Here is a 64487-nt window from a genome sequence, read left to right as displayed (position 1 = left end):
TTCTTTATATAACTGTGTATATTCCTTTTTCTCTCTCTTTCAAGCCTACGTACATTTTTACACACATTGTAAAGCATTTAAAGTCTTGTTCCATCTGAATCTGTCTTACTGGAAATCTATTGTTTTAAACTGCAGCATTACTAGGGCTAAAATAGCAGCTTTGGCTGCTGGCTCCGCCCACCTCAGTTTCCCAACATGGCGGTGGTATGTTTACCGCCAGCTCTGGGAGCCATCAACTCTTAGAAACAGTGGTTCTATGCTTCTATCAAAGCAGCATGTAACCCAGAAACCTCTTTTTTGTACTAGCAAAGGCTAAATCCACCACGCAGCATAATGTAGATGCCTTATTCTCGCCAAACTGCAGGCCAAGCCAGGAACCCACCATAGTAGCCCAAACCCACAGGCTGCCAATAACTTGAGAGAGACAACCAGGAAGCTGTTTTTAGCTCTATTTTAGAATCTTTTTTCTTAGGTTTTAGGTGGAAACTCTTGCCAACCCGTTGGGCGCCATTCATTTACTGTCAAGCAGTGGAAGAATACTATTCTGGGGACTGTATTTGTAGCTCTGTGGCTACAAAGATGAAATATAACTAACTCAAATCATTCACTTAACTGTCATTTATTAAAACTTGAATTCTCTCACTACTAAATGTACCAATAAGGAGTGCTACAATATTAGGACATAAGCAATTTGTAAATTGTTTGAACAGATTTTAACCAGGCTTACTACTTTGGCATTCTCTATTATCTACTTAGCAATCAAAGTGTCTCCTCCACTTAACATATAAAGTTGAAAATACTTTCACAATATTTCCAGTTAAGCTTCTTTTCATATTACTGCTGCTTTTTCTCTACTCAAGCGTAGTATGACAAAATTCTATTTCCTATTTTATCAATAAATCTGCTGTGTTCTTCCATTTGGTTCATTAACAACTTACTATGATTCAATTTCAGAGATATGAAATTAAATACTACTCTACAAATTACAATAACCAACTTCTCCAAATGAACCATAAGGTAAAACCAAAGTTAAACTACTTTTTCTTCATTTGTCTACAACAAACCAAAGCTTGATAGTTCATTTTAGTAAGCAGAGTGGGCAGAATTCAGGAGTTTATTGGTAAGAAGTCTGACCTAAAACAGAGAGGACATTATAGGAAAAAAAGAAAAGATGAAATCACCTATGTTATCTAATTCATAATTTAAAGTTGGAGAATATAATTGAAAGGCAACCTGGTTTTCTTTTTAACAAAATACCCAAAGTAGAAGAACAATGTTGTTCTGCATTCAGTATTTATTAACTAATTATGAAGAAAAGTAGGTTGTAAAAACCTACATATAAAGTGGGCATGGTGTTGAACATCTGTGATCCTAACACCCAGGAGGCAGAGGCAGGAGGATCTCCACATGTTCAAGGCTAGCATGGACTACATATTGACTTCCAGGCTGAGTAGGAGTACATAGTGCCTTAAAAAATCAAAATAAGAGGCTGGAGAGATGGCTCAGTGGTTAAGGGCATTGGCTGCTGTTGCATGAATCCTAAATGGTCTTACAATAAAAATCCAGAGCCAAATATCAGGGTGAAAGCTGAAAGATCAGAGAAGCAGAGCAAGCCACAGCCACCACCTCTTACCTCACCAACTCCTCAGCCCGAAAGAGAGCAAGTTCCTGTCTCCTCCCACCTTATATTCATTTCTCTGTTCAGCCATATCATTTCCTGTCTCAACCTTCCTAGTGCTGGAATTAATGGTGTGAGCCACCACTGCCTGGCTCTGTTTCTCTTTTAGACTGGATTAACTCGTGTAGCCCAGTATGGCCTTAAACTCACAGAAATCCAGACGGATCTCTGGCTCTGCCTCCTGGGTGCTAGGATTAAAGATGTGTGCCACCACTGCCTGACCTCTATGGCTCTGTGGCTAGCTCTGTCCTCTGATCTTCAGGCAAGCTTTATTTCCTAGATTACAAACAATGTATCAGCACAGGCTGCCCTTCCAGAGGTCCTGAGTTCAATTCCCAGCACCCACATGGTAGCTCATAGTCATCTATAGTGGGATCTGATGCCCTCTTCTGGCAAAAAGCCATACATTCAGACTGAGCACTCATATACATAAAATAAATAAGTAAATCTTAAAAAAAAAATCAAAACAAGCTAGGCATGGTGGTGCATGCCTTTAGTCCCAGCACTCAGGAGGCAGAGGCAGAGGCAGAGGCAGAGGCAGAGGCAGAAGGATCTCTAAGTTCAAGGCCAGCCAGGTTTATAAAGTGAGTTCCATGACATCCGGGACCACACAGAGTAATCCTGTCTCAAAAACCAAAAAACAAACAAAAAAATCAAAACAAGACTGGGGAGATGACTCAATGGTTAAGAGCACAATGCTTTTCTAGAGGACCCAGATTTGATTCCAAGTGTACACATGGCAACTCACAACTATCTGTAACTCCACTTCCAGGGGATCAGACACCATTTTCTGAATGCTGAGGACACCAGGCATGCACATGGTCACAGACATACATGCAGGCAAAACATCCATACACAGAAAATAATAGTTAAAAAAAATCAGCCAGGTTGTGATTTTTTGATCCCAAAAATCAGGAGGTAGAGGCAGGCGGATCTCTGTGAGTTTGAGGCCAGTCTGGTCTACAGAGTGAGTTCCAGCACAGTCAAGGCTACCCAGAGAAACCCTGTCTCGAAAAATCCAGCCCTCCAATTAAAATATCTTAAAAACAAATAAACAAAGCAACAACAGTATATGGAGAATGTTGAAGAAGTTATATCACCTGGGGAAAGCTATTAATTTTTGTTCTTGTTTAAAAAAGCATATTGCTTCATAGCCCAGGTTACCTCGAACTTACCATGTAGCACATGCTGGCCTTGAACTAATAGCAATATTTTTGCCTTGGTTGCCTGAAGGGTGGGCTGACAGGTTTGTTCCACTATGCCTTGCTTAAATATTTAGTTTTGATAAACATATTAACTACCAATCTGGTTATACCATTAGATTTAGATAAATGACAATCAATTTCTAACTTGACACTTTGATGATTACTTCATTTATTAGTCCAGTTTTATGTTTTCATGTTGTAGCTGTGGTAGCACTCTGATGACTTACATGACTGTGCCAGAGCCTCCTTATTTGTCTATTAGAATTGTTAAGAACTTCCTTTGCAAAAGTGCTCATTTTTAGGTATCTAAGATACCAAAACAGTTATTCTCCAAAGAATATTAATATCAGGAATTAAATTTAAAGAATTAAACATACTACAAGAGAGTTCATGTTTGAATCCTGCAAATGCTCTGTGAGTCTAAATGAGTCCATCTGACAAGCTTTAGTAGCCTTGAAACCCTTACTGTTGGCTCAGGCTCAACTTCCTAAGGACTGGATTACAGGTTAAGGCTGCTTTTTTCTCTCCCTTCCTTTGTGGATCATGCATGCCCCCTACCCCACCTTCCAGACAGTGTTTCTCTGTATAGCTCTAGCTGGTTTTGCCTCAAACTTGTGACAGTCCTCCTGCCTCAGTCTTCCAAGCACTAGGATTATAGGCATGTACTAGGTCGTAGTGTAGTTCTGGGTACTTGAGCCTGTGAAACATCATACCTGCTGAATACCAAAATACAACTCGGAGGTTTTTTCAAGTAAGCCAGTAAACAGATCCCTTGGGCCACACTCTGGAAAATTCTAACTGGGCTCTGGCACAGACCTTTGTGGGTTTTGTTTGTTTGTTTGTTGATTTTTGAGACAGAGTTTCTCTGTGTAGCCCTGGCTGCCTTAGAGCTCACTTTGTAGACCAGACTGGCCTCAAATTCACAGAGATCCACTTGCCTTTGCCTCCCAGGGTTGTTTTTGACTAAACTTCAATCATTTGATTTTACCAATAAAGACTTAAGAGCCAGATGCTGGGGTGAAATCTTGCTAGTTCAGAGAGGCAGAGAAAGCACCCAGCTGACCTTCCTCCTCCAACAACATCCCAGAAGCCGCTCCTCTCTCCTACCCTCTCATATAAGACTCCTCCCACTGAATGTTCCTCCTTTCTACTTCCTGTGTCTCTCCATCCATCCTCCTGACTGCCTCTTGCTTTCTATGTTTTTTTCTTAATAATCCTATATTGACTTACTGTCAACTGGTTGCTTGTTCTGTCTCTCTCTCTTTTTTTTTTTAAAGATTTATTTATTTATTATGTATACAGTGTTCTGCCTGCATGTGTCCTTGCAGGCCAGAAGAGGGAGCCAGATCTCATTACGGATGGTTGTGAGCCACCATGTGGGTGCTGGGAATTGAACTCAGGACCTCTGGAAGAACAGCCAGTGTTCTTAACCTCTGAGCCATCTTTCCAGCCCCCTTGTTCTGTCTCTTGACCTATGGTAGACTTTATTTAATCCTGTTTACAATATTCAAGCAGAAAGCTCTTGGATTAAAGGCATGTGCTAGGGCTGAGCCACACCAACTAGAAACAGGTTTTTCCAGTAAATAATGCAATCTCAGGGTTCACAGTGTGATCAAATATCCTGCAACATCCCAGTGCTGGGATTAAAGGCATGGTCACCATATCCAGCAACTTTTGGGCTTTTTGAACCTCACATGTGATTCTGATTATTAGGCCTGGTAACTGTCAAAGTTTGGTCCCTGGACCTATACTATTAACAGCACCTGGGAACTTGTTAGACATGCATGTTTCCACCCAGTCCAGTGGAGTCCAGAGGCAGGGACTAACAGTGAAATCCTCCTGGTAATCCTGGTGCTTGGCCTTTTCAGTGTTTGCTGTGGGTGTCTGTGTTCTGCTCTCTTCCTGCACTGGTGACGGAACAAGACTGGGGTACTTAGGCAGATTCTCCTCCCTTGGGCTCTTCTTACTTTTAACGTGTCTGAAGAAGAACGTCTGCAAATGATTATTGTTTGGGGAACAGATTTGAGACAGAATCTCATTAGGAAGCCCAGCTTGGACTTGAACGTGTTGTAATACTCCTGCCTCAGGCTCTCAAGTGTTGTTATTACAAGAATGAGACAGCCAAGCCTGGGCTATAGCATGAGGCTCTATGTCACCTCTAAATTTAGCTTGTTTATTACATATTTATTTATTTTTATGTGCATGTGTGGGCATGCACATTGTAGAAAGTGTGTGGAGGTCAGAGGACAACTTGTGCAAGTTGGTCTTCTCTTTCTACCATGTGTGTCTTAGAGATTGAACTCAAATCATCCAGATTGGCAGCAAGTGCCTCTGCCCACTGAGTCATCTGGTCAGCTCAAAGAAATTTTCTTTTTTGTTGTTTTTTTGGTGGTGCTGGAGAGTGGACCCAGGCTTCAAGAATGTGAGGCAAGCACTCTGCCACTGTGCTTCTTCCCGGTGCCAAATGTTAGTTAAAAAATTTTAAAAGTAGTATTGTATGTGCATATGATGTGTGAGTATATGCATACCATGGTGTGCATGAGGAGGTCAGAGAACAATTCTCCTCCATCTTTATGTGGGTCCCAGGGACTGAGCTTGGGCTGTTAGACTTGTGTGGGAAGTGCCTTTTGTAGGCAGACTTTTCTTTCCCACCTGCCAGTTCCCAAATAACCAATACAGAGACTTAATATTAATTATAAATGCTTGGCCAATAGCTCAGGCTTGTTACTAGCTAACTCTTACCACTTAAATTAACCAATTTATATGAATCTACATTCTGCCATGTGGCATTACCTCTTTTTAATCTTGCACATCCTGTTTCCTTTTCCTGTCTTGCTGGTGACTCCTCTCACTTTGCCCTTCTTCTTCCCACTGTCCTTATTCTGGTTCTCCGTCCTAACCTTATCCTGTCCAGCTATTGGCCAATCAGCTTCCTTATTAACCCAACCATAGCGACATATAGTCACACAATGTAAAGGAATATTCCACAGCCTTTTCTTTAACCCATTGAGCTGTCTCACTGGCCCTCTCACCTCTAAATGTTGTTTAAACATCAAACAAACACCACACAGGCTGCTGTGAAGAAGCAGTAGTACTATGACTTGAAAAGATACTTTGGAATTGAGAACCATTATAGTTTGAGTATACAATGTCCCCAAAGGCTCATGTGTTGGAGGTTTGGCCCTCAGCTGGTGGGACTATTGAGAAGTAATTCAGTTATTAGGATGCTAACTTGATGGGTTAATCAAAGGATGATTTTGCAGTTGGATGGGCTATTAGGAGGTAGGGCCAGTTGGAAGAAGTAGATCTTTAAGGTGTAGCTTTCGTGCTTTCTCTTCTTTTTATTTTTGAGACAGTGTCTCTCTATACAGCACAGCCTGATGATCTGGTAATAACTGCATAAACAAGAGTAGCCTCAGACTTCTGGTTTTCGGGGTCTCTGTTACAATCATAGCCAGCAGAATAACAATCCAAGGAATGCAAGAATGTAGTTCGGTTCAACAGGACTAAGTAGCTGGTGTTGGTTTAAACTTCAGGAGTCTGATCCTGAGTAGTTTATTTTAGACACATTTAAGCACAGCACGAGTTGGGAAAAACTTTGCTGGTGATAATTAACTCAATCCCATGTGTACAATAAAGTACAAAATATTGAACTTGACTACATCGAGGGTCTTTGAAAGTACATGTGGCACCTTCCGTAAGGATGGGTTCTATAGACTGGCTACATGTGGCACTTTCCATAAAGATGGGTTCTATAGACTGACTACCTGTGACATCTTCCATAAGGATGGGTTCTATAACTGACTACATGTGGCATCTTCTGTAAGGATGGGTTCTGTAGTCTGACTACCTGTGACATCTTCCATAAGGATGGATTCTATAGATTGACTAAGAAAAACAAGCTCATGATAAGGGTCTGGGAGAGGATCTGGCATGGTCTTGACCAAGCAGTGCCAAGGTACCAGACTACCTTCTGGGTAGATAACAGGTTATGTATCACTTCCTTTGTAGAAATAACCCTGTGTGTTTAACATTCCAGGTTCCCCTAGTGCTTATCTGTGAGTCCAAAGACCTCTGGACTTATGACATCTGGGATCCTTTTGCTTCTTCTGTCTCTGGAGTGCTGAGGTGATATGAGCATGCCAGCTCCCTGGCTTTCATGGTTGGATCTTGTCCTTGTCCTTGCCCTCTCTCATAATGGGCTTCCTGGCTGCCATGAAGTAAGAAGCCCTGCCCTGCAATCCCCACAGGCCCAGCAGACACAGCAACAGAGCCAGTGGTCTGTGGAAGGGAACCTCTGAAATTGTGAGCCAAAACAAACATTAAATCCTTCCAGTTTGATATCAGGTATTTTGTCATAGCAACTTAAAGTGACTAATACAGTGACAGTTAAGTAGGTAGGGATACCAAAAGCAATTGTCCTGGAGAAAATGATACTCCAGCATTGGCCTAGAGTCCTGTGTGTTCCTACTAGCAGCAACATCTGTTTTGTCTCCTTGGACATGTGTACAGAAAGAAGCCCAGGCAGCTTCAGCAGCATGAAGCATATGAGCGGGGATCAGCACTCTTCTAAGATGGGAACTCTCTTAATTACTTTTCTGTTGCTATGAAGAGACACCATGACCAAGGCAACTTACCATTGTGGCAGGAAGCAAGGCATGATGCTGCATCAGTAGCTGAGAACTTACATCTTTTTTTTTTTTTTTTTTTGAGACAGGGTCTCTCTATATAGCTGTAGCTGTCTTAGAACTCATGATGTAGACCTCGAACTCACAGAGATTTTCTGTCTCTGCTTTTCCAAGTGCTGGGGTTAAAGGTATGCACCACCACACTTGGCAAGAGCTTACATTTTATCCACAGGAAGCAAGCAGAGAAAGAGCGACTTGGTAGGCCTGGCATGGGCTTTTGAAATCTCAAAGCCCACCTCCAGTAACACACTTCCTCCAATAAAGCCACATTTCCTTATCCTTCCTAAACAGTCCACCAACTGGGAACCAAATATTCAAATAAATAAGCCTATGGGGACCATCTCATTCAAACCACCACAGGGTATTGTTGAATTTGTTTTATTTTACTCTTTGTTCTTTGTGGGGCCCAATACCCAGCTCCCAAATAATCACATAGGGAGACTTTTTCTTACTTATAAATGCCCTGCCTTAGCTTGGCTTATTTCTAGCCTCATTTTCTTAACTTAAATTATCCCATATACCTTTTATCTCTAGGCTTTTGTCTTTCTCTATTCTACATATCTTCCTTTACTTTCTAATCTATGGCTTGCTGTGTAGTTGGGTGGCTGGCCCCTACTGTTCTCCTCTCCTCCTTTCTCTTGCTTCCTGATCTTCTCCTCCAAGATTTCTCCTCCCATTTATTCTCTCTGCCTGCCAGCCTTGCCTATCCATTCTCCTGCCCAGCTATTGGCCATTCAGCTCTTTATTAGACTAACCAGGTGTTTTAGACAGGCACAGTAACACAGCTTCACAGAGTTAAACAAATGCAACAAAAAGAATGTAATACATCTTTGCATCATTAAACAAATGTTCCACAACATAAACAAATGTAACACATCTTCAACTAATATTCTACAACAGAGAATGTCTTGTTTTATGAATGCCTATGTAGGGACCCATCCCTTTTCCTTTGACTGCTTTCAAGAATGTTTCACAGCTTGTGTATTTTTCTATTTCTTATGAAAATCAGCATGTTAATTTCCTTTTCTTTTCCATGCCCTGTAGGTTGCTAACCTGTAGGAAGAATGTCATTCTCTCAGAATTCCTCCTGAGATTACAGGAAATATTATTTTTCAAATAATTCACTGAATTTATTCTGATACAGACATCCACTTTAAAGCTTTAATGAATGTGGCATGATTTAAAAGAGGCTAATTTCCAAAAGCTCTAAAAATAAAATTATGATGGATGAGGCAAATGGAGAACCATTTATATTAGAGTCACAAGCTCATTTGCCACAGGGGATCTAGAACTTGCTTGCACATCTTCATTTAGTCAACTTTGTCATTGTGATGTGTAGTGTGTGTATATATCCCTTTGTGTGTGTGTGTGTGTGTGTGTGTGTGTGTGTGTGTGTACAAGCCAGAGATCAGTGCTGGGTGTCTCCCTCATGTTGTGAAATAATCTTTTTGTGCACTGTGAAGATGTGTCACTCAGATTGGTTTAATAAAAAGCTGAATGGTCAATAGCTAGGCAGGATTTTTGGGGCACAGAGGACACTGGGAAGAAGAAGGGCAGAGTCACCAGCCAGATGCAAAGGAAGTAGGACATGCAGGAGGAGAGGTAACAGCCACAAGCCACATGGCAGGACATAGATTAATAGATATGAGTTAATTTAAGTTATAAGAACTAGTTAGAAACAAGACTAAGCTATAGGCCAAGCTTTCATAATTAATAATAAGTCTCCATGTCATGATTTGGGAGCTGGCTGGCAGCCAGAGAAAAACTCACTACACCCACTCTTGCTGAAACTGGAATTCCTCACCATTTCAGCCAGACTGGCTGGCCTGCAAGACCCAAGGCTTCTGTCTCTGCCTCTATAGTGCTTAGTTTACAGATACATACTATCATATTTTGTTTTTTATATGAGTTCTGGCGATCCAAGTACTCAGTTCTTCATGCCTATGTGGCAAGTACTTATTGACTGAGCCATTTTCCTAGCTTGTTTTTATGAGACAGGTTCTCACTTTGTAGACCAGGTTGACCTCCAAATTGTAAATATTTTCCTACCCAGCCTCCTGAATGCTGGGATTAGAGGCCTGTGCCACATCTGGCTGCCTGATAATAATCACAAAAAGAATTTAAAGTAGAACTTCAAAGTGGGAGGTGATACCAGAAAGGGAAGAAGGAAAGCGTCAAGTAGAGCATGTTAGGCAGTCAGCAACTACTCACTGCTCTCCTAAGGGACTTCAAGGGGGCTGAATGGCAAAGCATAATGTATTCATTTCAGTCCCACAAACAACAAAAATAAAGCTACTGAAATCTGATTATAATTTGAAGGAAAATATAAGCCCCTCAAACATTAATCTTAGCTGGGTGGAGTGGCATATGCCTTTAGTCCCAGAATGAATGAATCTCTGTGAGTTCCAGGCCAACCTGGTCTACATAGCAAGTTCTAGGCCAGACAAGGCTGCATATTAATTGATTAGATTAATTATTGTCTTAGTTAGGGTTTCTTTTGCTGTGAAGAGACACCAGGACCACAGCAACTCACTTACAGTTCAGAGGTTTAGTCCATTATTGTCATGGCAGGAAGCTTGGCAGTGTGCAGGCAGACATGGTGCTAGGGAAGGAGCTGAAGTTCTTACATCTTGACTCACAGGCAACAGGAAGTGGTCTGAGACACTGGGTGTGGCCTGAGCATATTTGAGACCTCAAAGCCTGCCTCCATAGTAACATACTTCCTCCAACAAGGCCATAGCTACTCCAATAAAGCCACACCTCCTAATAGTGCCACTCCCTTTGGGGGCCATTTTCTTTCAAACCACCATAATTAGTTAGAAACTATGAATTATTTCAAAAATATTCTAAATGGCAAGAGGAAGGGAACCAATCAGAGAAGAAAGGGTATGGGGAAGGCCAATGGGGTGCTGAATAAGAACAAAATTTAGCAGAGCATGTTTCCACATGCCTTTATTTCCCAGCATTCAGGAGACAGAGGCAGGAGGGTCTCTGTGAGTTTGAGGCCAGCCTGGTCTACATAGGGAGTTCCAGGGAAGCCAGAATTACATAAAGAGACTCTGTCTCAAAAAAAAAAAAAATCAAACAAAAAACAAACCCCCAAATGAACAAAATAACCTCCCCAAATTTAATGATATATATGTATGGAAATGCCATAATGAAACCCATTGCTTTTTACAATAACTAAAAAAGCAATTATGTGTATATGTTGATTATAGAAACAGTTTCATACTATCTGTCTTGGTTACTATTCTATTGCTATGAAGAGATACCTTGACCAAGGCAACTTATAAAAAAAATCATTTCACTGGGGCTTGCTTACTGTTTCAGAGGGTGAGTCCATGACCATCATTGTGGGGAGCATGGCAGCAACCAGGCGGCCAGGCATGGCACTGGAGCAGTAACTAAGAACTTACATTTTGATAATGCAGGTTGGCACACCTCCTCCAACAATGCACTTCCTAATCCGTCCCAAAACAGTTCCACCAACTAGGGGCCTAGCACTGAGTACATGAACCTATTTGGGCCATTCTCATTCATACTATCACACTATCTGAGGTCTATTGCTCAGCTCTTCACTTTCATGATAACTTTCTTCTCAAGTATCTGAAGAGATATCCTATGCTATAGAAGTACAGGAGAGTACAATTTCTAAAATCCTTAGGTGAAGCTCCACTTGGTTTCATTCCCCACAGTGTTCTTATTAGTTGTTTGGCTTTCCTTGGGGTAGGGAGTACATTGAATCAAGGATCTTGTACATGTTCCCAAGGAGTCTCTATTTTGTTTTGACTTCTTATTTTTCTAGTTCTCTCACCCTCTCTCAACAAAGTACTGACAAACAGACTTCTAGCATCATAACAAAATATCTAGGGTAGATGCAACCAGCATTTACATCTTTTGGTAAATTAATTTGTTCAGTATTAACAAGCAATTAACATTAATTATGTGGCTGCAGTCTAATCATCCCTGCAGAGACCTGACAGTTGCCAGACAATGCTTATATAAGATCTTCACATTTTTCAAGAGAGGCAAGGTCTGGCCAATTTTGATGAAATAAAATAATCCACTTTAACACTTAAGCATCAGGGCTGGAGAGATGGCTCAGTTGTTAAGAGCACTCTTGCAGAGGACCCAGATTTGATTCCCAGTGCCTACATAGTACCTCACAATTGTCTGTAACTACAGTTTCAGGGGATCCAAAGCCCTCTCTATCTAGCCTTTAAGGGTACCAGCCACACAAGTGGTATAAAGACATGTATGCAGGCAATGTAAAACACTTGCATGCATTAAAAAAAATAAAAAATTAGCTTTTTTGTTCCTAATTTATTGGTCTAGTTGTTTTACCACTTATACCTGAAGTGTTCTTTCTTTCCTTCCTTCCTTCCATTTTTCTTTTTCTTTTCTTTTCTTTGTCTTTTTTTTTAAAGCTAGAGTTACACAGTGTAGACCAGGCTGGATTTTTACTAACTCATAGAGATACTCCTGCCTCTGCCTCCCAAGTTCTAGGGTTCAAGGCATGTGCAATAACGTCCAGTTTTACTTGCAGCTTTTATGAGTCCCTGCTCAATTCTATGTGGGAAGGTGCTGAGTTATCTTGTTGACACTTACAGTGGTGTTCCCTAACAGGGATTCTTTATGCACCCTGGCAGTCCTGGAACTCGCTCTGTAGAACAGGCTGGCCTCAAACTCGAAATCTGTCTGTGTCTGCCTCCTGAGTGCTGGGATTAAAGCATGCTCAGCTTAAAGTGACATTTTTTTAGTTATCTCAAATATAATAATTCCATGGTGTGGTTTGTGGTTTGAAAGAAAATGATCCCCAAAGAGAGTGACACTGTTAGCAGGCATGGACTTGTTGGAGGAAGTGTGTCACTGTTGGGAAGGAGGACTTTGAGGTCTCCTTTGCTCAAACTTCCCTCAGTGTGACTGTCAGTGGACTTCCTACTGCTTACAAGATGTAGGACTCTCAGCTACTCAAGCACCACGTCTGTCTGTAGGCCACCATGCTCTCTGCTGTGATAATGGACTGAACCTCTGAAACTGTAAACCACTACTTCAATTAAATGTTTTCCTTATAAGAGTTGGCGTGGCCTAGCGGTAGTGGTGCATGCCTTTGATCCCAGCACTTGGGAGGCAGAGGCAGGCAGATCTCTGTGAGTTCAAGGCAAACCTGGTTTACAGAGCGAGATCCAGGACAGGCACCAAAACTACACAGAGAAACCCTGTCTCGAAAACAACCAAAAAAAAAAAAAAAAAAAAAAAAAAAGAGAGAGAGAGAAAGAGTTGGTGTGGTCATGGTGTCTTTTCACAGCAATAGAAACCCAAACTAAGATAGAAGTTGTTTTATATTGGATGTGGGTGTAGGTTCACGTGGGTCTGTGGAATCAAGAGACAGAGGCACCTCGAGGATGAATCTTTAGCCTTTCCCAGCTGTAGGGGGATTCATCTCTAGGGACTGTAGCTTAGCAAAGGGCCCTTTTATTGTTAAACAATTCACACCTTCAGCAAGTCAATTCTATATACCAAAGCTTCGTATTATAAGTTCCCCAGCGGAACAATACCAAACACAAATTCCCATTAAAAGAATACCACAGTGTTCTGTGTTGTTCTTAAACTAAGTTTGCCTTGACCCCCTAGGAAAACTCTCAGATAAGACTTCAAACAGAAGGTAAGGAGACAGGAGGTAGCAATCACAAAAGGCAGATCAAAGCTAGGTGCTAACACTCTGGAGTCAAAACAGTTGTAGCTCTGTGGGAATTCTCCCATCAAGAAGTTGGTACCACGAGTTGGGTACTGCTATGATAAGCTTGACCATGTGTTTGTTTGGAGGAATTTGGATTTTGGTACTTTGGGTTTGGAAAGCAGTGGAATGCTTGAAGCACTGCTTAATGGGTCATACAAGTAGGAGCATGGAAGACAGTGGTGCTAAGAGTGATTTGAACTATGTGGACTCACTCAAGAGGTTTCAGAGAAGAATTTTAGTATGTTGCCTAGCGATCATTTTTGTGGTATTTTGGTGAAGAACTTTCGGACTTGTCTGAAGAGTATGCCTGAGGCTAAAGCGAAGAGTTTTGGATTAATTCTATTGGCAGAGGAACTCTCAAAACAGCCTAGTATAAATTCTGTCATTTTTTTTTTTTTATTGGTAACGCTAATGAAAATTTATAATGAAGAGGAGCAATCTGAGCAGGGTAAATTACAAAATGAAATTTTTGAGAAGAGCACCAGGAAGTGGAATAGAGCTAAATTCTATAGTCAAGGAGATAAATAGATTAACAAATGGAATAAAGGGAGTGGTGACCTCAGGACAAGATCCCACCCAGCTAAGTTTCCAACTTTCGCTCAAGTTTCCTTCATGTGACAGTAAGTCGACTTCCTGTTGCCTGCAAGATGTAGGACTCTCAGCTATTCCTCCATCACCACATCTGTCTGCATGCCACCATGATCTCCACAATGATGATAATGGACTGAATGTAGGGAAAGGAGGCCAGCTAAAGAAACCTACCCTGACCATGGAACCTAGAACTAGTGAAAAAAACACAGCCTAGATCTGGGACCTGAGTCAGAGAAAGGAACACTTTATCCCCAAACCAGCATGTATGTCTTTGAACCATATTCATGCCTGGTGCCCACAGAGGCCAGGAGAGGGAGTTACAAACAGTTGTAAACCCTCATGTAGGTGCTGGGAGTTGAACTCAGGTCATCTAGAAGAGCAGCCTGTTGTGCTGGTGATAGAATCATGGGCCTCATACGTGGCAGGCAGTCTATCACTGAACTCCACCTTCACCCATCTGTCTGTTGTTTGTATGTAAGGGGTGCAAGTTGGCCTGGAATTTGTGATTCTCCTGCCTCAGCTGCCTAAGAGTTGGTATGAGAAGTGGAGAGCTTTGTTTTCCCTACATCACTGTGGGACATTCTCTTACCAGTGTTATTATAGGCTTATACAAACTGTACCTTATTGCAATTGAATTTTAATTATTTTTGCTTTTCTATTGTCTCGATTTATCCTTACAATTCATATTGGAAAATAAATTAGTATAGATTTATTAACAATTCTTCCATTGAGTAGTTAGGATTATACCTGGATCTAATGGCCCAAATGCTAATTCTGGAAGCCCCCCCATTTTTTGGAGGGGGTTCAGTCTCCTATGTAGCCCAGGTTGCCCTCCTACCTCAGCCTCTTGAGTGCTGGGAGGTATGTGCCTGTAAAGGTATGTGTCTAAAAAGGTGTGTGCCACTATTTCTGGTTGGAAAATATTATTTTTAGGCTCATTATTAGCACAGGCTAACAAAGGTATAAATGCTAATATAAATATGTCAGTTAAAGTTTCCAAAGATATGCTCATCACAGGCTTCATGTCCATTCTGTGTGGCAAAAGGTGAGTATATTAGCTTTCCTTCTCTCAGTTCAGCAGTATGTTCTTTGTCTGGTTATAAATAAGGAGGAAACAGATAATGTTTGCCCCATGTTCAAGTTACTTATGGGGTTCAGAAATTCAAAGCTAAAATGCAAAATTAAGGTACATAATAGGAGAGATGGCACAGTGGTTAAGGGCACCGGCTGCTCTTCCAGAGGCCCTGGGTTCAATCACTAGGACCCAGGTGGTGGCACATACTGTAACTCCAGTTTCAGGGGATCCAACACCCCTTCATGGCACCAGGCAACCACATGATATACAAACATATATGCAGGTGAAACATCCATACACATAATAAAATAGAATAAAACAAAGATGTATATAATACTACCAGGATGAACTCAAATGGTAAGTGGCAAAATACAGTATCAAGAAATGCCAAAGCTGGGCTGGAGAGATGGCTCAGAGGTTAAGAGCACTGACTGCTCTTCCAGAGGTCCTGAGTTCAATTCCCAGCACCCACATGGTGGCTCACAACCATTTGTAATGAGATCTGGCGCCCTCTTCTGTATACATAATAAATAAATAAATCTAAAAAAAAAAAAAAGAAATGCCAAAGCCAAGGTGATTTTTTTTGTGGTCTTGGCCAGACATTAAACTGGCTGGGCCTTTGTTTACTTGATTATTCTTTTGACTGCCCTGTTCTAAATATTTATCATTGCCTCATGGATAGGACTAAAAATCTATTTGGTAAAATACTTGGACACAAGTTGGGGGCAAGTCATTGTTTTTTATTTATTAGTTTTATTATTTTATCTGTTTTGTTTTTGAGGTAGCATTTTGCATAGGCCTGTCCCTGCCTCCCTAGGATTAGGGAGTAAGCCATGCCCCTAAAACTTCCATTTGATACAGGAAACACCACCAGTCCTTCAGAAGCTGAGTCTTTTCTACTAACTTTATGCAACTCAATAAATAATCTTACCAGCTCTTTCAGTGCCAAAGAAATGAGTTATTTCATAGCAGCACATAGCCTTGCCGCACACCCTCCTATTACAACGGCTGCAGACATCTGTTCTGCTCTTATGGTAGGGCTGTCCCAGAGCATTCTGCTCTTATAGGATGAGTCCCGAGAGGAAATGCTCTTCCTCATTCTACAATGAAAAAAAAAAAATCATCCGAGGGGGCAAAGATGCTCTTGTATTTTAAATGTCCCCACCTAAACCGTGAGAGCCTGGAGAGTGGTTTATCTGGTCATTCTGCGCACGACTTTCTGCCTCTTTTTCAGGGATTGAAATCATCTGCACAAGGTCAGGTAACCAGCTAGTGCTGGCTGAAACAAGAAGGCTCATCTAGGCTACCAGGTGCAGAGCCTCAGGAACAGCAGAAAAGCGCGGGGAACGCACGCGCCTGGTGGAAGCCTGCGGAGAGGCGCTCAGGGAAGCATCTCTCCCGCAGGTCCAGGGTACCGGAAGGGGGCGGGTTGAGGAGTCACGTAGCACGAGAGGGGAGGGGTGGGGAGTGGGAGGGGACACCGGAAGGCGAAGCTTCCTAAGGGGAGCGCGCTAGGGGGCGGAGCAGAGGACAGGAAATAGGCGGTATCTGGGCGTGGTCGCTCTGTGCGCGGCCTACATAAGTTGCGCGCGCCAGGCTGGGCGAACTTGGGCGCGAGCGGCGGAGTTGAATGGGTGCTCTCTCGGCTGTCGCCGCGGGCTAAGCTGAGGAGGGCGGAGGGAGGAGGGAGGGACGGGAGGAGGAGAGGGGAGTGTGGGGTGGCGTCGGCCTACGTCGCAGCGCGCCGGGCTCCCGCGCGCTTTCCGAGGCAGCCGGGGAGGTGAAGCAGGGCGGCGGCGGCGGGGTGGGCGGGTCTGCGCGGCCGCAGCTGGGTGGAGAGGCGCGGCGCCTAGCCCCCTGGGGTCGGGCTCTCAGCGGCCTTGCAGAGCGCTGTGCGTCCGGTGGGCTGCGTGGGCCTGTGACCCCGGCCGAGGCGCCTCTGGACTCTGAGCGCACTTGAAAGAGCAGTGGCATGCAGGGTCTGTCCGGCTTTGCTCCTTGAGGGAGGACTCCTGGATGGAGCAGTGGAAGGCTTGCGGGTATGGGAGTGGGTGGTTGTGAGTTAGTGTAAATACATCCGGAAGCCACCTCGGTGTGCAGTTTGTGAGAAGACTTGGTTAGCTAGCGTGTCCAGGGGTGATGCACTTGGTTAGGCCCGGGGCAACCAAAGAGACTTAACATTCTTGTTCAAGAAACTTGGTTTACTTAGACTCTGAGGTAGATTGAAGTTGGGGCTCTAGTAAAGAAAGGCTCAGGTAGAGAGGTGCTAATGTGGAAAGTGGTTGTACCCCCACTTGGGTGATGACCGTAGAAATTATTGAGAATGAGGAGTCAGAAGCCTTTTGCTTGCTTGGCAGTTCTCTGTGTGGGAAATAGAACTTCTGGAAACGTTCCTATAGTGTAAATTTTGCCTGCGTGTAGGCTATCTTTATTGGCCATTGCTTGCGGCCAATGACCTCAGTAGGGGAGTGGAAGTACGCTGTCTGAAGCACCATTGTGTTTTGAGTTCATTTCTGTGGAAGAACATTTTAAAGAAAGGCTTTCCAGAGAAGTTAAAGGTTGCTGTGCACCTTCAGTTTACATTTGTACTTAATCTACCCCCTGCCCCCAATCCTTCAGCGTCATCTGTTTCAGTGGTGCAACTCTCTTCATCCCTTTTCGCTTACCAGTCACCTTCAGGCCATTCCGAGGAGAGAAGAGTGGGAAATATGAAGTCAGCCAAGTCCCATGTGAACCACAATCAGCACGGGGAAAGCCAGCAGGCCCTGAGCCCCCTGCAGTCTACTCTCAGTCCTGCTGCTTCTCCTTCCCAGGCGTATGAAACCTATATTGATAATGGACTCATATGCCTTAAACACAAAATTAGAAACATCGAGAAAAAGAAGGTAACTTTTTACCCCCTTCAAGCTCTGAATGTTCATGACCTTAAGCCAGGGTTAAGGTGCTGACATATTCTTTTTCATCGGAGAACATAGGTCTTCCAAAAACTTTGACCGTGAGACTTAGTTGCCTGCAATTAAGCATCTAGGCTAAATACTCTCTTCATTTACCAACATAGCTGAGTAACAATATTCATCACAGTAAAATTGTTACACATACTGCTTTTGAAATATTTGAAAAATTTGCTATTTTAGGTCTGATTAATTTCTTGAGTTTTATTATTGTTTCTTATCCTAGATAAGGAATAGCTTGATATTTTAACTTCATTTTCCTTGTGACTGCATCAAATGATCCGGCAGTACAGCTGCTGCAGTCATTGGGAGCATTTTATCATGAGCCAGAAAATATTTTAACGTTATTTTTTCCACTGCTAGACACTGGTTTAAGGTTGGTTCATGAAAGTATTGTAGACAGCTTTGTAAAGAGACTTGGATTCTTACCAGACTAACATTACAGTAAGTGGTATGGTAAAGATCCAGATAATTTCTCATTTCCTGAGTCATTTAGCCTGAGAAACAGTCCCTCGGGATGCACTGTTGTGTCGTAATTCTCATTTGCTTTTGACAGGTAAGGCTAAAGAAGTATCTGGACCTACATTCTCTTAAAATGTGTGCTAAAGACCTACTAAAACATTAGTAAAGTTTTTTTTTTAGTGGAGGGATATGAAGAGATTTTTGAGTTTTATTGACTATATCTTCCTTGCTTCCCTTGTTTTGGAAGTCAGAAGGACCAGTGGCTGGTAGTTTCTGTTTTATCTTTTTTCATGCATCTTTTAGATGCATGCATTTGATTGCTAGTGTCACAAGATGATTGTGCCTGGGTCAGCACAGGTTCCTTAACACTGAGAACTAGCCAATGCAGGGTCTGTTAGTGGAGATTCATGAATGACTTTCCTAGTGGAGAAATTGAATATGTGTATTCCTGTATTATCTAGCTAAACCATTATACTTATTTAATTCTGAATGTCTGTTTGCTAGCACCAGTGCCTTTGTTTCCAGCTTCTAGAAAAGCATTTTAAGACTTAAAACCAATATAGGAGGAGCCTGTAAAATGCTTGTGGTTTATGACATGATTATGGGGCTAATAGATGCAATTTATTTTTTATGTATTTTCTTAAATAGTAAATTTAGTATGAAAGATAGAATAATATCTTGGTGCTTCTGTTAGAAAATTAACTGTTATGAAAATGCCACACAGGTAACAATTAGTAGTATAAGTAAGTATGAACTGGTGCAGAACTTGTCAGCCCTGATGCTACTGATCTTTTGTGGTAGATCAGTGGTTCTCAATTTTCCTAATGCTGTGACCCTTAATACAGTTCCTCATGTTGTGGTGACCCCCCAACCATAAAATTATTTTGTTGCTACTTTGTAACTGTAGTTTTGCTACTGTTATGGATTGTAATATAAACATCTGAAATGTGACCCCCCCAAAGAGGTTATGACCAACAGGTTGAGAACCACTGTGCTAGATAATTCCTTATGAGAGGCTGCCCTGAGCATTGTGGGATATTTACCAACAATCTTGGCATCTGCCTAAAAGATACCAGAAGCACTGCCTACCTCCCCCAGACTCTGCAAGTTGTGATAACCTCAGATATCTCTGGGAATAATAATAATAATAATAATAATAATAATAATAATAATAAATATAAAAAATAATAATCCTGGCTGAGCACCTCTAGGTTGGGGTATATGGTTGACTTTAGGCCCTGTTTAAGTAGACTGATCATAAATAGAAGCCATTAAGAGAAAAGAATCCAGGCTATTGAGATGGCTTAGCTAGTAAAGCTGCTTGCCGCACAAATCCGATGACCTGAGTTCAACCTCAGGTTTCTGCAGATCATCAGCTCCCAAAAGTCCTCTGACCTCCACACATATACATACACTAATTTTAAAAAGATTCAGGGCTGGAGATGGCTCAAAGGTTAATGTATGTACAGAAGCTGTGTGTGGTTGTGAATGCCTTTAATCTCTGCACTCAGGAGGCAGAGGCAGGCAGATCTCTGAGTTCCAGGACAGCCAGGGCAATGTAGAAAGACCCTGTCTCAAAAACGTAGTACCTAAAGCTCTTGTAGAGGACCTGGGTTTGATTACCAGTGCCCACATCAGGCATCTTACAAACCACCTGTAACTCCATTTGGTGGTGGTAGTGGTGGAGGAGTAATGTCCAATGATGACTCTGGCCTTACTTGCATATATCCTCACACAGATACACATAATTGAAATAAGTCAGGTGTGGTGGCCCATGCCTTTAATCCCAGCACTCATGAGGCAGAGACAGGTAGATCTCTGAGTTCTAGGCCAGCCTGGTCTACAAATTGAGTTCTGGGATAGCCAGGGCAACAGAAGAACTCTGTCTTGGAAAACCAAAAAAAAAAAACAAAAAAAAAACAACCCCCAAAAACAAGCACTAGACTATATACTAGTTCATAGTAATGAACTTATAGCATGCTGACAGCTCTGTATATCTTGCTAGTTTGGCACATATTCTTCCCGTAAAATATTTCTTCAGTGCCGATATTTTTATATTCTAATTAGGTAGCTCCAAAGTAATCCTTTAAATAACCTCTTTCACACCTTATTATACTACACACATTAAAAACTACTGACCTGCTTTTGTGCTTCATTTTGGGAAACTTCAGGTTCAACAATGCTTTTAAATACAATGAGGCGCTTACTTTTTGTTTGTTTTGCTTTTTGTGACAGAGTTTCTCTGTGTAGTCCTGGCTGTCTTGGAACTCACTTTGTAGACCAGGCTGGCCTTGAACTCACAAAGATCTGCCTCTTCCTTCTAGGTGCTGGGATTAAAGGCGTGCATCACCACTGCCCAGCTGGGAGCTTATATTCTTAACAGTGCTACTGTAGTTTTTCCCCCCAAAATGGGCCTTAACTGTTGAATAATTTTTACTAGGATACCAGATTTCTAGGAATGCTATTGTTCATATAGGAAGTTATTCCTGTGAGGCTCTTTGAGTTAATACATGGCAAAGACTCGGTCCTCTAATCTTTTTTTTTTTTTTTTTTTTTAAATAGTATATATCTAAGTTGAAAGTCTAATCCTTGTCTCAGAATTGTGAATATTTTAATGAGTGGGGAATGAAGCATCTGCCACACTGCCCTGTCACCATAAGCACTGTCCCCCTGCTTTAACTGCTATGCAGGTTTGCCTTTTGATATATTATGACTCTTCCATCTCTTTAGAGGCATTTTGCTGTTTCAAGAGTAGGGAGATAACTGAGATAGTTGAAATACCAGTATCAATGCATTCCAGCTACAGTGGTTTGTACCTATAGTGTTCAGCTTATTCTTAGAGCAGCCTCAGCTCAGCCTCAGCTGCATTTTTGAGATGCAGACAAATTCTTGGAGCACAAGGCAAACCCTGGTTGGGTGGAAGTTCTTTTTTTCCATTGGTCAAGTGCCTGAAATAGCTACCAAGTTGTGGTAAGTTTATCTGGAATCTGCTGGACTGATTACATGGGACAAAGAGCAGACTGATAGTGCTCTATGTTTTGTTTTCGCCTGACTTGGAACTCAAGTACAGTTGTGAAATTGTAGTCTGGCATACTAGCTTATTTAAGGAATCTTGTTTGCTTCAGTTCTTTCTATCAGACTATACCATAAAATACATATTTCTCTTTTATAGCTCAAACTGGAAGATTATAAAGATCGCCTAAAAAATGGAGAACAGCTTAACCCAGACCAGTTGGTAAGTTGAGATCTTTTGTTAGATGTACTGGTCTGCTTTATTTTATTTTTATTTTTTTTTGAGACAAGGTTTCTCAGTGTAGACCTGGCTGCCTTGGAACTTACTGTGTAGACCAGGCTGGCCTTGCACTTACAGAGATCTGCCTGTACAGACTATTAGATGATATTGGTTGGATATGGGTTAAATAGAGCAAATTAGATTAGATGGGTTACTACATACATTGAAACTTAATTTATGCTAGGAAGACTGAATATACTCGTTACTTTTCAACTCTTCCCTGGTTTAATATAAACTTGACATCTTTCTATTCTAAAATCTGTTTATTGTAGCTTTGTCTCATGATTCTGAGTTGTTCTCTTTTAATTTCTTTCATACTTGAGCTATGTCTGTAGCCTTTTAAAAATTAACTTCACTATAAATATTGACTATAATTTTCTTTTGAACTCATAGTGGTACTCCTGTATCACCCTATGAAATTCTGGCATTACAGGCATATGAGGCACCATGCCCAGCTACAATTTTTTTCTTTCACATGTTTGGCCTGTTCATGGTATACCTGGTAATTCTGATGTTTATTTAATTTGTGAAGGAGAGTGTTTGCAATATGGACGAAAAAAAAAATCTATTGTTATTTGTTGTTTTGTCCTGATCACATTTACTGCCTTTTAAGAAGGGACAAAATGTGCTTGAAGTTATTTAAGATTTTTAAAAAAAAAATATATGCATATGCATGTATGTCTGTGTGTGGGTATGTTAGTGCAGGTGCCTGTGAAGGCTAGAAGAGGGTGTTGGATCCCCTGAAGCTGTAGTTACAGGCAGTTCTGAGCTGCCCAATGTGGGTGATAGGAACCAAATTCAAGTCCTGGAAAGAGCAGCAAGTGCTTTTTAACTGCTGAACAGTCCCTCCAGCCCTGGAGTTATTTGATCTGGCTCATGGGCCTGTTAACTTTTTAGCTAAAATTTGGCTTTGTATTAAAGATTTTAGGCATTCAAGACATTTCCCTCCTTGCTGTACTGTCATCTTCTCTGACCCAGAAGTTCTATGGTATAGTAATTAGGAGTCTTTTGAGGCTTAGCTTTGAATTGTGTGAGCTTTGAGCATGGTATACCTTCCAGCTAGTGAAGGGACTTGGCTAGTCAGCCAGCATTTACTTCCTTGGTTTTGTTTTCATGCTCTGTCCATCAACTTAAAATGTGGAAGCTGCTCTTTTTGTAAGAATTCCAGAAATTCTGGCATCACTGAGGGTTTTTTGATCTGAACTCAGGTAAAGTGCATGTTGCACAAGCATGAGATCCTGAGTTCAGTCCCTGAGTCCAGGTAAAAAGCTGGGTTTGGTAGTGCCCTCTTGTAATCACAGCCATGGAGTGGTGGAGACAGATCCCTGGGGCCTGCTGGCTAATCAGGCTAACCTATTTGGCAAGTTCCAGGCCAGTGAGAGAACCTATTTCAAAAAAACAAAACAAGGCGGGACGGTGGTGGCGCACGCCTTTAATTCCAGCACTTGGGAGACAGAGGCAGATGGATCTCTGTGAGTTCGAGGCCAGCCTGGTCTACAAAGTTAGTTAGTTCCAGGACAGCTAGGACTGTTACACAGAGAAACCCCATCTCGAAAAATCAAACAAAACAAAACAAAACACCCCCAAAACCAAAAACACAAAACAAGCCAACAAAATAAAAATAAAACAAAAACAATGGAGAACTATAGAGATTGCATAGTGGTTAAAAACTCTTACTACTCTCCCAGAGAACCTGAGTTCAGTTTTCAACACTCATGTCAGTCAGCTCACAACTGCCTGTAACTCCAGCTCCAGGGGATCTGATACTTTTGCATCCTTGGTTACCAGTATTCATATGAACATACCAATATACACACATATATCTCATTAAAAATAAATGTTGGGGATGGAGGGATAGCTCAGCAGTTCAGAGCACTTACTGCTTTTCTAGAGGACCAGGCTCAATTTACATCACCCACATGGTGGCTCACAACCATCTGTAACTTCAGTTCCAGGGTATCTGATGCCATCTTTTGGCCTCATTGGCCACCAGGTACACAAGTGGTACAGAGACATACATATAGGCAAAACACCCATACACATTAAATTAAAATTTAAAAAAAAATCCTAAAAAACATCAATGGGCTAGGCTTGGTGGTACGTACCTCTAATCCCAGCACTCTGGAGGCAGAGACAGGCAGATGTCCGAGTTTGAGGACAGCCTGGTCTGCACAGTAAATTCCAGAAAGCCAGGCTACATAGAGAGACCTTGTCTTGAACCAAACCAAAACAACAACAAAAACACCAGTGTGGACAGTGCTTGAAGAATTATATCTGAGGTTTCTCTTTGGCTTCCATATATATGTACTCACATGAGAGCACATATACATGCAGTAGTATTAAAGAAGAGTCACAGAGTAAGGTTTTCTATGAAGGCGGAATTGGATTTGGTCTAGGAACCAGATAGAAAGACCTTTCATCACTGGGTGGAGAGAAGGAAGAAAGGTACACATTGGTAAATTGGTATAGTATCTGGCTAATTATTGCTGCCTCTTGAGAGAGGGTGTGGAATGGTATTCCTTCTAGTTTTATAGCCCTTTGAGGATTATGTGCTGTCATTATATTTTCTGCCCATATAGCTGCAAAGTTTCTTTGTTTTTCCTATTATGAAATATATGGTTCTGACAAAATGTTCCTCATAAGTCATAATGGATAGTAAAACTATTGTAAGTGCTCATCTTGACTCAAGTAATACATACAAACACCACTGATGCTCCTTCCTGCACTTTTTCTTTCTTCTGTGATCTTAAAATCTCTCCCTTTCCTTTCTTATACTTTTTCTTTTTAAATTAGATTGTTCATTTTATTTTGTGTGAGTATTTTGTATGTATGTATGTATATATATATATATGTATGTATGTGTACCACATGTGTGCTTAGTGCCTTTGGAAATAAGAATGTTGCAGGTTATTCAGTCACACTGTTAACTCTTGAGTTTGCATTTGTGTTAATTAAATAAAATCAACTTTGAGTCAGGAAGCGGAGCCAACAGCTAGTTGACAAAATAATCAAAGAGAGTCAGAGGGAGTCTGGAAGACAGAGACACACAGGAAATAGTAGGGAGGGACTTTGAGTGTGGCAGTCTTATTGATAAATAGAACTTTAGGCGCAGTTTTTTGCTGGGACCGCTGGCTCCCCAATAAATGCACAGTGATTTAAAGTAATTATAAATACTCAGCTGATAGCTCATGTTTGTTACTAGCTAACTCTTACATTTTAAATTAACCCTTTCTTATCTACCCTCTGCTACATGACAGTACCTTCTTTCAATGTGGTACATTCATCTCGCTTCTCTCTGTGTCTCTTGTGACTCCTGAGACTCCACCCTTCTCCCAGCATCCTCTGTGTCTGGCTGTCCCACTTATACCTCTTGCCTAGCTATTGGCCAGTCAGCTCTTTTAATAAACCAGTCAGAAGGCACCTTGGCAAAGACACATCTTCATAGTGTACAAAAAGATTATTCCATAACACAGAGCGATAGACAAACTACATTTAGTGGCAGCAGCAGGAGGTGTAAAAGTCCCACCAGGTCACTGCCCAAGAAGCAGGCCATGTGGTTGCTGGGAATTGAACTGGTGCTCTTAACCACTGAGCCATCTCTCTAGCCCAGATCCTGCTTTTGTTTTTTAACAAAACTTGTTTATTCCTACTGAATTTGTTAGAACTGCTTTTTTTTTGTACCTTATGATCAATAATTTGCTATATATTTTACAGCTTGTCTTCACTCTAGAACTATTCACTCAATTTATATTAATGTAAGCTATATTTTATTTTTGTTTACTTTCTGTGTATGAATAGATGGATGCTTCAGTTGCTTTTGTTTTTGCTTTTGACAGTTTAAACAGTTCAACTTTAATCACTTTTACATATTTTGATAGGTGAAAGACTTTTTTTCAGGGAACACATTAATCAGTGGTCTACAGCATTGGTTCTCAACCTTCCTAATACTGCAACCCTTTAATACAATTCCTTGTGTTGTAGTGACTCTCAACCATAAAATTATTTTGCTACTACTTCAGTCATGAATTATAATGTGAATGTCTGATATACTGCTCTAAAGGGGTCATGACCCACAGGTTGAGAACCTGTGGTCTATAGCGTTCATCTGTAGTTCATTCTGTAGATAAAAATGTCTAATTTTTAGTATCATTGTATTCATTTATAGCAGTGGGTATTTAGCAGTTCCTCTTTCTACATATTTATAAACTTAATATTATCAGAATGTTGTTGTTGTTATCATGGAAACTGAATCCTGGGCCTTGTTCTTGCTAGGTTAGTGCTCTACTTACCCAGTTTGTCAAACTTTTTTCTAGCAGCTGTACTGAACTATACAGTACATACATGAACTATAATGTACATGTCACAAACGAAATTTAAGTCTTCAAATAAATTAATAGCATATTTGTGCAGCCAGGCAATTATTACCAATCCAGTTTTGGAAAATTCTGTTAACTTCTGAGGTCCCTTTTTATCCTCTGCTTTGTTTTTTAATCTCTGTAAATTTTCCTTTTCCGGACATTTCATATAAAATAAAGACTTAAAAACTTTATTTTATAGCCAGGTATAGTGGTGCACACCTTTAATCCCAACACTTGGGAGGCAGAGGCAGGCAGATTTCTGTGACTTCAAGGAGGCCAGCCTGGTCTACATAGTGAGTTTTAGGATAGTCAGGGCTACATAATAGAGAGACCTCATCTAAAAAAAAACAAAAAAACTTTAAAAAAATTTTATGTTTATGAGTGTTTTACCTGCATGTATGTCTTGTGTAACTCTTATGTGTCTGGTGTCCTTGGAGGCCAGAAGAGGGTGTTAGATATCCTAGAATTGGTGTTAGGACCTACCATGGGGGTGCTCAGAATTGAACTGGGGTTCCCTGGAAGAGCAGCTGGTGCTCTTAACTTCTGAGTCCCTAAAATAAAGACTTTTTGAATATGGAGTCTGTCTTTAAATATAGCTATGGCAAGCAATTTTTTTTTTTTTTTTTTGTGGCGGGTGGTGCTAGAGATTGATCCCAGGGATTCTGCCAGCTGAACCATATCCCCAGAATTCTGTTGGGCTTCTTTTAACTAGCATATTTTGAGGTTTGTCTGTGTTGTAGTGTGTGGTAATGTTTTATAAGTTTCTGCATAGTTGGGTTTTATTTGGGGCTGTTATGCATAATCCTTCTAAATGGTCTGTTTATTTTTACTATATATGCATTGGCATTTTGCCTGCATGTATGTCTGTTTGAGGGTGTCTGATCCCCAGGAACTGGAGTTACAGACAGTTGTGAGCTTTCATATAGGTGCTGGAAATTGAACCTGGTTCCTCTGGAAGAGCAGCCAGTGCTTTTAACTGCTGAGCTATATCTTTAGCCCCATAAATAACCCTTCTATGTATGTTGACATATACATTTATGTAGATATGTTTTCTTTTGAGTAATTAATACCTAGGAGTAGAATAATGCACTGTCTATAAATATATGTATGTGTTTTTTTAACATATATTTACTTATTTTGTGTTTCTTTGCTATAGCATATAGTGAAGGTCAGAGAATAACCTACAGTAGTCCTTTCTTTTCTCCTACTATGTGGGTTCTAGGAGTTGAACTCAGGTTGTCAGTTGTGGCAACAAGCACATTCATCCACTGAGCAATCTAATCTGTTGATCCTACTACACTATCTTAATTACTGAGACTCCAGTATATCTCTAACTGCTTGAATAAGTTCCTTAACTTGTTCTGTTCCAAATGGACCTCTTTCTTCATTTTAAATTAAAAAGGGGCTGGGCATGGTGACACATACCATTAATCCTAGAATTCAAGAGGCGGAGGCATGTGTAGATCTCTGTGAGTTTGAGGCCAGCCTGGTCTAAATAGTGAGTTCTTGGACTGCCAGAGCTACATAGTAAGATCTTGTCTCAAAAACAACACTCCCACAAATCCCCAAAAAAGCCCCAAACAAAAACAAGGACAACAAAACAAACCAAAAAAGCAAAATTACATTTATTTGTTTTATTTGTATGAGTGTGGTGAGGAGGTCAGAAGATAGCTTGTGGAATTATTTTCTTCCACCTTGTAATTCCTGGGGATCAAAGTTGGTAGTCAGGCTTGGGTAGCAAGTGCCGTTACCCACTGAGCCATTTCATCAGCTGGCCCCAGACTGACATTTGTTTTTCTCCACAAAGAGTTCAGTTACCAAGACTAACTCATCTCTTCTCTGGTTACTGGTTTTGTTCAAGTATGAAATCTTTTATTTATTTTTTAATTACTTTACGTGTATGAGTATTTTCCCTGCATATATATATGTCCATCTTATGTGTTCCTGGTGCTTGTGGAGGTCAGAAGAAAGTGTTGGATCTCCTGGAACGGAGATGATGTGAGCCATGACACGGGTGCTGTGAAACAAACCCAGGTTTCTGGAAAGAGCAACAAGTGTTCTTACACCCTAAACCACTTCTCCAGCCCCTCTAGTATGAAATCTTTTTTGTTTCGTGTTTTTGTGATTTGTTTGTTTGTTGGTTTATTTAGATAGGGTTTCTTTGTGTAGTCTTTGTTGTCTTGGAACTGGCTCTATAGACCAGGCTGGCCTCAAACTCATAGAGATGTACCTGCCTCTGCTTCCTGCATGCTAGGATTAAAGACGTGTGCTACCATCTCCTGGCATGTTATGAAATCTTAAAAGAAAAAAAAAAATTGCTTCTTTAATTTCAATAGGATAGTGCTTGTTATAATACTTAGGATGTCTGGTGCCAGGCGGTGGTGGCGTACTCCTTTAATCCCAGCACTTGGGAGGCAGAGCCAGGAGGATCTCTGAGTTCGAGGCCAGCCTGGTCTACAAAGTGAGATCCAGGAAAGACACCAAAACTACACAGAGAAACCCTGTTTCAAAAAAACAAAACAAAACAAAAAAAACAAAAAACAAAAACAAAAAAAAAACTTACGATGTCTGCTACAGGTAATTATTTACACATATTTTAGATATTTCACAGTTGCTGTTCTCCTGTGTGATATGTATTATTCCTATAGTACATTTGAATGGTGAATGATGTTGACTGAGGAATCCTAATGGCTTAGTGTTCTTAAAACCCAAAGATATCTCTAATTTAAACATTATCAATAGGGTAGAATTAGGACTCTGTTCTCCATTTTATTTTGTTACGTGTGTGTGTGTGTGTGTGTGTGTGTGTGTGTGTGTGTGTGTACACGTACGTGTACGTGTGTGTGTGTGTGTGTGTGTGTACCAGATGGCAGCTTGCTGCAGTTGGTTCTCTCCTTCTACCATGTGGGTCCTAGGGATTGAATTCAAGTCTTCAGGTTTAGCAGCAAGAACCTTTACACTGAAACTTCTCGATGGCTCAGGGCTCTGATTTCTAATGTAAAAATTGAGGTCAAGCATGGTAGTATATCTAAAGATATGCTTGAGGGATTGAGGCAGGAGAATCACAAGATCATAGAGTACATATGAGTTTTAGGCCAACCTGAGATACAGTGAGAGCCTGTCTCAAACAAACAAAAATTCTAGCATTAAAATAGACTTTTTTACATTACTTTATATAACTTGTAGATACCTTTTCTTTCAGTAAGCACTTTTCTAGCTTATAAAGTCTTGTCTCCTTTATCAATTAATAATGATTTATGTTTATTTATATGTATCTTGTGTATGTGAATGTGTATACAGGTGTCCATGGAGGCCAGAAAAGGATATCAGATCCTCTGGTGCTGGAGTTATGAGAACTGAGATCCCCTGGAAGAGCAGCATTGTGCTCTTAACAATTAAGCTATCTCTTCAGCCCTTTAGCAGTTTAAGGAACACTTATTTATTCTGAGCTTACCACTGATTTGCTGTTTTTTAATTCTATCTGGTAGGAAGCAGTGGAGAAGTATGAAGAAGTACTGCATAATTTGGAATTTGCCAAGGAGCTTCAGAAAACCTTTTCTGCACTGAGTCAAGATGTGAGTATGTCTTCATTACTTTTCTTAGTACCACTTTAACTACTGACCTTGAAGAATATGCCACTACCTAAAATAGTATTTGCTTATCGTTTATCTGATACCATGCTCTGATAGTATACTGAAGAAGTCTCACTAAGTTGCCTAGGATATCTCTGAACTCACTATACAGACCAGACAAGCCTAAAATTTGTGATTCTCCTGCCTCAGCCGCCTGAGTATCTGGGATTATAGGTGTGTAACACTGTGCCCGGCTCTAGGCTATTTTTAATTTTTTGCTAAATTTAATTAGTTTGGTCTACTTGACTATGAAGAGATTTTTCATACCTTCTTGTTTAGATAGGTAGAAATATATTTGTATATATTTGTTTTCCATCTTCTCAAATCTGCTTTGTCATATTTTAGTTTCTGCTCAGGTTTTTTTCCCCCTCATCTATGATGTTCATTTCTTTTTCTTTTTTTAGATTTATTTATTTCATGTGTATGACTATTGCCTGAATGTATGTTACATATACCATGTGCATACCTGGTGCCCACAGAGGTCAGAAGAGTGTGTCATATCTCTGAGCTGCCATGTGGATGCTGGGAATTGAACTCAGGTCTACTGCAAGAGCAGTGTGTGCTCTTAACTACTGAGCTACCTCTTCTGCCCAAGATTTAAATCTTTTAAAAATAGACGCTAGGTGTCTGTGTGGTTCCACTAGATTGTTTTCAACAGTGTAGTTGGAGATACAGTAGCCCTGTTTTATAGGTTTGGGATCTGAGGCTCATCTCTCCAGTCCTGAGCTTGCCCTCTTGAGTCAAGCCCTCAGGGTGTTTGTCATTACCTTCCTGTTCCCTTTTCTGGTAGGTTTTGGGCTGCTGTTAAACTTTTGTTGTTGTTACTTTTATAGATTGTGGAACATCTTGTTCTTTTATGCTCAGTCTATCTACATTCTCTTAGTTTCATGGGGTGATTTCTGTCCTTAGGCAAAAATCCATTATATTAAGTAATGGCTTAGAAAATAAACTTTCATTAAGTATTGCTGATTGAATTGTTTATGTGTTCTCCTTTCCAAATGATCAACAAAGCAGAAGAAAAAGGTCTAAGGTCTTCTTAGTTCAACATAGATAAGGAAAAGAAAGCTGTTAGTGGCTTTTCATGACATCTGATATGAGCTAGGAGATAGTGTACTTAGTTGACTTGATTTATTTAACAGACACTTGAGTTCCTGTTATGTTTCAGTCTCTGTGCTGGGCAGTGATGTATGGATGAATAACCAAGATATGTCTCTGTCATTATAGATGCAGAAAAATAAGAGAGATACCTAGGGACTGGAGGTGTAGCTCAGTTGTGGTAAAACACTTACATAGCATGTGCATGGCCCTAGGTTTGATTCCCAGCACTGCCAAAAAGTAATAAATACATACATGAATTGCACATATGACTATTTGATGTGACAAATACTTGGCTGGAGGACTTTCAGGTTGGCATAAACCCATAAAACACCTAAACTAATTTTGGGAAATAGGCTAAAGAGAAATATGAAGTGATGATGTGGTATGTATGTATTTATTTGTATTTGTGTGTTGTGTGTGTTCATGTGTATATGTACATGTGTCCATACATGTGCATGTGTGTGGAGACCCAATGTTGACTTTGGGTTTCTTCCTTGATTATTCTCTACTTTATTGAGATAGGGTCTTAATTGAATCCAGAGGTTACCTGTCAGCTAGTTTGGTAGCCAGATTCATCAGGGATCCCATCTTAGCCTTGTGAGTGCTAATGTTACAGGCAGCCACCATGCCTTTCTGGCTTTTAAGTGGATCCTGGGGATCTGAATTCTAATCCTCACACTTGCTCTTGGGCAAGCACTTTCTACACTGAGCCATCTCCCCAGTTCTGTGATGTGGTATATGTGGTTGTGAAGACAATTCAGATAATTATTTGCGTTTCTTGTTTATACTAAGATGAAATGTCTCGGAGAGTTAGAAGTAGCACCTCTATCTTTCATCCATCAGGCAGAAACACAGAATCTGTAGCTTTGGGAAGTGTGACTGGTGCAGTCCATATTTAGGTCTCAGAAAAAGCCTTACTGGGCCTTTCCCATCTTTAGAACACAGCCTGTTCACAAAATCCCTTCCCATTGTCTCTTTTCTCCACTGGTAAGCAAATTTAGTAAGTTACTTCTGTACCCTTAGAAAGGAATCAACTGAATATTTTTTGTGTTTCTTTTTAATCCTCTAATCTCAGTTAGAATTTATGAACATCTGTCTTAGTTAGGGTTTTTGTTGCTGTGAAGAGATACCATGACCACAGCAACTCTTATAAAGGAAACATTAAATTGGGGTGGCTCGCTTACAGTTTCAGAGGTTCAGTCCATTATGGCAGGGAGCATGGCAGTGTGCAGGAGATGTGGTGCTGGAGCTGTCAGTCCTTACATCGTGACTCAGAGGCAACAGGAAGTTGACTGACAGTCACACTTAGAGAAGCTTGAGCAAGAGAAACCTCAAAGCCCAACCCCACAGTGACACACTTCCTCCAACAAGGTCATTCCTAATAGTGCCACTCCCTTTGTGGCCATTTTCTTTCAAACCACAACATCTTTTTAAAATTTCTTTTTGTTTTGCTTCTTTTCTTTATACTTTCCCCCTTATTTTCTTCTTTATCCTTTTCCCTTTCCTTAGTCTTGCTGGGTAGACCAGGCTTGTTTGGAACTCATCATGTAGTAGGGTATGCTAAATTTGTGATTCTGCCTTAGTCTTCTCAGAGCTGAAATCTTAGGCATGCTTCACCATGCCTGGCTGGATATATCATTTATAAACTTTAATATATTGGTACTTGTATCAGTAACCCATTTATTGGAAAAAATCCTGAGTTTTTTTTTCTTTCTTTGCTGTTTTGTTTTAAAAAAAATAACCAATATTATAGAAACATAATCATAAAAGCTGTGTGGGAAAACTATATTTTTCTTAGTGGAAACAGGTACACTATTATTTAAAAAAAATTTAGACTTGTTTTTTATTTTATGTATTTGAGTGTTTTACTTGCATGTATAAGTATGTACCATTGTGTGTGCCTGGTGCTCAGGAAGTTCACAAGAGGGTATCAAGTTTCAAACTGGAGTACCAGGAAGTTGTGATCGACCATGTAGTGTTGGGACTGAACCTGAGTCCTCTGCAAGAACAAATGTTCTTAATCACTGAGCCATCTCTCCAGCCCCTAATTATTATTTTTGAGATAGGGTCTCACTTTGTAGCCTGAGCTTTCTATGGACACCAGACTGGCCTTGAACTCAGAAAAACCTACCTTCCTGTGCCTCCTGAGTGCTGGGATTCAAGGCATGTGTTACCATGCCTAGCAATATACTTTTTATTTAAATGGTATGTACCTTGCTTATATAACATGTTAAGCTTCAAGGTATAGTTATGAACTGGGCAGATCCCAGCACTCAGGAGGCAGAGGCAGGTGAATCTCTGAGTTTGAGGCCATCCTGCTCTACAGAGTGAGTTACAGGACAGCCAGGGCTACACAGAGAAACTCTGTCTTGAAAAAAAAAAAAAAGGTTAAAGAAAAGTTGGCAAGATTGCTATGTTAGGGGTTGGTAGGTTGATGGGGTGAGCTAGAGGGAAGGATTAGGAGATAGCTATGACTAAGGTTCATGTTGTATTATACATGAATGGAATTTTCAAAACAAAAAATTGAAGAAAAATCCCTAATTCAGTTAAAAACTTTAATGGTGGAAGTGGGGGGCACAACACATTTGCTGTGAGTATTTTTAAGAAAAGGTTGAATTTTTTGTCCCAAATACCTGTGGTTAGAAGTGTTTGGTTTTTGGAATAATTAATTACACATATAAAATGAACTATCTTGGGGATGAGACTTAATTCTAAATATGAAGTTCACTTATATTTAACATAGCCTGAGGGTAATTTTATACACTACTTTTAGTGTACTTCTGTATTTAATTTTATATTTATTTATTTTGCGTGTGTGTGTGTGTGTGTGTGTGTGTGTGTGTGTGTGTGTGTGTGTTTTGGGTGGTGGTGGTGGTGTGTACATGCCATAGCACATGTGGAGATCAGGGGGCCACTCGTGCTGCTGTTATACGGAGTCCAGGATTGAACTCAGGGAGGCAGGCTTGGAGGCAAGTGCCTTTAACCACTGAGCCATCTCCCTAACTCAGTGTGCCTACATTTTTTACTTTCCATTTGTATTTTCACATTGGTACTCAAGTTCAGATTTGTATTTTCACATTGGTACTCAAGTTCAGATTTCCTCTCCTCTGTGTAGCCCTGGCTGTACTGAAACTCACTTTGTAGACCAGACTGGTCTCAAACTCACAGAGCTCTACCTGCCTATGCTTCCCAAGTGCTACAATAAAAGGTATGCACCACCACATACAGCCTCTATTCAGTTTTTCAGTTCCAAAATGTATCATCTAATCCCAGGTATTTGGGGTTAGATTGTGTTATATATGAATTGCTAACATGAGTGATTGAGATATATGAACCTGCATTTGTTTTAACAGCTACTGAAAGCGCAGAAAAAGGCCCAGAGAAGGGAGCACATGCTAAAACTTGAGGCTGAGAAGAAAAAGCTTCGAACTATACTTCAAGTTCAATATGTGTTACAGAACTTGACACAAGAACATGTACAAAAAGACTTCAAAGGGGGCTTGAATGGTGCGATGTATTTGCCTTCAAAAGAACTTGACTACCTCATTAAATTCTGGAAACTGATCTGCCCTGAAAGAAATGGAAGTTTGAGGTAAGTCAGTCAGTGACATGATTTTCCTGAAATAGAACTTGTAGCACTTTTAGCTTTTCTATTATAGGCAGTTAGGAATTAACTAAGAAAATGTTAATTTGATTCAATATGGAGAACTTAGATATGTTTGATAGATCATTCAGGAATTCAGTAAATTTGAATGTTCTCATTAACATTGTCTTTAGTATAACACTGATTTTAAAAATAATGCTTGGCCAGGTGTGGTGAGACCTTCTCTCAAAAACAAAACAAAAAAAAGCAAAAGAGCTTGATCATTGTCTTAACCCTGTGCAGATATTAACTGTGATACTAGTTATAAATGAACTGATAATATAAAACTGCAAAATTGAGGCTACCTAATATTTCCTTCCCCAGTTAGCTACTATTTTTGTATTAGAATATATCAGCTAACAGACAGATCTTTATGCTTTTGCTTTGTTAAATATGGACTGGTCCAACTCAGTTAGCTATGAAAACAGAGTTCAGCTCCTCCTAAAAATCAGCTTTGTGTAGGGAAGAAGCTGGATAACACTCAGGGTACCCTGAGAGCTGCATGCCTCTCTCCCTGCTGTGCTCTGTTCCATCCTCACCTATTGGTTGCCTGCTGGTTGCTGCCTTCTCACTGCAGTTGGTTCAAGGAATGGAGCTTTTTTCCTGTTGAAAAATAAGCTGCCCTCTGTAAAGTGAAGTTAAGTGAAGCTTTGAGTGTTTCCATTTTATTTTTATTTCTGAGACACATTTGATAACTAATGATACTACACTGGTAGCTTAAACTCTTGGTCTATTTTTTGGTAGTTGTATTTGGTAAAATCTTTTTTTATTCATTTTAAGGAAGACATTTATTTTTGATAAATATATGTAAAATTCAATATTTTGCTCCAAATAGTAAAAGGGTTAAATTAGCATATTTGACTATTGATGGATTATATTTCATATGTACATTGTACAGCTCTTCATGTATATGTGTATGTCTAAAGCCACTCTGTTCTGCTGCTGCTTTTCCTTGTCAGTGTTGAAGACCAGATGGAGCAGTCATCCTTGTACTTTTGGGACCTTTTGGAAGGTAGTGAGAAAGCAGTGGTAGGAACGACATGTGAGTTTTCTCTACTCTGGACTTAGGCAGTAAATAGTAAACTTTTTGTCTAGAAGTTCAGTATGATATTGAGAGTCTAAACTGTGTCAGTCCATCAGAATTTACATGTCTGACAATGCTGTATTCCTTGGAAGAATAATCCCTTTATTTATATTAAAAGAAGCTATTGTATATGCCTGTTTACTGAAAGGCAATGAACAAAATTTTCAAGTGACAACCCATATGATCTGGGAACAAAAGTGAAGTACTAGATCTCGTTTCAATACTAGCTTAATCATTTTGGAGTTTAGTTTCCTGTTCTGAATAGTGGTACATGGTCTATTTGAGAACTTTAAATCCCTACATTGTTAATATAAGGCTTAATTTAGTAGGTCATTGTAAGAAATGACAAGTGGTTTGTTTAGTCTTTGACTAATGGGAGGCAGAGGCAGGAGGATCATTACCAGTTTGAGGCCAGCCTGATCTACACAGTGAGTTCTAAGCCAGTCAAATGACCACATTCAAATTGCCAGCCATGAAATACGAAGTACATAGCTTAGGATCATGAAAACTCCCTATAAGCTAGTAAATATTTCCATCCTTAGTTAATTTCTTCCTCTTTAGAAAATATCCAAGTCTAGGGCCTGGGATATGGTTTAGTAAAGTGCTTGCTGTATAAGCATGAAACCTGAGTTTGATCTCCCGATACCTATATTAACAACAACAACTGGGCATGCAATGGCTGAAATCCCATCACTGGAGGATCCTTGGAGCTTGCCGCCCAGCCAGTCTAGCTGAATCATCAAACTCCAGGTTTAATGAGAGAGTGATTGAAGAAGACTCCTGATATTGACCAATAGCCACATGCACATGTAACCACACACAAGTACATAAACCTACAGAAAAGGAAGCCCATGTATGTATAATTATCAAGATTTGTAACTCTGTTTAAATCTTAAACTACAGGTGGAAATTTATATTTTTGATCCAGGCATGGTAGAATGCACTCTAGTCCCAGTCAATCAGGAGGCTGAGAATTCATGACCAGCCTGAACATCATGGCAAATCCTGTCTTGGAAAATACAAAACAAAAACTAAGAAGAAAGTGTTTTGGAAAAGGGTTTTTGGCACTTCCTCATAAAATTAAGTATATGCTTATTATATAGCCAAATAGTTACATGTCTGTAACTCAACAGAAATGAAAACAAGTATGCACATAAGTACCTGTATACAATGTTTATACTGTTTATTCATAGTAGTTCTTGATTAGAGTCAGTGTAGATGCACAGCAGTAAATTGATAAACAAAATATGATCTTTTCATCCAGTAGAATTTTAGCAGTTAAGAAATGTCTGGGTCTGGTAGTCCATGCCTGTAATCCCTTGGGAGGCAGAGGCAGGAGGATCATTACCAGTTTGAGGCCAGCCTGATCTACACAGTAAGTTCTAAGCCAGCTGGAGCTACATAGTGAAAGCTTATTTCAGAAAAAAACAAACCAAAACCAAAACAAACAGCAAAGCCAAAAAACCATTAATACATGCAAGAGCATGGATGAATCTCAGAGTAATTATGCTCAGTGAAAGAAGCCAGACAATATATGAAAATATATATTGTATGACTTTATTTATATGGAATTCTAGAAAAGGTCACTAAGTTGCTAGGGGAGGGGACTAATTTGGGAGGGCCTTGGGGGGTGGGTGTTAAAAATGCTTTGAAATTGTGGTTCTTTTGTTGGTAGCATGATTTTGTATCTGTTAAAGCTATGAATTTGAAACAGGTGAAAAATTTTGTTTATAAGTAATACCTCAAAGATGACTGAAATATAGCCATGGTGGTACATACTTGTAATCTCAGAATTCAGGAGGCCGAGACAGGAGAATTGCTGTGAGTTTGAGGCCAGTTTAGGCTACAAAATGAGAACCTGTTTAAAAGGAAAAAAAAAAAAAGCCAATTAAAAAGAGAGAATCAGGCTGGATGGTGGTGGTGCATACATTTAATCCCAGCACTCAGGAGGCAGAGTCTGGCAGATCTCTTGAGTTTGAGGCCAACCTGGTCTACAGAGTGATCCAGGATAGCTAGGATTACACAGAGAAACACTGTCTAGAAAAAAAGCCAAAAACAAACAAACAAAAAAAGAAAAGAGAACGAATCAGAGTTACAGTATTCCATTGAATAATAGGCACACACTATGGATGTTCTGCCTGGTTTGGAATAGGGTTTTATTGTACATGTAAAATAAAATATATGCAACTTTAACATTACTTTTACAATTTTTTTAAAAACTGTAGTACCAGTTTGTTAGGAATGACATACAGCATAACTTGAGTGAAATCTTCATGAAAGAATTTTGTAATTTAAAAATACTTAAGCCAGTTCTCGTAGCTCAGGCCTGTAATCCCAGCCCATGGAGGGTAGAGGGGCTAAAGCAGGAGAAGAGCCAGTTTAGACTGCCTGGCTTATTTAGTGAGACCTGGGTTCCACTTAATCAACCAAATAGAACAACAGCAAAACCAGGGGTGTCCAAGATAAGGTTTCCTGTTGGTTATGATGGAGGAACTAGCTTTTATTTCCGCAGATCCTTAATTAATGGTCAACACAGAGTAGTGGCTAGTTATAATATCTTGGAGACAGATGGAAAAAATGTCTCAGTCAGGGAATATGTGACTTGTCATGCTCTTTGATTAGGTTCGTTGATATTTAGTTATTTTTCAATTGGTAAAAATAGAGACCCAGAGAAACTTCAGTAATTTGTTAAATATCTAGTCTTATCTTTACTGTTTGTACTGATTCAGCATAAGTGTAAAGATGAATTACTCTTTATTTTCATGGCACAGACAGTTCCAAGTGTTCCCCATCCACTCTTGTGATGGTTGACTGTAAGCAGGATAACATTGAGATTCTTATTCTCCATAATTTTCAATGAACTCTTAGATTATATGCTAACTAAATCTTAATCACTCTTTCTTAGACAAACATTTGAAAGATCTGCTGTCTAAACTGCTGAACTCAGGCTATTTTGAAAATGTCCCAGTTCTCAAAAGTTCTAAGGAAAAAGAGGAAGAAATGCTAATGCAATCAGAAAAGAAGAAACAGTTACCGACAACTGAATCTATCAAAGAGTCAGGTTTGTTGTAATCTTTTAAGTTCTTTAGCTTTTTATTTTATTTTATTTTAATTTTATGAGACAGGGTATAACTATGTAGCCTGGGTTGGCTGGACTTACTTTGTAAAGTAGGCTGGTCTTGAACTTGGATGATTGTCCTTCCTCTACCTTCTGAGTGCTGAAATTAATAGGTTTGGAGCAGGACTCCTGTTTTGTTTTGTTTTTAAATTTTTGCTTAGCATACAAAGAAATGGGTTACACTATGCCATTTTCATTTTTATACATCTATCATAATACTTTGTTCCTAATAACTCTTGTACTCCCTCTTGGTGGTGCCTTTCTGCTTTCATGTCATACATTCCATTATAGAAGTTGCATTTCTTACTGCATTTTAGGACCATCATCTTGAAATGATTTAGTTTGTTGGATTCTGTATGAATGGAGGTTTTTATTTGTTGTAAGATAAGCCTAGGTTTATTTCGGAGCCAGCTGACGAGTCGACTAGGGTAGCTGAATAGGGTGTGAGGCTGAGGAAAAAACAGAGACAGAAGAATAGATGGAGACAGAAAATCAGTGCTGGGAGGACTTCCGGTCAATACCAAGCAAGCCCTGAGTTTGTTTCACAGCAAGCAAGCTTTGAACTCTTTTGGGTTAGAATGGACTTCAGCTTCAAGCTGAGTCACTGTGGGCTCCCACAGGTTTAGAAAACAGATTACTAGGGTTTGGAGAGATTGCTCAGTGGTTAAGAGTATGTACTGCTCCTGTAGAGGATTCACGTTTGATTCCTAGCAGCCTGGTTGGGGAACTTACAACTGCCTGTAACTTCAGCTCCAGGGGAATCCAATGCCCTCTTCTGGCCTCTTTTGGAACTGCACTTTGACACACAAATATACACAAAAATTAAAAATAAAATGTTAAAAAGAGATAAAACAGATTGCTGTAATTTACAGTTTAACTTCTTTTTGTTTGGTTGAGACAAGGTTTTCTGTAGTAAGGGCTGTCCTGAGCTCTTGTTCTATTTTTCAAGTGCTGAGGTTTTTGTTATTCTATTTGGTTGGTTAAGTGAAACCCAGGTCTCACTAAATAGCCCAGGCAGTCTAAACTGGCTCTTCTCCTGCTTTAGCCCCTCTACCCTCCATGGGCTGGGATTACAGGCCTGAGCTACCAGAACTGGCTTAAGTATTTTTAAATTACAAAATTCCTTCATGAAGATTTCACTCAAGTTATGCTGTATGTCATTCCTAACAAACTGGTACTACAGTTTTTAAAAAATTGTAAAAGTAATGTTAAAGTTGCATATATTTTATTTTACATGTACAATAAAACCCTATTCCAAACCAGGCAGAACATCCATAGTGTGTGCCTATTATTCATTGGAATATTATAACTCTGACTCAAACTCTGTTTGAGGACAGCCTGGAGTACAAAGTGAGTTCCTAGACAACCAGGGCTACACAGAGAAACCCTGGCTCAAAAAAAAAAAAAAAAAAAACCAAAGGAAACTTGACTTCAATAAATATCTCATGAAATACTAGCTTCAATTACAATTATCCTTAGAATCTATTCTCTTTTTTCTTTCCTTTTTGTGTTGAGGATCAAACCTCAGGCCTCAGTACATACTGTGCAAGTACTCTACCACTGAGCTACAAACCTCAGGCCCTCCACATCCTTATGACCAATAAACAATAGTTGGAATAGTCCTGCTGTGGTGATATTGTGTCCCTCAGTATATTGTGCACTGTAATAAACTTATCTGGGGTCAGGACAGAACAGCCACTAGATATAGAGGCCAGAAAATGGTAGCACACGTACTTTTAATCCTATCACTTGAGAGGCAGAGATCCATCCAGATCTCTGAGTTCAAGGCCACACTGGAAACAGCCAGGCATGGTGACTTATATCTTTAATCCCAGGAACTTATGGCAGGAAGCAGAAAGATATATAAAGTGAGGACCAGGAACTAGAGGCTTTTAAGCATTTAGGCTTTTGAGCAGTTCAACAGAGATCCATTAGGATGAGGACTCAGGCTTCCAGTTTGAGGAGACCCGATTGGCTGAGAAGTTGGTGAAATGAGGTTAGCTGTAGCTTGTTCTCCTTTCAGAATTCACCCCAATACCTGGCTCTGGGTATTTTTTTTTTATATTAATAAGACCTTTTAAGATTCATGTTACAGTCCTGCTATGAATATATTTAATTTTATTAATTCTTTGTTCTTCTGAGTCCTTTGAAATTCATTACTGGAATGAATTACAGCTATAATCAGGCTAAAAACTTAGAATTTGTATTTATTTATAATTCTTTTATCTTCTCAGAATCTCCTGTGGAACTTGTACAGCCAGAGATACAACCGCAGGAGGTGAGAAGTGATCAGGTTCTTTGCTGAAGTTGTTTACAGTTTTCATCTCTTACTGTGGCTTTAGAGTCTGAGGTTTGGGCAGACAGACTGAACTTGAATCCTGCCTTGCAGCTTAGTGTCTGGCTGGATTGTTCTCATCTATGGAGTGAAGACTAGAATGATATCTGGTGTAACTGTGAAGGCTAAAAGGGGCTAGTCTGGTACATAGTAACTTCTTTAGCATTAGCTATTGCTGTTTTAAATCCTTACGTTAGATTTTAAGGATGTATAGAATTTTGTTACCGGATTTACATTAATAGCAGAAGAGAGTGTTTACTCTTTTTAAGTGACATTGAAATTTGTGGAAGCTGAAAAGAATTGGAGAAACAGATGCACAATATAATAGATCTGTAAGGGAAATAGAGAAAACCTGGGAACTGAGGAGACATACAGCTAAACAGTGTAATTTTCTGTAATTGAACTATCCTGGCTGTGACTTTTAAAGGAGGGTAACAGATGTGTGGAAAGACCCTCGGACTAGCAAAGACAAAATTGCTTTGGTAAAGGGACTACATAAAGTGATTGTGGTACTATAACGTGTAGTTCCTTCTCTTTTGAAGTGTCAAAGTTTACATTTCTGTTAAATGAGGAAGAAAGAGTAGATATGGAAATAGTCCAGTTTCTTCAAATAGGGTAAGGAAAGACTTTCATGTCACTTACTTTCATGTGAGACTGATAGACGTAGGAATACTAATAGAGTTAAACATTACATTCAAAGTCTATGCATTTGAAGCCTGAAGCACATTGTTTATTTCTCTGGCTTAGTTTCTTAACAGACGCTATATGACAGAAGTAAATTATTCAAGAAAACAAGAAAATGCGGAACGATCTTGGGAAGCAGATTATGCTAGAAAACCAAATCTCCTCAAATGCTGGAATATGCTTCCTGAACCAGATGGTCAAGAGAAGAAGCAGGAGTCCTTGGAGCCTTGGGAGTCTTCTGTTAAGTCCCAGGAGGTATCAAAGCCTGTGGTTTCCTTAGATCAGGGGAATCTCAGGTCAACATTGCAGGAAGAGCAGAAGCAGCAGGTTTCTATGATACCTGTCAGTCAGCGGAAGTCAGAAACCCCTAAGTCCAAAGTGGGCAGCCCTCAAAAAGAGCAAAACATACAGGAAACACCAAAGCCATGGGTGGTTCAGCCACAGAAAGAACAAGATCCAAAGAAGCTACCTCCTGGATCCTGGACAGTATCTGTGCAGAGTGAACAGAGCGGCAGCAAGTCCTGGACCACTCCTATGTGCAGAGAACAGGATTCAACGAAGCCTGGAACTCCGATGTCCTGGGAAAACAACGCTGAGAACCAGAAACACTCCTTAGCACCACAGTCACAGATTTCTCTAAAGTCCTGGGGAGCAGCTTCGGCAGGCCTGTTACCAAATGACCAGCTCATGCCCAGGAAGTTGAATGTAGAACCCAAAGATGTGAGTAGATTTCTATATCTGCCTCATCCTGTTGATGATAAATCTCTCTCAGGATGTGAGGTTTGTAAGGAATGATCTTTGTCTAATCTCAGCTAGTATTGCTTGTTCTTAAATTATAAATTATTTAATATTGCTTATGAAGCAAACGTGTCATCACTTTGTTTATTAAAGACTTAACTCCCAAGGCTCTCCACCCCAGCTTGGTAGTTGACCTTTAACCACCTGCTGTTCAGCTAGGAACTTTCTGATCAAGGCTTTGGTAATCTAATAGTATGAAGAATCATTTTGTTTGGAGAAGTCAAAACATTGCGTTTTATAAATAAACAAAACTACCTTTCAGTGCTGCCTTATAGAAAGAGAATTTTAGAGTAATTTGTCTTTTTTTTTTTCTTTTTTTCTTTTCTTCTTTTTTGACATAGGGTTTCTCTGTGTAACATCCCTGGCTGTCCTGGAACTTGTTTTGTAAACCAGGCTGGTCTTGAACTCACAGGTCCACTTGCCTCCAGAGTACTGGGATTAAAGGTGTATGCCACCACACCTGGATTTTGTTTTTGTTTTTGAGACAAGATCTCATTATGAAGCTCTGGCTGGCTTGGAACTCATTATGTAGACCAGTCTGGCTTTAAACTCAGAGATAAAAACAAAAACAAAAACAAAAACAAAACAAAACAAAAAAAAAACCCCAAAACCAAAACACTCAGAGATCCACTGCCTCCTCAGTGCTGGCATTGGAGGTATGTGCCACTACTCCTGGCTTTTTCTTTTTCTTTTCTTTTCTTCTCTTCAAGTGCTAATATTTTATCTTATTCCTGCCCTTGTAGAAGATTGACAGCCACACTTCATTAATTTATAATATCTAGTAGTAATTCTATGATTGCTGTTTTCCAAATGCATATTAAAAACCCCATTTTATTATCCCAATAAAGCAGTAAGACAACAGAACTCTAATTTGAGAGTTTGAGGCCAGCCTGGTCTATACATAGCAAGTTCCATGCCAGTTAGTGCTACATAGTGAAAGCTTGTCTTAAAACAAACAACCCCCCCCAAAAAAAACAAAAACCCAGAAAACCAAAAAAGCCCACAAGTCCCCCCTAATTTGTAAATCTGCTGGGTATTTGAACCTTTACCATAGCAGAATGTTGATCTCATGATTTTTGTTGAATGATACCAAAAACCAAGGCTGTTTAGTTATAAAAGGCCAAACATACTGAATTTGCTTTTATGGCACAGGTACCATTATGTTAAAGTTTTAGGCTCTTTCAGTAACTAAGATGGCACTCATTTCTCTATGAACAGCTGATCTTAGCTATAAAAATATGGCTAAAGACTGGAGAGATGGCTCAGTGGTTAAGAGCACTCACTGGCTGTTCTTCCTGAGGAGACTGTGATTTGATTCCCAGCACCCTTATGGCAGCTACAACACCTGTAATTCCAGTTCTGGCTATCTGATGCCTTCTAGCCTCTGCAGGTACCAAGCACATAAATGGTACACACACACACACTTGCACAGAGACAAAACATCCACACACATAAAGTTAAAAAAAAAAAGCGACAACTGTAAATGTTAATTAGGGTAAATTCAAGGTGTCTACCAATTTATCATGAGAGCCTCTAAGCAGCAGCAGCAGCAGCCTCCAAGAGTATACTTTTTTTTTAAAGATTTATTTATTTATTATGATTTATTTATTTATTATGTATACAGTGTTCTGCCTGCATATATGCTTGCAGGCCAGAAGAGGGCGCCAGAGCTCATTACAGATGGTTGTGAGCCACTATGTGGTTGCTGGGAATTGAACTCAGGACCTTTGGAAGAACAAGCAGTGCTCTTAACCTCTGAGCCATCTCTCCAGCCCTAAGAGTATACTTTTTAAGTTAAATATAATAAAGTATTTCCTCAATCCTATTGTGTGCATATTGCAAATGGATATTTGTATGTGGATTGTATATATATTGTATATGGATAGATATGTATTTATAAATCTTTTAATGACTCTGAAATCATATGTGTCTTAAAAATGGGATGCATATTTAATAGCAATTTTTGCCTTGATGAGAAGCTGGTATGTGACTTCTTTTTTTTTTTTTTTTTTTTGGTTTTTCGAGACAAGGTTTCTCTGTGTAGCTTTGCGCCTTTCCTGGAACTCACTCTGTAGCCTAGGCTTGCCTCGAATTCACAGAGATCCGCCTGGCTCTGCCTCCCAAGTGCTGGGATTAAAGGTGTGCGCCACCACCGCCCGGCTCGTCAGTAACTTCTTATCACAGAGAGCAAATAGTAATAACTATCTATAATGAAACACTTTTAAAAGAAGGCCCTTTAAGAAAGAGAATGCTTCATTTTTTAGAAAGATTTTCATTAAAGTTGATTCGAAAGGGGAAAACAAATGAATTGGAAAATGGATTTATGTAAGAATTCTTACTGTGTTAAGTCTAATAAATAGTATTTACGTTTGATTTCTGAAGATGTAATAGTAAAGTAAGCTTCCTGATTGAGACTCACACTTGGTGGGTTTGTCTTGTAGGTGCCTAAGTCCGTGCCTAAGTCTGTGCCTCAGCCTATAGACTCTTCCTCTGCCTTTCCAAAGGATCCCCTGTTGAGGAAAGAAAAGCTGCAGGACCTCATGACCCAGATTCAAGGAACTTGTAACTTTATGCAAGTATGAGCTGTTTTGTTTTATTTTTTTTTAGAGTAGTTTTAATTCTTTGATAATTTCTTACATGTATAGTATATCTTGATCATATCCAGTTCAAGTTCCCCCTTCCCATTGTCTCTTGTAGCCCTTAATACTTCCCAGTCTCCCCTTCATATTCTCATCCTCTTTTTAAAAATAAACCACAGCATTTAGTTAGTGCTGCCTGCATGTGTGTGAGTGTGGGACCATTTACCCATTTACTAGAGAAAAAGCAATCTAGCAGTCACGAGAAAAGTGATGTGTTCCCTCCACCCAGCACCTCCAGCAGCTATCAGTTGCTGATAACTCCAGCTAGGGGTAGAGCCTCATAAATCCCTTAATCATCTGTGTTGGGATATTGACTAGCTTGAATTTCTGTAGGTCACCATAGCTTCTGTGAGTTCATGAGTGCAAGAGCTTTGTCATGTCCAGAAGAGAGCGTTTCATGGCTCTCCTCCCCATCTTCTGTGCTTACCTCTGGGCTATTCCTTGAGCTTTGAAGGAGTTGATTTATATATGTCCCATTTAGAGCTGAGTGTTCAATAACTGACCAGTTAGGAGTCTCTGCATTGACTGCTGCCCACTGCAAAAGGCTTCTCTGACCAAGGTTGAAGGTAGTATTAAACTGTGGGTATAAACATAGGTATTTAGAAGGTACTTTGATAATAAGCTCATTTAGCAAAACAATAGTAGGCTGTCTACCTAAGGCCACTCCTCTCTGCAACCCTAAGTAAGTCATGGTCATATGACAAGGTTTACAGTACCAGAGATGAATTTCCTCCTATGGATGGTCATAAAATTCAATTAGGAAATGGTTGGTTACTCCCATAACTTTTATGCCACACATTTTATCTAGATCTATTTTAAAAATGAATCTTAAGTAATACTTGTGGAACTAGTAACTTTTATATGAAACATTGTGGTTAAATTGCTAAGAATCTAGATCCCATTGTGCAGAGTGATGTCCTGTTTCTGTAGTTTTCTAGCTATCGGGGCAAGTTACTCTACTTTCTGCCATGCTATTTATTTGTTTATTTATTTTAGTGCAAAAGACATAGTAGCCTTCACTTTTAAAGTTTATGTGAAGAAATTAATTAAATGTATCAGAAGCATCATGTTTTTAAGTGTAGGGCTGCTGTGAGTCATTGGTAGTTGCCCTAAGACTGGGAACCTGTTTGCTGCTCGGTCTGTCAGGTCCCACTATCTAAAAAATTATGAGACACTCATCACCTGCCTTTAAAGATATAGAAGATGGGAACTTGGGTTAAATCAATAGTTAAATGTTAAATTGTATAAATGACTTTTTTCACTTTAAGATGGGGTCTGACTGTGTAGCCTTGCTAGCCTGGTACTCAGAATGTAGACCAGGCTGGCATTGAATTCATAGAGATCAGCCTGCTTCTGCCTCCCAGATGTTGGGATTAAAGGCCTGTACCACCAGTGCATCATGAAAGACTGTGTTTAGTTAAATAGTGTGACATAGACTTTTAGAGAATTTCAGAACAGCATTATATTACTGAGGCCTGACTACTCAAGTAAACAAAGCAAATGTAAATAAAGGATGTAGGTCTTGAGCTTTGGATTTAGGCCTGGGTGTAAACACCAGTCCTGTTTCTTGCCAGCTGCATAACTCCAGTCAGATTCTTTAATTTCCAGCCCTAGTCTGCAAAGTGAAAGATAATTTGAAGATAAATGAAAGAACTAGGATGCTTCCTGAACATTTCTAGCTTAAGTAAGCACAGTCTGGGAGGGTTTCTTGAGAGAACCCTGATACACAGATTTGAGAAGAGAACAGTTTCTCATCATAAAATGTTTATCAGCATGAAGTAGTGAGTGGTTGAGATAAAAATAAACAGACTTTCTAATTTTTGAGGTATAATAAGGATTTAAGTTCAAATTAGACTAGACTAACATTTTATGCTTAAAACTCACTTCAGGAGTGCATTTCTAAGTTGGCCTTAGAGTCCTGTTCTAGTTTTAATACTTGACCCAACCTTGAGGTTTGACAGTAACTTTAGGGTTTAGTTTTGATTCTTTAAGTTCTTATTTAAGAATATTTGTTAATATCACAAGGTAGAGCTGGGCAATGGTGGCACATGCCTTTAATTCCAGCACTCCGGAGGCAGAGGCAGGTGGATCTCTGTGAGTTCTAGGACAGTCATAGCTGTTACACAGAGAAACCCTGTCTCAAAAAACCAAAACAAATAAACAACAGCAACAACAACAAAAAAGCCAAAAACAAAACCACAAGGTAGGAATTTGCTAGATGCCTGCACCTTTAGTAAAAGTTGTGGTCAATACAGTGAGCTACTTAATCACTTTAAATGAATCATCTGTGTTTCTTCTCACTATTTAAAAATCTCATTTTTAGGAGTCTGTTTTAGATTTTGACAAACCCTCAAGTGCAATTCCATCGTCACAGCCGCCTTCAGCTTCTCCAGGTAACCCAGTAGGAGAATAATAATTCTAAAGACTTAAAACAAACAGCTTTATAGCTAACAGTTATTTATTTAGTGTTTTTTTTTTTTTTTTTTTTTTTTACAAATCATTCATTCCAGGTAGCTTAAGTGTTTGTTAATTTATTCTGATTGTATCCATCAGTCAGTAGAGTTGCATAGGGATAAATTATCATTAGGACATAAGTATACTTCAGGAACATGTTTACATTTGTTAGAGAAAAGTCCTCAGATGGGCAAGTAGAAATGCTTAATAATTGGTTTAACAATTTTTCATGTTCTTTCTGGGGTGATTTCTGACTAGAACCTACTTGACCTTTGAACTGTGAATCTAGTGTGGAGCTTTTTGGGTCCTGTTATTTAGAACAGTGAATACCATGATATCTAATGATGGAACCTGAATCTAAAACTGGTGTGATGCCTCAAAGCTTAGGCCTCTGGCTCCATGCTAATTTCTCTCAGATAAGGAATGACATGATCAAGCCATAGTCCAACTGTGGTAAGCATTGAACACCTGCTAAAGACTGATGCTGTAATGCTGGGTGAAACAAACAGGATAGTTAACAGAAGTGATTCATATTAATGAGAGAAACCAAATTGAAAACTATGTAATTGTAAAAAGTGTATTAATATGTATAACCACAGGGGAAAAATCTAAACAAATAGATGACCAGCTAAGACTTACTATGAAGATTATCTGTATCAGTTAGTGACAACTCATAATGTCTTAGTCTTTGTCTTCTGGATTATTACCCCCAGTAATTTTTTGAAAGTCATAGTTCTTTTCTTTTGGAAGCTTTGAAATGCTGCTTTTAACCATATAACCTTAAGACATCACCATGAGAGATGGCTCAGTAGTTAAGAACATGTATTGTTCTTGCAGAGGACCTGATTTCAATTCCCAGCACCCGCATCAGGCAGCTTATAACTGCTTGTAACTCCAGCTCCAGGGGATGGCCCTAACCTTAGGTACACGCCCATATACAAACATACATACATGTGCATGTAAATAAATAATAATAATAAAAATACTAAAAACAATAAAAAAAACAACATCACCATATACCACAGACAGAATTAGTGTTTCTAACTAGTATCCAGTCTGCTCTCTTCAAAGTTGCAGTAGGAACCTATTCTTCCAGCTGATACTTTGTCTTGTCAAGTTGATATGTACTAACATTTCTCTCCCCTTAATTGTTTGATTTATTTTAGTCTCTACAGTATCTTCAGAACAAAACTTGTCCAATCAAAGAAGTTTTCTTCAAGAGCCATTACAGGTAACTTGTAGATTAATTTGACTTACACTCTTTGTTTCAAGGAGAAGACTTCTTTGGCAAGAATAATTGGAAATTTTTTTTTCTAGATTTTATCTTAGACCTACTATAATAGAATTTCCTCTGTGTGTGTGTGTACTATTATTTTTAGAGACAAAGTCTCTTAATGTAGCCCAGGCTGGCCTTGAAATCACTCTGTAGCCTAGACTGGTTTAGAACTTGTGATTTTCCTGCCTTGGGAGTACTAGAATGTTGTCCTGTGCTAGCATGCTAGTGGCATTTGTGCTTTTAATAACCTCTCTGGGTGAGTCTGTCTACTTGCATTTAGAACCACTGGTCTCAAACACCATATTTACTCACCAGTACATAAAGTTACTTCTGGCTACTCTACTTAAGTGATAATTTAGAGGCAAGAGTGATTGCAACATCTGCAACCCCATTAAGTGAAACTTTTAAGTAAAATTTGTCATTTTGCTTGTATTTTGAGCCAGGTTTTGCCTTGTAGTCCAGGGTGGTCCTGAACTTGTGATCTTCCTGTCTCATTGTTCTAGCCCTGGGGTAATAGGTGCATTTCATGGCACTGGCTTTCAAAGTCTTTTTAGCTTAACTATTAAGTGGACAAAGGAAGATTAACTTATTATCTGTGGGTTTTCCTTGGAAACAAGTATAGCTCAACAGTAGCCAGTCCCAGCTGTGATGGGTTGGCTTATTATTTTAATTCAAAGTACTAGAAAAAGCATAGTTTTAGAACAATCTGATAAATCTAATATTTTGATTAGATCTAAATTGTGTGTGTTTAGTATATAAAATATTCTAAAGCATTAAAAAAAATTTCTCTAAACTCTTTGGGGGTGGTGATGAGATGGACAGGGTCTGACTATGTAGCCCTGGTTAGCCTGGTAGACCAGGCTGGCCTATCAACACTTTCTGTTGCGAAAGTGTGTGTGTGTGTGTGTGTGTGTGTATGTGTATGTGTACACGTATGTACGTATGTGTATGCATGCGTGTGTGCCTGTGCCTGTTTTTTTTATTTTATTGAGACAAAGTCTTCTTATGCAACAGTAGCTCAGGCTGGCCTAGAATCCACTATGTAGTTGAGGAGGATGACCTTGAACTCTTGATCCTACTGACTACTACCCTAGTGCTGGGAAGCAGGTTATAGAAACATAACCACTTTGATGTTTGGTTACCACTCATTGATTTCTGGTTTACCTGTGATGCTATTGGAGCTTCTGAGAACCTTGAAGAAGTATTGGGATGCAGGATTGGTTGCACAAGCACTTAGCTATCGATGTAGCAGGAATCTTAAAAGGTCTTATTAATTAAATCAAACTTGAGGCCAGTTATTGGGGTGAACACTGGAAGATCAGGGAGACAGAACAAGCCACAGCTAACTTCACCTGGCCAACTTCTCAGCTGATCTTGTTTCCTCAGACTGGAAGCCTCTGTGTCCTCATATCCAAATGGCTCTCAGCTGAACTGTGCTGCTCAAAACCTAAAAGCTTAACCAGCCAAATGCTTCTAGTTTCTGGTCCTCACGCCTTATATACCTTTCTGCTTTCTACCACCACTCCCTGGGATTAAAGGCTGCTTTCTGGGATTAAAGGCGTGAGTCACCATGCTTGGCTGTATCCTTGAACACATGGGTTTCTGCCTCTGGAATGCTAGGATTAAAGGCTTGTGCTACCACTGCCTATCCTAAGTATCTAGTGGCTTTTCTGTTCTCTGACCCCAGATATTTTGGGGAACACAATACCACCACATTTCCTGTCTTTTTTCTAAAATTAAAAAAAGCTTATAACTAATACAAGAAAAACTAATAAGTATATACAATAGATACAGTCAAGAATTATATTAATAATGTCTAGTCCATTAACATTTGAAAGATTCAGATGAATAACTACTTTCTTTCTTTAGATTTCTCTTACATTCTAATACCTTTTTAGTACCATAGATTTCCCACTGAACTGCTCAGTGTGTTATTGTTAAGTTGTCAAAGCCTTAGTTCCTTTTGTGTTTGTTTCTAGTTTTTATTTCCTTTTGTGCTTGTTTCTAGTTTTTATTTTATACCTGCTTCTAACTCTTAATTTTCTCTTAGAGCTTTGATACTGTTTTGATCTTTGTAGAGCTTGTCCTCCATCCTTTTTATACTTCTGTCTACCTTGTAAGGCATGAAAAGTCTTCAGACCAGAAGCCTGATTAGCCCTGTGCCTAGCTTGCCAGCATGCACTGTGAAGTGCCAGCCACATTGCAGATCTGGTACCAGATTTTTAGGGCCAAGAATCTTGGTCAGCAAGGCTGATGTTATGTGTGTAACTGGGACAGTCTTGGAAAAGCAGTGTGTGAATCTAAGTGTTCTGATACTGAACTTTGTTCTACTCTTGGGCAGATTACTTCACCTTTCTCTCCTGCTGCTTTTGTTGTTGTTATTTTCAAGACAGGGTTTCTCTGTGTAGCTTTGGAGCCTGTCCTGGAACTTGCTCTGTAAACCAGGCTGGCCTCGAGCTCAGAGATCCTGAGATCAGTCTGCTGCTTCCTGAGTGCTGGGATTAAAGGCGTGAGCTACCCCTGTCCAACTATTTTTGCTTCTTCTTGATGTCCCTAAAATGAGGATAATTGTGCTTACTACACAGATTTGTTAGGATGAAGTGTATTAATATTTGTAGTGCACTTAGCATACTGACTGACACCACTGAGTGCTAGTAAAAGTGACATGTCAAGGAGTCCAGCACTCAGGAAATATGAGGTGAACACAGCATGTGTTGACAATGTTTCTATCTTCCTGTGTCTAGGTGACTTCTTCTCCAGTTACTTGTAGCTCAAATGCTTGCTTGGTTACTACTGATCAGGCTTCTTCGGGAACTGAAACAGAATTTATGACCTCAGAGACCCCTGAGGTAATGAGACCTGTGATCTTAATTTCTTTGCTGTCTCAAAGAATGGCAGAATGAGCTTATGAATTACTGGCATGATTGGTGGAATTATAGTGTTTGTATTTATTAATGCATTACTTTCTGTAGATGTGGTCCTAGAACATACACAGGTCACTATTTTTGGCTTTGCCGTGTATGTAGACTTAATAGTACTTATTTTACCTAATAAATATATTTTTAGAATTATTATTTTTAAGTTTTAAAATATTTATTAATTTTATTTTATGCATTAATACATGTGCACCACATGGTACTTGGTGCCCAAGGAGGTCAGAAGAGGGCATTAAATCCCTGTAACTGGAGTTAAGGATGGTTATAAACTACCATGTAGGTGCTAGGAATTGAACCCAGGTCCTCTGCAAGAGCAACAAGGTCTCTTGATTGATAAGCCATCTCTCCAGCTTCCCTATTACTATTTTTTGAGATGATCTCCTGTCACTCAGGCTGACCTTGAATTCCTGATCCTTTTGCTTCCATTTTTCAAATGTTGGGATTCCAGGAGACTATGGCCCAGCTTAGTCAATTTATTAATTTATTTTAATAAGCATACAGGGTTGGAGAGATGGTTGGTTCAGTGATTAAGAACATGTACTGATTTTGGAGACCTAAATCTTGAGTTCCTACACTTGAATCAAGGAGCTCACTACTACCTATGACTCCAGCCTGGGGAATCTGAGGCATTTGGCTTCCATGGGCACTTGTACTCACATGCACAAACACGGATATGTTCACACATACACATACTTAAAAATAAAGTATATCTTTAAAATAACAAAGTATTAGGTTTTCTTAATATCATTTTTTAATATAAAAAAGAGAAAAGCTTTAGGTAGGATTAGGAGAAAATATTCATATAACTGAAGATTTGTTTTTTATAGTGTTATTAACACTGAGTTGGAATGAGTTACAATCTCTCTGACTCATCTTATCAAAAGCATTTTGACAAGTCGGAGGTGGTGACCCATGCCTTTAATCCCAGCACTCAGGAGGCAGGCAGATCTCTGAGTTTCAGGCCAGCCTGGTCTATGAGCAAGTTCCAGGACATCCAGGGTTATAGGGAGAAACTCTTTCCAAGAACAAACAAAACAAGCATTTTGACAGTATGAGGTTTGTGTGTAGTTCTAAATCTCAGCCTTTGCGGTTTGAGCAAATCCTTGAGCTAGATACACATGGATGGAATGAATTTTGGGGCAATTTAATAACTCTTAGGTTAGATTTTTGAGGTGAACTAATAAATGAGAATTCATATAGACTGTAAGAAAGCATAGGTGATTAGTTATTATAGTGCTCATTTGGTCTATATTTAAGATAGTTGGCTTCTTTATGACAAGGAAAAAGTGATTTTTACCAAGTGACCTACAGTGGTCTGCTTTATAATCTTGTTGGGATTGGGTTTTGTGTCATATTAATTTGGCTTTATAGGTAAAGATTACTTACATTATATCAAAGTTGTTTTATTTTTTAGGCAGAGGACTTAGAAATCCACCAATCTTTTAAATAGAGAAATAACACTAAGGGACTAACTAACCAAAAGTTTCTCCTAAATTCAGTCTTTGCATATATTTGGAATAATATTAGACTATTAGTTGGAAATAGTAATTCAGGGCTTGCAGATAGCTTGGTGCCGGTAGGAAGTTGAGATCCCCTTGTGTGGTGCTCACTTTGTCAGCACCCTATCAAAAAGCGAGTGCTAGTGTGCATCCTCAGCAGCCGAGGTTTAAAAATTGTAAGCAAATGCTGCTCTCTGCATTCCTGTATTCCCGTGTCATCCTAAAGAACTTGCTGACTTGTGTCAGCTTGGAGCTTAGTGCAAGTTAACCTCTTGTCATATGGCAGGTATGGCTGATGCTGCATTTCTCCTCCATAGATGGCAGTTTCCCGGAGCAAACCAGCATCTGCACTTGCTTCTCCAAATCCTCCCTTGTCAAAGGGTTTCCAGTTACCTCCTGCAAGTGGGAGCTCAGCAGCCATTAGCACAGCACCCTTTCAAGCCATGCAGACAGTGAGTATATAAGGAAAATGATGGCAATTGAAGATCCATGGTTTCTCACACCTGTCTTTGGTAGTGGATGAAAAGTATGCCTTCATGTTGCAATTATTAGGGCTGCTGATGTTTATATTTGTCCACTGTAAATAATGTTTGTGACAGAGTATTAAATCTACAACCTCCAGAATATTTAAGAAGTATTTTTTCCTTTTATTGAAAATAGATTTTTTTTTCATACAATACATTCTGACTATGGTTTCCCTTCTCCTTCCTCTTCCCAGTTCCTCCCCACTTCCTCTCCTATCTGGATCCACACCGTATCTGTCTCTCTTTAGAAAACAAAGAGGCATTTAAGGAATAATAATAAAGTAAAATAAAATACAATAAAAAATTCAGAATATAACAAAATACCAAACAAGAAAAAGAGCCAAAGAAAAAGCACAAGAAACACATGTAGATGCAGAGACACACACATTTGCACACACAGGAGTCCCATAAGATCCCCCAAACCAGAAGCCATAGTGTATATGCAAAGGACCTGTAAGGTAGAAAAAAAAATGTCCTGATTTAACATGAGACAGAGAACCTCCAAAGATGCCATTGAGTTTTATTTATGTTGTCCATCTACTGCTGGGCATGGGACCTATTCTTAAGAGTGATTTGTTTGGGCTGGAGAGATGGTCCAGCGGTTAAGAGCACTGGCTGCTCTTCCAGAGGACCCAGGTTCAATTTCCAGCACCCACATGACAGCTCACAACTGTCTGTAATTCTAGTTCCAGGGGATCTGACACCTTCACACCAATGCATATAAAATAAAGTTAAAAAAATAATACAGTGATTTGTTCTAGGAGTATTTTTTATCAGAGTCTTGTTTCCTCTCTGAAAATTAGTAGACAAAGCTTAGGACCCATGTAAAAATGTGTGTGGTTGATCCCCAGTACTCCCTCCCCACAAAAGGAATATGTGGATGGTAAACATACTGTTTTGGTAATAGCTTATTATTAATAATTACTGATTCTGTATTACTGAGGGTCCTAGTTTCAGTAACCTGAAGTAAGAGAATGCATATATGAGTTAGTTCTATCATTGTTGAAATACTCATTTAATTTTATTTTAGTCTCATTCTGGCTCATAAAGATTTAGGTTTGTTCAGATTTGTGTGTGTGTGTGTTCTCAATGTGTATTCCTCTACAAATTGTAGTCTAAAACTTTAAAAACATAATATTTCAGGGCCTGCAGAGGTGGCTCAATGGTTAAGAGCACTTGCTGCTTTTATAGAGGACCCAGATTTGGTAGCTTACAGCAGTCTGTAACTCCTCTTCCAGGGGCATGATCCCACATCCTGTTCTGGCCTTTGTGGGCGGCAGCCACACACATGGTGTACATATATACATGAAGGCAAACATTCATACAAAAAAAGTCTGAAAAGAAGAAAAGAAAGAAAAAGATAATGTGACTCTAGATTGGTGTATTGTCCAGGGAGAGAAAACCATTCAGTGGAGCAGTAAGCACCTTTCTTGCTGGTGCTTCATGCTCCATACCAGGACAGAGCAGGGCTGCTAGACTCAGTAGCATGAATTCATGGGCCCTCCTATTCTGGCTGCACAGTTTGAGGGTCTTTTCCTACTTGCTTTTCTTCTTTCCCTGGCAGCCTCATAATATTGCCGCTCAAATTTATTTTCACTTTTGCCTAATTAAAAGCAGACAGTGGTTCATCACATGATGAAATAGAATCCTTCACCTGAACTATTGAAGTCCTGTCTAACCTGTCAGACAAGTCCACTGGACTTGTCTTGTGTTGTTCTGTCATAGTGCTTCTTTGTTGATAGCTTTCTGTCTGCTCTGCCTCTTTGAAGCCTGCCCAATTCAAGCAGGTTCTCACTCAATCACTTTATTTAGCAGGAGGTTAGGCACTATTTATTTTTAAAGATTTATTTTTCTTATTTTTGATTATGTGTATGTGTCTGTGTGGGGATATATACATATGAACGCAGGTGCCTTCAGAGGCCAGAAACATTAGATCACCCTGTAACTGTAGACCTCTGCAAGAACAGTACCATCTCTTAAAAGCTGAGCCTCTCTCAAGCTATTTTAAAAGCATGTACCAGATTTTTGTTTGTTTGTTTGTTTTGGAGACAAGGTCTCACTATGTAACCCTGGGTGTTCTGGAACTCACTATGTAGACTAGGCTGGCCCTGAACTCATAGAGATTCAGCTAGGCACTGTTTTTTGTTTTGAGACAAGGTTTTTGTTTTTGTTTTGGAGACAAGGTCTTACTTTGTAACCTTGGCTAGCCTGGAACTTGCTGTGTAGACCAGACTGTCCTTGAATTCAAAGAGATCTGCCTGCCTCTGCCTCCTAAATACTGGAATTAAAGGTATGCTCCACCATGCTGGGCTCAGGAATTATTTTTATTCACTAGAGGTATAGAAATGTAAAACAAAACAAACCACTAAAGTCTTTCTGACAGCTGGTCTTTGACTATGGAAGGGAGAGGGCTAGAGAGATGAGAGACAAGTTACTGCTATCAGTTATGTTTGCTATTTACAAAAACATCAGAGTAGAGAAGGCAAAGGGAAACAGAAGTGTTAGCTCATGACTTGTGGCTAGGTGTCTGGAAGACTCCTGCATGGTAAAAATTTAATAACTGCTTTCTTTTCTTTTTTCTTGCTGGAGATTGAACCTAGGATCTTGCATAAAAACTTGACAGGGGTTTTTGAAATCTTTTAAAAATTTTTTCTTTGAAAAATTTATACATTTATATAATCTGTTTTGATCATATCTATTCATCATTACTTCATATCCATTTACCACCAGCACCCCAGCTTCCTCTAAGATCCCCATCTTTGTCTTCTTTCTAACGTCATGTTTCACTGCTGTTGTCAGTAATAACCCTGAGTCCACTAATGTTACCTGTATGCACATGGTTGTGGGACCATTCACTGGGATGTGAGTCATATACTAGTGGTCACATCCCAAAAGGAGGGTGACTGTCCCTTCTTCAGTAGCTGTCAACTACCAATAGTTCCTCTGTTGAGGGTGGAGTCTGGGGACCCCTCCTCCATCCATGTTGGAATTTTGACTGGCTTAATCTTGTATAAATTTTATGCAGGTGACCACACCTACTGTGATGCATGGTTGATGTGTGCAGCAACCATGTCATGTTCAAACCTCATCATTCCACGGCTCCTATTCTCATCTACCAGCTCTTAAATTCCGTCTACCCCATCTTCCACCACGTTCTCTGTGCCTTGAGTGAGGGGAGTTTGAAAAGATGATTTATCCACATCTGAGTGCACACAGTCACTTATACTTAGCTATTTTCTGCATTAATACTACCTACTGCAAAAAGAAGCTTCTCTGACCAAAGTTCAAAGCAACATAAATCTATGGGTATAAACAGAAATATTTAGAAAGCTGCTTGACAGAATAACTATATCATAAAGCAACAACAGTAGCTTTTGACCAGATTTACAGTACCAGGCATGATATCCCTGCTATGGTACAGCATGCATGTGGAGGTCAAAGGACAATTTTATGGAGTTGATTCTCTCCTTCTAGCTTGTTTCACTTAGCATAATATTTTTGATATGTAGTATACATCATATTTTCATTCTTTTTATGGCTGAATAATATTTAAAGTATGTGTCTCATTTCACTCAGGTTCTTTTACATTTTGCCTTAGGAAGAATGTTACTAAAGTCATATCATGTCTGTTCAAGTCTTGACTTTCACTTCTTTTGGGTGGATACCTAGACATGAAACTGGTGGGGTTATATTTACCTTTATAAGGAGCCATCATCTGTTTTCCACAGTGCTTGTACCATTTTACTTTCCCATTAGTAATGTGGTTCCAGTTTCTCCTTGCTTAGTCTTGTTTTTCATCTTTTGATAGTGGTGGTCCCAGTGGATATGAAGTGGTATCTCATGGTGGTTTTAGTTTACATTTTCCTGATGCCTGATGATGATCAGGCTTTCATGTATTTATTAGTTGTTGTCTTTGGAGAAATGTCTGTTCAAATCCTTTGCCCATCTAGTGCCTTAGAATCTGGTAGAGTTGTACAGATGTTATTTAGGCATTTCCTCTGAACCATACCCCAGTGTTTTTTTTTTTTTTTTTTTAAGGTGTTTAATGTTAATGCACCTCTCCCTCCACGGAAAGAACAAGAAATGAAAGAATCTCCTTATTCACCTGGCTACAATCAAAATTTTACTTCGGCAAGTACTCAGACAATATCCCAATGCCAGCTCCCAGCTATACACATAGAACAGACAGCCCAACCTCCAGAGACTGGTAAGACTTCTGAATATATTCTGTATAAGTACCACATGCCAACTCAATGCTTTATTGGAGTACCCTCTGTGGCCCTGGAACTTTAAAAAACAAAAAATACTTTTTTTTGAGACAGGGTTTCTCTGTGTAGCTTTGCGCCTTTCCTGGAACTCACTTGGTAGCTCAGGCTGGCCTCGAACTCACAGAGATCCGCTTGGCTCTGCCTCCCGAGTGCTGGGATTAAAGGCGTGCGCCACCACCGCCCGGCTAACAAAAAATACTTTTTTTGTTTTTAAGATTTATTTTTTTTTTTTAAGTTTATAAATGTTTTGTTTGCATGTCCTGATACCTTCAGAGGTCAGAAAAAGGCATCAGATTCCCTAGAATTGGAGTTATGGATATTGTAAGCCATCACATGTGTACTGGGAATGGGACCCAGGTCCTCTGTAAGAGAAACTAGTGCTCTTAACTGTTCAGCTATCTCTCCAGTATCTTGAACTATTATTTTAAAGATCTATTTTTATTTATGTGTGTATGTATACCACATGTGTATGGAGGCCAGAAGAAGGTATTGGATCTCCTTGAACTGAAATTCCAGTCAGTTGTGAGTTGCCTGATGTGGGTCCTAGGGGTCCTCTGAAAGAGCAGCAAGTGCTCTTAACTGCTGAACCATCTCTCCTGTCACCTAATTTGAACTTTGAAGAGGTAGAACTTCAGTGCCTGTTTTAGATTTGTTGGCTCTTATTTTTAAGTCTGATTGCTTTGGTTACCTAGACAGTGGTTGAGATAGATGGGAGGCACTCTAGCTGCTCTGGTGAAGATTTTGAAGCTATTGTATTACATTGTGTTACCATACGTACAGATGATGGCTCTTACAGAAAATAAAAACCAATGTGAGGAGATAATGTAGAATGTTATTGTACTGTTAGCTCAGAGAATGGGGACAGTTTTAGTCTTTTAAAGCTGTTTTGAATGATGAAAGCATAGGTAACCTTCATTCTTTTTAAAAACTTTAAATTTCATTTTTTTTTTAACCTTCCTTCTTAATACAGAAGCACTGGTAGGTTTATAGTATTGGTATTGCAGCCTTTAATGTACTGCACAAATAAACTGAGACTCTGGGTGCTTTCTTCTTCAGTGGTAAAGAGTATTATTAAGTAGAGTCCTAGATCTCGATGTGGAGGCACTCATTCTGTTGTTACTGTATTGCTGAAATATAGGACACTTTACGTAACAGATGCTGTGGTTATCCTTCTCAATTTTGAATGTTAGTACGATAAGGATTCACGGCATGGGGATGTAGCTCAGCTATAAAGTGCTTGTCTAACATGCAAAAGGTCCTAGGTTTCATCTTCAGCACTGGCATAAACTAGGTATAATGGAAGATGCCTATAATCCTAGCAATAGGGAGTTGGAGACAGCAAGATTAGAAGGAGTTCATGGTTATCCTTGGATATATAACAAGCTCAGTACATGAGACCCTGTCCTCCCCTCAAAAAAAAAAAAAAAGAAAAGATTAGGATTAATTTTCTTTTACTCCTTGATCTAGGATATTTAGCTTAATATTTTTATTTGTTGTAAAGTGTATATAAAGTAAAAATAATCATTTTAACTTTTTTTTTTTTTTTTTGAGATGTCTCATTATGTAGCTTTAGTGGATCAGGAACTTGTAGTATAGACCAGTATGGTTTCAAACCCAGAGAGATTCACCTGCCTGTTTCCAAGTGCTGATTTGAAGGCATATACCACCATACCTGGCATCATTTTTAACATTTTTACACATAGAGTTCTGTGGTATTACATCTAAGTTGTTGAGTAGTCATCACCCCATGACTCACTGGCAATAACTCTGTATCTGTTTATCACTAACTCCTTTTCATTTCTTACCGGCCCCTGGAATCAACCATTCTACTATGACTTTGAATTTGTCTACCCTGGCTACCTCATGTGAGTTGGCATCATGTACTTGTTCTTGTTGTAACTTAGTTCATTTAATATAACACCTTCAAGGCTCATTCATACTGTGCTAGATTTCCTTCCTCTATAAATTGAGTAATATTCTGTTTCTCATACATGCTTATATATCATAAGTATGTTTTTAAAGGGAGAAAATATAGGTTAGAGGTATATATATATATGTTACATGTATATCAATATATATTTTGATATATGTATTGATAACATGGGGCTTTTATTACCATTTAACTCTTGGACTTTAAATTGTTTTCTCTTAAGCTGCAGGTTACCATCCTGATGGAACTGTTCAAGTAAGCAATGGCAACCTTGCCTTTTACCCAGCACCCACAAGTGTGTTTCCCAGACCTGCTCAGCCGTTCATCAGTAGTCGGGGGTCTGTGAGAGGATGTACACGTGGTGGGAGGTTACTAATGAATCCCTATCGGTCTCCTGGTGGCTACAAAGGTATGTTTTGAATCTAGTGTACTAAATTATTTTAATGTATATGTACAAAAGACAAGAAGGAAAAACCAACCAAGTCCATAAATTTTGAGAGTGGGAACATAGTAATAAAATTTCATACTCTATAAAAACAAAAAAAGAAGACATACATCTAATGATGACATTGTAAGATCTGTCTACCTTTTCCCCACCAGTTTAACTTTTAGAGCCAAAGAGTTCAGTGAGCTTCATTTCCCATCATTTTATGTGTGTTGTTTGTTTATTCATTAGGTTTCGATAGTTACAGAGGACCCTCTTCAGCTTCCAATGGGAATTACAGCCAACTGCAGCTGCAAGCTAGAGAATGTCCTGGAACACCCTACACTCAAAGGGTAAGTAGTTATTGCAGCTGAATTGTGGAACAGTTGTGGATGTGATACTGGTGAATATTTTTCCTATCATCAAGGGAAGATGGAATTTAAAAGGTATAAAGAACCTCACATGTTCACATAAGCTCACTTTTCCACTTTATAGGAAAAGGGTCCAGAGGTTAAATTCCTTGTTTGTGGTCACACAGCAAGTAAATAGGATAAAAATTATATTGCCAAAATTTTTTTTAAACTTCAGAGCTTGTATTCCTTAGTTTCACTAAATTACCTTCAACTTAACTTACTTGTTATATATAGCAGAATTCGTCTTTACAAGTTTAATTGTTTTGTTTATTCCAATTTGATCACATAGCAATTTTTTCCCTTGTGTCTGACAAAACTGATTGGGGTTTAGACATTCCATTTTAGCAAACTTTATAAACTTTTGTCATGATTATATTTGGGTTACACCAGTACTTTTCTTTTAAAACTTTATTTACTTATTTGTGTGTGTGTGTGTGTGTGTGTGTGTGTGTGCGCGCGCGCACGCGCGCGCATGTGTGCATGTGTGTGTACCATGGCACACGTATAGAGGTTAGAGGATAATTTGTAGGAATTGATTATCTCTTTCTATCGTATGGGTACTAGAGATATAACTCAGGTTAGTCAGGTTTGGTGACAAGTGTCTTGTCCACTAAGACTCCTCGCTGACCCTAGTCTTTACATTTGATTTACAAACTGGGTCATATTGAATAATTTATGTGCTCTTCTTACTTTACTGTGCCCTTTTATATTAAGTTGAATGACTGAGGCCATCTCTGCTTCTGAATTTCCATTATTACTCAGCACTGTATTTTTTTTTTGTTTGTTTGTTTGTTTTTCGAGACAGGGTTTCTCTGTGTAGAGCACTGTATTTTTTACATGGTGTTCCCATGCTAATTATTCTGTATTTTTGGTGCCAAGTTAAATATTCATGTATTCATTTTAGGATAATTTCCAGCAATGTTATAAAAGATCAGGGACATCTAGTGGTCTTCAGGCAAATTCAAGAGGTAAGGGTAATTATATAGATCTACCCAAAGCATGCTTGTACTTCACTGTATCCTCTGTCAACTTCTCTTTAAAGCACATTACTTTCAGCATTTATCTGTTGAAGTTTCAGTTTGTTTAACGGTAATTCTAAAGTATTGAATGAGGCAGTAGACTAGCAAGAATGATAAGGAAACTGTCAATTTAGTTGTGTATGTTTCCTAAAAAATTCTCTTTTCTTCACGTGAGCATAATTCCCCATGCTAAATTTAGGCTGAATCTGGTTCAAAATAATGGCTTTTTTAGATATATTTATTTTGTATGTGTGTTTTGCCTGCATGTATGTCCGTACACCATGTGTATGCTTGGTGGTACCTTTGAAGGTCAGAAGAAGGAATCTGATCCCACTGAACTGGAGTTACAGATGGTTGTGAACAACCACATAGGTAGTGAGAACTGAACACAGGTCCTCTGCAAGAGCAACAAGTGCTCTTAACCACTGAGCCACCTTTCCAGCCCCCAAAATGATGGCTTTTAAAATAATTGGTACAATTTACACCATTGATATATGGTATAAATGATATGGAGCAATGATAGATTTGAATAAGCAGCAGTTAAAACATAGGGCAGTGTACTTAATCACACTTGTTAAAATGAGAAGAGACCATTAAATGATTCAGTGTAATTGAAAAAGTTATTAAAGAGACATTTTTCAAAGCAAAGCAGTCTTCCTATTTTGAGAAAATGGTCAGAGTCTATAATACTCTTCCTCATATTGAACAGTGTTTTTACATAGCACCTAAAACATTATTTCAGGTCTGAGGAGATGGCTGTGTTAGGTAAAGTGCTCACCATGCAAGCATGAAGACCTGGGTTGAGATTCCCAGCATTTATGTAAAAAGCTGGGTTCTCTGGCAGTTGCCTGTAACCCTAGTGGTAGTGGGCAGATTTCAGAGGCTTGCCAGGCCATTCTGTCTAGCTTTTGGTGAGCTCCAGGGTCAGTGAGCTCAAAAAAAAAAAGAGGTAGAGAGGGACTGAGGAAGCTCTCTGATGCCAGCCTCTGGACTTCTTATGCATGTGCATGGGCACCTACACCCATATGTCTTTGTTAATGAGTTTTGGTAAATTACTCAATTTGGGGAGGAAGGCACATTTTCTTGACCTTTAAAAAAACAGAAAGCAATCAATACAAGATTTCTTAGGACCTTCTGGCTACATTCTATTGCTTTTGTTTTGGAATCTTGTGTTTTCATTAGCTGACTAATGTTAAATGTCTTGTCAAAGCTAAAGGCTCACTGAAAAACTTACTGTTATTAATGAACAGCAGGGTGGAGCGACTCCTCTCAGGTGAGCAGCCCAGAGAGAGACAGTGAGACTTTTAACAGTGGAGATTCTGGGCAAGGAGACTCCCGGAGCATGACCCCTGTGGATGTGCCAGTGACAAGCCCGGCAGCTGCCATCCTTCCAGTACACGTCTATCCTCTGCCTCAGCAAATGAGAGTTGCCTTCTCAGCTGCCAGAACATCCAATCTGGCTCCTGGAACTTTAGACCAACCTATTGTGTTTGATCTTCTCCTGAACAACTTGGGAGAGACCTTTGATCTTCAGCTTGGTAGATTCAATTGCCCAGTGAATGGCACGTATGTATTCATTTTCCACATGCTAAAGCTGGCTGTGAATGTACCACTGTATGTCAACCTCATGAAGAATGAGGAGGTCTTGGTGTCAGCCTATGCCAATGATGGTGCTCCAGACCATGAGACGGCTAGCAACCATGCCATTCTCCAGCTCCTCCAAGGAGACCAGATATGGTTGCGCTTACACAGGGGAGCGATTTATGGAAGTAGCTGGAAATACTCTACATTTTCAGGCTATCTTCTTTATCAAGATTGAAATTTAATTCAGAGTGAAAGAATGAAGTTCTCACTAGTGGATCTAAGGAAAAGTAGTCCTTTCCTGGTTGGGGAAAGTATTTTGTTCCTAGAGGAAGAAAGAGGTCCTTACTTTTTTGTTTTTCTCTTTATGTAAAAACTTTGAAGCGGAATGACAATTAGCACTAATCTGGCACTTTATAAATTGTGATATAGCCTTGCTAGTCACACAGTGAATGTGTATTGTTTGCACTTAACCCTCAACCGTGTTAAGGGTCAGCTTCCTGAACTGACTGCCTCAACTTCAGACAAGTTACAATGCCTTGTTGTGCCTCAATAAAAAACTTAGACTGCATCTCCAGTTGTTTATGTTTTCATAAATGTTTGATTGAGAGGTAGGAATTAATCACTGACAACTCTGGAATGATGGTTGATTCATGAGCTCATGGGTTATTTTTTTGGTTTTTTTTTTTTTTTTTTTTTTTTTTTTTTTTGAGACAGGGTTTCTCTGTGTAGTTTTTGGTGCCTATCCTGGAGCTCACTCTGTAGACCAGGCTGGCCTCAAACTCACAGAGATCTGCCTGGCTCTGCCTCCTGAGTGCTGGGATTAAAGGCATGCGCCACCACTGCCTAGCTCATGGGTTATTTTAAAAGAAGAGCTTATATATGTACTAGGTCTTTCTCAGGTTACTTTTCTCTGATGCATCTCTATCTCACTTATTAAAAGATGGATGTTTTCCAATGGCCAAACTACACATTCTCCTTGAACCTGTTTTTACTTCCTTGCCATAGAGTATATTCTCCCTTCATTTAGCTACATTTTGTTGTCTGCTATGTGTATTAAAACAAGGCACAGTTAGCTACATTTTGTTGTCT

At 39.5% G+C, this 64487-nt stretch overlaps 1 protein-coding gene across 5 annotated transcripts; it reads left to right on the top strand.

Annotated features, from left to right (window-relative positions):
- The first annotated feature begins 16663 nt into the window (after nucleotides 1–16663).
- Nucleotides 16664–63966, top strand: Caprin2 (caprin family member 2). 5 transcript variants are annotated; one of them, XM_059256415.1, is made up of 19 exons: nucleotides 16664–16757; nucleotides 17647–17862; nucleotides 21563–21625; nucleotides 29529–29615; nucleotides 34124–34362; nucleotides 35373–35455; nucleotides 38403–38558; nucleotides 40850–40893; nucleotides 41698–42354; nucleotides 44874–45008; nucleotides 47395–47464; nucleotides 48692–48756; nucleotides 51546–51650; nucleotides 53554–53688; nucleotides 57799–57967; nucleotides 60182–60367; nucleotides 60635–60735; nucleotides 61700–61763; nucleotides 63065–63966. In XM_059256415.1, exons 2-19 carry the CDS (start codon nucleotides 17686–17688, stop codon nucleotides 63631–63633), a joined length of 3105 nt encoding a protein of 1034 aa, XP_059112398.1. In that variant the 5' UTR covers nucleotides 16664–16757; nucleotides 17647–17685; the 3' UTR covers nucleotides 63634–63966. The 5 variants fall into 5 exon arrangements, with proteins under 5 accessions (XP_059112398.1, XP_059112399.1, XP_059112400.1 ...); XM_059256416.1 differs by lacking the exon at nucleotides 16664–16757 and having other exon boundaries at nucleotides 16812–17862; nucleotides 63068–63966; XM_059256417.1 differs by lacking the exon at nucleotides 16664–16757 and having other exon boundaries at nucleotides 16813–17862; nucleotides 60188–60367.
- Nucleotides 63967–64487: the final 521 nt, after the last annotated feature.

This window comes from Peromyscus eremicus, chromosome 3 (assembly GCF_949786415.1).
Source record: "Peromyscus eremicus chromosome 3, PerEre_H2_v1, whole genome shotgun sequence".
NCBI classification, from domain to species: domain Eukaryota; kingdom Metazoa; phylum Chordata; class Mammalia; order Rodentia; family Cricetidae; genus Peromyscus; species Peromyscus eremicus.
This window is presented reverse-complemented; position numbering and strand designations above follow the sequence as displayed.

Bases quoted from the DNA above. Each gene is read 5' to 3' on its own strand.
- Caprin2 (XM_059256415.1), top strand. From the start codon at position 17,686: ATGAAGTCAGCCAAGTCCCATGTGAACCACAATCAGCACGGGGAAAGC. The intron at 21,626-29,528 runs GTAAGTTGAGAT...TCTATCTGGTAG, and splicing joins AGCTTAACCCAGACCAGTTG to GAAGCAGTGGAGAAGTATGA. The intron at 47,465-48,691 runs GTAACCCAGTAG...GATTTATTTTAG, and splicing joins GCCGCCTTCAGCTTCTCCAG to TCTCTACAGTATCTTCAGAA.